Source organism: Bufo bufo, chromosome 1 (genome assembly GCF_905171765.1).
Source record: "Bufo bufo chromosome 1, aBufBuf1.1, whole genome shotgun sequence".
In the NCBI taxonomy this organism is placed as follows: domain Eukaryota; kingdom Metazoa; phylum Chordata; class Amphibia; order Anura; family Bufonidae; genus Bufo; species Bufo bufo.
In genome coordinates, this window is record NC_053389.1 from 50,979,068 (window position 1) to 51,035,030 (window position 55,963).

Here is a 55,963-nt window from a genome sequence, read left to right on the forward strand (position 1 = left end):
GTCCGGTGAGTGTGGTTTACCCAGAGCTCTATGAACCCTATCCAGCCGTAGCTGATTCGGCTGCGCTTGGGGCAGCAAAGCTGCAAAGAGGGATCCCATGGTAGAGGAGAGATCTTGAAATGATTCGGGCAGGCCTCTAATTCTTAAGTTCCCTCTCCTGGACCTATTCTCTAGGTCTTCTAGTTTTAATTCAAGCACTTGTAGTTGTGCAGTATGGGAATCAATATCCTCCCTATCGTCGCCTATGGCGTCTGCGATCTCGTCCGTTCTGGACTCCAGGTCAGAGACCCTATTTCCCAGGTCTTGTATTTGGCGGGTAAAATCCGCCACTGCTTGAGAGAGTTCAGCACGAAAGAGGGCTGCAATATTCTTGTACAAGTCAGCCTGACCTGAGTGCGGCACTTCAGAGTCGAGGTGCGGTCCACTTTCAGTTGAGGAGGCCGGGCTTGCCGGGGATGGGGCCTCGTCTGCCATGGTGGAATGCCTCGTGTTCCTGAAGATCTCTGGTAGGGTCTGTGACGGTGCCGGTGTGCTTGGAATTTTAGATTTGCCCTTTCCGCGGGTCTTCTGTGTCCCCTGCATGGGTGTTGTAGGCTGATGAAGCCGAAGGATCGGCGCTGAGAGTGGGAAAATGTCAGCGGTCGGAGCGGAGCTCACAGAGGCATATCTTCCCTGTAAGCCACGCACATGCGCCCCTCCTGTCGTAGCTCTTTAAAGACACCTGTCCACCCCACAGTCAGACGCCAACTACTACCATGGGCAAGACCAAAGAGCTGTCAAAAGACACCAGAGACAAAATTGTGGACCTCCAGAAGGCTGGAAAGGGCTACAGGGCAATTGCCAAACAGCTTGGTGAAAATAGATCAACTGTTGGAGCAATTGTTAGAAAATGGAAGAGGCTAAAGACGACTGTCAGTCTCCCTCGGACTGGGGCTCCATGCAAGATCTCACCTCGTGGGTATCACTGATGATAAGAAAGGTGAGGAATCAGCCCAGAACTACAAGGGAGGAGCTGGTCAATGACATGAAGAGGTGGTCATATCCGGACGAGGTCTCCACTATTACAACCACAGATCCCTTGACAAAGGCCAGATATATGGCCGAAACGTTGGGACACGTTATACAAGCCTAATTTGCTATCCGGATGTATCAATTATGTATATATACATGAAGTTGTGAAATGATGTAAAACATCAACAAATTAATTAAATTGCATCAAATCTACTCTGGTGTGCCACGAATTTCTTCACTTTACTACGTGACGTTTCCACGTCCTCCGTGGGCACCCACCACCCAAACAGGGTGTGCGGATCTCATCATCCCCTACAATGAAGAGAGCTGGGACCACAGTTTCAAAGGTCACTGTCGGTAGAACACTACGCCATCATGGTTTCAAATCATGAATTGAACCTTCCCCTGCTCATGTCATCACATGCCTAGGCCCAGGGCCGGATTAACGTAGGGGCTGATGGAGCTGCAGCTCCAGGCCCCTACCATAAAATAGGCCCATCCGCCAGCCAAAAGGCCGTCGGGAGCGGCCCGCGCTAAAAGTCCTCTGTTGTATACAGCGCAGCGTCACACAGCGCAGAGACGCTCACCTCACGCTGGCAGCAGGGAGCCTTAGGCTGGGTTCACACTTGAGCGTTTTACAGCGCGTTCAAACGCGCTGTAAAACGCTCAACACATGAAAACCAATGCTTCCCTATGGCCCTGGCTCTCACTTCAGCGTTTTACAGCGCGTTTGAACGCGCTGAAAAACGCCCTACGCTCAAACAAGTTCTTGAGCTTCTTTGGGGCGTTTTGATGCGCGTTTGTGGCCATAGGACACTGCAGTCAATCACACAAACGCGCGTCAAACACGCGTTTACTTTTGCAAAAAACGCGCATATCAAATACGCTCAGGTCTGGGTTCACACTTGAGCGCATTTTATATGCGCGTTCAACGCGCGTTTTTGTCGCGCGTTTTTTGCAATAGTAAACGTGCGTTTGACGTGCGTTTGTGTGATTGACTGCAGTGTCCTATGGCCACAAATGCGCGTCAAAACGCCCCAAAGAAGCTCAAGAACTTGTTTGAGCGTAGGGCGTTTTTCAGCGCGTTCAAACGCGCTGTAAAACGCTCAAGTGAGAACCAGGGCCATAGGGAAGCATTGGTTTTCATGTGTTGAGCGTTTTACAGTGCGTTTGAACGTGCTGTAAAACGCTCAAGTGTGAACCCAGCCTGAGGGAGGGACTTGGGAGTAGCGTAATATGATCCTAGAGTGGAAGCTGCTTCTGCCAGCCCCTCCCCTCCCCGCCCACCAACCAATCAGAGCTGAGGCAAGGCAAGCACTAGCAGCTCTGAGTAGTACAAGGAGTCTAAGAATAGAAATGAATCGAATGAGTCACAAGTTAAAAGAATCTAAAGATCCGATTAGTTAGTGACTCATTCCATTCTTTGAGTTAAAAGAGCAGTGAGTCAGAGTCTAGAACAGGTTACACTGAGGCTGTCAGGAGTCTAGAACAGGTTACACTGAGGCTCTCAGCTGCTTTTGTTGCAGCAGTGATAAGATTAAGGGACAGGAGCAGAGAGATAAGAGAAGTGACAGATGACACAGAGTTTAGATTACAGGTTGAATTAACCCTTTAGGATCAAATTGGCTTCTCAGGAGATATATATATTAAAGGCATCTCGTTCAGTAGCTATATAACTAAGGGTGGGTTCACATCTCCTTTATGGATTCTGTTAAGTGGGGACTGTGGGGACTATTTTATTATCAGCCAGTGACTGTATTACTGTAATACTGTTATCAATTCAGCACATAGTTTTCCCTGTGCGTGCATTCACATTTCACTTCACTTGTACTACTGTCAGTGTCAGACTGTTGTCACTGTGGGTAACAATGCACAGCAGACAACAATGCACACCACAGTGACAGCTCCTGAGTCCTGTCCTGAGTCCTCCTGTCCGGTGTCAGCCTCAGCTTCCCTTCACTATCACTATAATCCATCACTCTTCCTGATCCTGACTCACTAATCGAATGGATAGCATCTGTGCATGCGCACCGGCACCTAGAGTCCTCGGTTCACTTGCGAGTCAGCTCAGCAGTCAGTGACTCAGCAAGTGAACCGAAGATCCGATTCATCTGAAAGATCCGAACTTCCCATCACTACTGAGGTCATATCCGGCGGGCCGCGGCATTACAGGAACAGCACCAGCTGCTCTGACGTCCTGCCGCCGGATATACGTCACAGGATATCCGGCGGCAGGACGTCAGAGCAGCTGGTGCGGTTCCTGTAATGCCGGCCCGCCGGATATGTCCTCAGTGCGCCCGCGGTTATCCCTCCTGCACGCTGCGCTGTGTACAACCTGCTCAGCAGTTTCGACCAGCACACGGCCCACAGCGCTCAGCCACACCAGCCTGCGAGACAGCAGGAGCTTCTGGAGCAGGGCAGGTATCAGATAAACTCATCCAGTTGGAAGGGAGGGCAATCATAGTGCTGTTCTGATTTATGGACACAGCTCTCAGCATGCTTAGCCAGCCTTCTATCTGGCTGTTTCTGAGCCTGTGGACTGTGACTCTCAAGAAGCACAGCCAGATAGAAGGCTGGCTAAGCATGCTGAGAGCTGTGTCCATAAATCATAACAGCACTATGACAATTACTGACTGGCTAAGCATGCTGAGAGCTCATTCTCTATAACAGGGGTACTCAACTAGTTTTATTAAAGGTCCACATACCTGGGTCTGCAGTCAGGTGAAGGTCCGAGCTGAACGCCAACAGTAAAGATGCCATGAGATCATGTGATCCATGCGCGTGGGGCGCTCTGACGTTATAGTGGAGCGCCCCGGGTAAGTCCCAGAATTAGTAATGGCCACATTAGTGCCCCAGTAAGAATAATGCCCCCAGTAAGAATAATGTCCCCATTAGTGCCTCCAGTAAGAGTAATGCCCCCATTAGTGCCCCCCTTCTCTGCTTTTGCAAAAAAATAAAATAAAATTTGCAATTACCTGGCTGCGGTGAACATTCGCTGCTGACTGCGCGCTCAGGACCGGTGCTCCAACGTGATGACGTCTTGTAGGTCCTGTCTTGAGCTTCTAGTCAGCAGGGAGTGCTCTCCACAGCGTGAGCAAATGGAGGTGGAGGTACCGTAATTTTATTAATTTTTTTACTAGCACAAGTTGCGGTGGAGGTAACGGCTGTACTAATGGGCGTTCCATGATGGAAGCGCTCATTAGTAAGGGTACTTTCACACTTGCAGCAGGACGGATCCGACAGGCTGCTCACCCCGTCAGATCCATTTTGCCACTACTTCGCCGTGCCGCTGCTCTGTGCCCATCGACTATAATGGGGATGGGGGCAGAGCTACGGCGCAGCACGGTGAGAGGCCGCCAGACTAAAAGTACTACATGTCCGACTTTTTCGTCTGGCGGCCTCACGCCGTGCATTGCCATGCTGCACCGTAGCTCCACTCCCGCTATAGTCAATGGGGAGTGGCAGTCCGGCGAAATAGCGGCAGGACGGATCTGACAGGGTGAACAGCCTGTCGGATCCGTCCTGCCGCAAGTGTGAAAGTACCCTAGCAGTCCTTACAGGAAAATTCTGGCGCCGGCAAGGGAACTAAAATACCAGCCTTGCTGGTGAACTACTGGCCGGGTGGCAACCCAAGCCACAGAACAGACATGTGATAGTTTTGTTCCGCATCCAATTCCCATTATTGGGGGATTGGATGCGGCCCCTTAATTACAATGGGGCCCCAAGAGATGCAGACAGCACACTGTGTGCTGTCTGCATCTTTTTCCGCTCCATTGAAACTAAGGGGTCCGCATCCAATGCCCCAATAATGGGAATTGGATGCGGAACAAAACTATCATGGTTTGATGGGGCTTAAACACTTTATTTGATCAGGTTACCTAAAGAAGATGGCCCAGGGGAGATGGGAACATGACACTGGAGTCAGTGACGTGTTCCCGCCTCTCTGTAGCCCTCTCCACGCACCCCTTACTTTCCAAATGTGACATTTATTTCATTGGTGGCAGTGGTGATGTCCCTCCCCTCTCCAGCAGCAGGTAAGTGTCCTTTGGAGCTTGAAGCTCCCTTATGTGCTGCCGCTGCTGCAGGAGAGGAGGGACCTGTGAGCGCACTGAGGGAGAAAGCGCTGGTGCCTGCATGTGGAGGGAGCCGTCTCTCACTGCGCCCCTGGGAAGGAGGAAGTTTGCCGGTAAGCTCCGCCTCTTGCACGTACCAGAGTGTGCAGGAGGAGGAGCGCTATATGTGGAGGGAGCCGGCCTGTCTCACTGCGCTCTGGGACAGGAGGAAGTGCGTCGGTAAGCTCCTCCTCCTGCACGGCACAGTGTGCAGGAGATAGTGATGGGAAGTTCGGATCTTTTAGGTGAATCGGTTCATTTGAATCAGCTCATTCGGATCAGAATCGGATCTTCGGTTCACTTGGCGAGTCAGACTGCTGAGCTGACTCGCAAGTGAACTGAAGACTCTAGGTGCCGGTGCGCATGCGCAGCTGCTGACTCCGTCAGTGACACTGCAGTGAGTCGGCTCTTCAGCTCTCTGAAGTTGAACTCGTCTCTGATTAGTATTGAGTGAGTCAGGAAGAGTGATTTTTTTATAGTAAAGGGAAGCTGAGGCTGACGTTGGACAGGCGGACAGGAGGAAGCTGTCACTGTGGTGTGCAATGTGAATTGTTGTCTGTTGTGCATTGTTCCCCACAGTGACAACAGTCTGACACTCACAGTAGTACAACGAACCAAGTGATGTGAAATGTGAATGCACAGGGAAAACTATGTGCTGAACTGTGTCATCTGTCCCTTCTCTTATCTCTCTGCTCCTGTCCCTTAATCTTATCACTGCTGCAACAAGAGCCCCAGTGTAACCTGTTCTACAGTCCGACTCACGGCTCTTCTAACTCAATGAATCGAATGAGTCACTGACTGAGTCGGATCTTTAGATTCTTGTGACTCATTCCATTCATTTAGACTCCCTGACCCTGTACTACTCCGAGGACTGAGTCAGAGCTGCTACTGTGCTGTGCTTGCCTCGCCCCCTCAGCTCTGGTCGGTGATTGGTTGGTGGGCGGGGAGGGGTGGGGCTGGCAGAAGCCAGCTTCCACTCTAAGATCATATTATTGACTCCTCCCAGTCCCGCCCTCAGGCTCCTGCTGCCAGCGTGAGGTGAGCTGAGCGTCTCTGTCAGCATTGCTGTGTGCTGTGACTGAGCTGAGCCGGTTCAAACGGATCGATTGGAGGAGCGCTCTGAAGGATGGCCGGGGTCCGGACAACTGGCGGCCGCGGTCCGTATTTGGACCGCGGTCCGCCAGTTGAGTACCCCTGCTCTATAACATAACACATAAAGAAATTACTGTTTCTAGCTGCTAGTCCACAGCAGCTAGAAACAGTAATTTCTTTAAAGGGATTCTGTCACCAGGTTTCACCCCTGTCAGCTAAAAATATGCTGATGTTCAGGGCGTCTTCACGATTCCTAATGTGGGCTTATAAATGTCATCTGTGGGCTTATTTAGCTAAAAAACAGCTATTACTAACCTGTCAGTCAAACAAATAAGGTGCCCAAGGGGATGTTAATGGGTGCAAGGTGCCGGCCGCACCCTCCGCCGTTCGTGCCCAGCGCCGCCTTTCCGGACTTCTGCACCGCCTCCTAATCCTCTGTGCCGCCTCTCGCTCTCCCTCCCTCCCCCCTCCTCCTGCTGTAAGATCTCGCGCTTGCGCACAGGGCTCTGCCTGATGCGCCCGTGCGGACTTCTCCATTTGGCTTCTTACAGCGAAGTACGCATGCGCCGGCACTTAGCTCAACCCCTGTATGCACGAGATCTTACAGCAGGAGGAGGGGGGAGGGAGGGAGAGCGAGAGGCGGCACAGAGGATTAGGAGGTGGCGCAGAAGTCCGGAAAGGCGGCGCTGGGCACGAACGGCGGCGGGTGCGGCCGGTACCTTGCATCCATTAACATCCCCTTGGGCACCTTATTTGTTTGACTGACAGGTTAGTAAAAGCTGTTTTTTAGCTAAATAAGCCCACAGATGACATTTATAAGCCCACATTAGGAATCGTGAAGACGCCCTGAACATCAGCATATTTTTAGCTGACAGGGGTGAAACCTGGTGACAGAATCCCTTTAATGTGTTATGTTATTTAGACACAGCTCTCGGCATGCTTAGCCGGCCTTCTATCTGACTGGCTAAGCATGCTGAGTGCTGCGTCCATAAATCAGAACACAGCTCTATGGAAATTACTGTTTCTAGCTGCTGTTGTCCACAGTCCACAGCAGCTAGAAAACAGTAATCTTCATAGTCATGTTAAATGATCACTATAGTGTCAGGAAAACAAAGCGGTTTTCCTGACACTATAGTGCCCTGAGGGTGCCCCCACCCTCAGGGTCCCCCTCCCGTGGTCCCCCTCCATGTTGCCAAGATAGACGCCAAATGAAGGGGTAGTTGCAGGAATAAAATACTTTAATGGTATCGATAAAATATATATGTAATTAAGACACTGAGTGCAGTTCCATAAAAAGGCCCAGCAAAATCCTCAGCACCAGGCCCATGATGCTCTTAATTCGGCCCTGCTAACAAGTCCTGATATTCATGAGCTCCTGGCTTTCTGTGCCCCCTGGCACTGACTATTCAGTTTTTTCCAACTGAATCAGCAGTAGGTGGGCAGAAAAAGCCAGGAGCTTATGAATATGGGACTCATCAGCATGCAATACAAGGTTTTAGTAAAGTGGGTGGGCCAACTAAAGAAAGTAGGGATCTGTCACTAGTATATGTTTCCCTTAGGACCCCATAAAACTGGTGACAGATTCTCTAACGGTCAATACTTTCTCTAACTAGCTAATATAGCCATGAATACAGCTCCCACAAAAGGATGTAACCCAGATCTTCTACCCTCCCCACATTCCACAACTAACAAGATTTGACAATTATATACCAGACAGAAAGCACATGAAATGAGAGAAAACGATTTTATTTTTTAAGAGTTAATGAAATAAAAATAATAACAATAAATAACGAACATTAAATCCGTGAATGCTTGAAAACTCTCAGATGATATGTTCACGGTATCTCCAGCCCTGTAGGTCTTCTGTCAGGTGCCTGGTCACTGATGGCAAGTCCAAGATTATCATTCAATACTGATGTTATTATGAACGTCTGATGTTATCATGGTGGAACTGTTTTTGATGTGAAGTCCTTTATTTCAATGTCCTGATGTTGCAACAGCAGAAGACTGCACTAAGAAATCCCGATTTCTGGGCCTTTGCTGCTCTGCTGTTGTTCTTTCTGAGACATTTTGGAATCCACCACTTTCTTCTCTTATGGGACTTTTCACTTTCCACCTCTTCCTCACCGATTTTATCAAGGTCAAAGCAATTTTGGAATCTTCTCAGTCCAATGATGTTGTCTTGCTTGTCCATATCTCCATTTTCTTCCTCGTCAACCTGTATCCACTCTCCTTCCTCATTCTCTTCCTCTTCAGGAATGGTCTCTAGACTGGGCCAAAAGACCTCTCCAAATTGAGAAGGCCAGAATGCTGGCTCTGCCTCCTCGACTTTCTTCCTCCATTTCTCATCTGGGTAGTCCTCACTGTCCATATTCAATGCGTACAAACTGCACACCAACACTGAAAATACTCCACTGTCAACTACAACCCTCAAGAGAATGTTAGCTCTGCAGCTCCCTATATAATGTGTCTGATGTCACAATGTCCAAAGAACCAAAGATGAACAGCCAATCAAATTCTCTCTTGTTTGCATGTGGTTCACAATCTCACACTGAACACAATATTCACTTATTTCTCAGAATATCAAAAACCATATAAATACGCGAACAATTATAACCACAAGTTCAGTATACTAGAAAACATATTTGCCCAGATTTAAGTGCCTGCACCTAGAATTTTGACGGCTCCGAATGGAGTCTCCAATGCAGATGTGAACAAGCCCTTAGCCAATTGATAGTTGTTATAGAGTCAGAGAGAAATGTCTAGCTGTTCACCACAATTATCAACCAGCCCAAGCCCCTGTGATAAATCTAGTGCAGACAGCCTGTTCACTGTAAGTTTAGGCCACCTACAGGCTTAGTAAATCTGCCCCATTCTGCTGTTTTAATAAAAACAAGAGTTAAAACGGTGGAAAATGACTGACAACATTGATGTATGCCTATATACATCGGTGCCCTTCAATCCCTGGAAACTATAAGGGGGTGGTGGGGATGTAAAGGAAGGTGCACCAGGCTAATATACACCGCAGACTTTAAAAAGGTTTTGCTGGATTCTCAGGATAGGTCATCAATATAAGATCAGTGGGGGACAGGCACTTACACCCCCTCCGACCAACTGGTTGAAGAGAAGGCGCGACATGTCAGCTCAGCCTTCCCTTAATTGTTTACCTGCTCGCCATCGGCATCGCAGTGGTGAGTAGGTGTTATTACAAGAAGTTGTCCTATTCACGTCTATGTGACAGCACGTTCCTATACACTTGAATACTACAGGCGGATTATAATTGCGGCGTTTGGGTCGGAAGCGCCCCGGGCCCGGCATCGCTGGGGGGCCCAATGCCGACCTAAATGGCCACAAACTACGGCGGGGCATGGAAGCGCATAGTTCCCTGCCCCGCCTCCGTCCGCCGATCACCGTCATAGGCTTCAGGCCTAGTAGGCCTGAAGCCTACGCGGTAGTAAATTCCCAGCGCAGGCGGGCGTGATGAGGTCATCGTGGCGCGCCTGTGCCCGGACGCAGCACACTGACGTGTGTGCACAGTGCTCCTGCACCCTCGACGAGTGAGCACTGACTGGGACACAGGTATTAGCTTTTATTTTTTTTATTTTGTGTGCCAACTGCCAACTTTGGGGGACATTATTGAAGGGACAGTGGGGGGCAAAATACTATGTGGGGGCAAATTACTAGTGTGGGGGAAATTAGTACTCTGGGGGCAAATTACTTAATGGATGGCAGTGTCAGGACAAGTTATCTAATGGGGGCAGTGTGGGGGGTTATTACTTGATGGGGCAGTGTGGGGGGAAATTACTTAATGAAGGGCAGTGTGGGGGCAAATTACCTAATGGATGGCCGTGTGGGGGCAAATTACTTAGTGGATGGCAGTGTCAGGACAAATTATCTAATGGGGGCAGTGTGGGGGTTATTACTTGATGGGGCAGTGTGGGGGCAAATTACTATATGGATGGCAGTGTCGGGGCAAATTACTGAATGAAGGGCAGTGTGGGGGCAAATTACCTAATGGATGGCCGTGTGGGGGCAAATTACTTAATGGATGGCAGTGTCAGGGCAAATTATCTAATGGGGGGCAGTGTGTGGGGTTAATCCTTGATGGGGCAGTGTGGGCGCAAATTATCTAATGGGGGCAGTGTGTGGGGTTATTACTTCATGGGGGCAGTGTGGGGGCAAATTACTTTGTGGGGGAAATTACTACATAAAAGGCAGTGTGGATGAAATTACTGTATGGAGCAGTGTGTGGGGGAAATTACTATATGGGTGCAGTGTGGGGGAAAATACTATATGGGGGCAGTGTGGGGGAAATTACTATATAGGGGCAGGGTGGGGAAAATTACTATATAGGAGCAGTGTGGGGGAAAATACTATATGGGGGCAGTGTGGGGGAAAATACTATATGGGGGCAGTGTGGGGGAAATTACTATATGGGGGCAGGGTGGGGAAAATTACTATATAGGAGCAGTGTGGGGAAAATTACTATATGGGGGCAGTGTGGGGAAAATTACTATATGGGGGCAGTGTGGGGAAAATTACTATATGGGGCAGTGTGGGGGAAATTACTATATAGGAGCAGTGTGGGGGAAAATTACTATATGGGGGCAGTGTGGGGAAAATTACTATATGGGGGCAGTGTGGGGAAAATTACTATATGGGGCAGTGTGGGGGAAATTACTATATAGGAGCAGTGTGGGGGAAAATTACTATATGGGGGCAGTGTGGGGGAAATTACTATATAGGAGCAGTGTGGGGGAAAATTACTATATGGGGGCAGTGTGGGGAAAATTACTATATGGGGGCAGTGTGGGGAAAATTACTATATGGGGGCAGTGTGGGGAAAATTATTACATGGGGCAGTGTGGGGAAAATTATTACATGGGGCAGTGTGGGGGAAATTACTATATGGGGCAGTGTGGGGGAAATTACTATATGGGGCAGTGTGGGGGAAATTACTATATAGGAGCAGTGTGGGGGAAATTACTATATAGGAGCAGTGTGGGGGAAATTACTATATAGGAGCAGTGTAGGGGAAATTACTATATAGGAGCAGTGTGGGGGTGTTTCTATTAGGGGACATTATTTTTGAGGACACTATACAGGCATTATTACCTGGAGCACAATATAGGGTGTTCTTATTACTGGGGGCACTCTATGGGACATTATAATTGCTGTAGACACTATAGGGACCTTTGGGGTAATTTATCAAACTGGTGTAAAGTAGAACTGGGTTAGTTACACATTGCAACTCATTTTTGACAGCTCCTTTGGAAAATGAAAGGTGGAATCTGATTGGTTGCTATAGGCACCTAAGCCAGTTCTACTTTACACCAGTTTAATAAAATGACCCCATTATGAGAACTATAACATGTCTGTGTAACAAACTCTGTAGAGACGAGATGCGGCTGAAAGAATTAGTCATGGCGGTCTGGGTCAAACGGAGGAGAAGAGGAAAGAGAAGGTCTTTATGACAGGAGATGTCACTGGATGTAACAGGTATGTGGTGCTGTATTCTACTATATGTGATGTTGTATTCCCCTATATGTAGAGCTGGCTCACTCCTGTGACCTGTGTCTCATCTTCTCCTCCAAGTCTTTTTTTTTATCATAATCGTATAAATTTTAAATTTGGCAGCAAAAATTTTAATTTCTCACCGGCAGTCCTATGTAACAGCCCAGATAACAGTGATAACTTTCTGTGTACAGATAATGTAGTAGATGTCCTATGCAGTCCTATGTAACACCCCACATAACACAATAGTTCACTGTGTTATGTGGGGTGTTACATAGGACTGCAGGTAACATATATGACATCTGTACACAGAGAGTTAGGAGATTGTTGGGGGCCTGACTCCTGGCACCCCCACCAATCAGCTGTTTGAGGAGACCGCGATGTCCCAGTGAGCGCCGCACCCTCTTTGCTCCTTACCAAGCACAGCGCTGTCCATTTGATAGCACTGCGCTTGGTACTGCAGCTCAGCCCCAATCACTCAGATGGGACAGAGCTGCACCAAGACCATGTGAACGATGTCATATGGCCTCGGAAGAGACTTTGGCCCTTACGAAGCACCGCAGCCTCTTCATACAGAAAAAAAACTAAAACTAAAACCGAATTGGGTAGACAGCCCCAGGCCCATCATGCACTTAATCTGCCCCTGCCTAGGCTGTCTGAAGTTTGCCAATGACCATCTGGATGATCCAGAGGAGGCATGGGAGAAAGTCATGTGGTCAGATGAGACCAAAGTAGAACTTTTTGGTCTAAACTTCACTCGTCGTGTTTGGAGGAAAGAGATGGATGAGTTGCATCCCAAGAACACCATCCCTACTGTGAATCATGGGGGTGGTAACATCATGCTTTGGGGGTGCTTTTCTGCGAAAGGGGACAGGACGACTGCACTGTATTAAGGAGAGGATGAATGGGGCCATTTATTGTGAGATTTTGAGCTACAACCTCCTTCCCTCAGTCAGAGCATTGAAGATGGGTCGTGGCTGGGTCTTCCAATATGACAACGACCCGAAGCACACAGCCAGGAAAACTAAGGAGTGGCCATTAGTGATAGGCTGAACGCTTGCCCTAAATGCTCGCTTCCAGATGCAAACATGTATCATTGCATGTGGGAATGCAGGGACATTGGGGAATTGTGGCAAAAGATAACCAAAGAATTAAATATAAAGTTAAAAACAAACTTATCTATGGATCCAAAAGATATCTTGTTCCAAGATACAGGCCCACGGGTTCCCTTAGCAGTACAGGTAGTTCTACTAGCCACAAAAAGGTGTATCCTAACACACTGGTTACAGCCAACGATCCCATCAATTGAAGAAATAATAAAGCATAGTGCATACTGGCAGATGGGCGGCAGACAGGGAAGGCCAGAAAGCCACAAAAAGATATCAAGCAAAATGGCTTGCGTTTATACTGGCATTCTTTTCCGAAAATGACACTAGGGATTTGATATAAACAAAGGCATGGGGCTAGGATAGCACAAGGGTTGTATTCACAAAGTAAATTAACTGAAGTGATAGTGATGGCATGAAACATGAAGCTTAGTTTAGAAGGATGGTATTCTATTAACCCAATTGGGTTGTTAATTTGCACTGTGGGATTATTCATTTAGGGAGGGGGGAGGGGAGGGATAGATGCTTGGAATACTGAAATGATCTATATTACACAATTGTCTTGATCACAAGTGTATATGTAAACTTATGCAAGTTATGTATTACAGATAACTTTGTAATTTTGTGACAAAAATTAATAAAAATATGTTTAAAAAAAAAAACTAAGGAGTGGCTGCGTAAGAAGCATATCAAGGTTCTGGAGTGGCCTAGCCAGTCTCCAGGCCTAAATCCAATAGAACATCTTTGGAGGGAGCTGAAACTCTGTGTTGCTTAGCAACAGCCCCGAAACCTGACAGATCTAGAGGAGATCTGTGTGGAGGAGTGGGCCAAAATCCCTGTAGCAGTGTGTGCAAACCTGGTCAAGAACTACAGGAAATGTCTGACCTCTGTAACTGCAAACAAAGGCTTCTGTACCAAATATTAAGACTGATTTTCTCAAGTGTTCAAAAACTTATGTTCAGCAGTGCAAGACAAATACATTCTTTAAAAACCATACAATGTGATTTCCTGATTTTTTTTAAATTTAAATTCTGTCTCTCAGAGTGGGAATGCACCTACAATGTGAATGTCAGACCCCTCCATGATTTCTAAGTGGGAGAACTCGCAAAATCGCAGGGTGTTCAAATACTTCTGTTCCTCACTGTGTGTGTGTATATATATATATATATATATATATATATATAAATTTAAATCACCCCTGTTTCCTTAGAATAAAAAAAAATACATAAATAATAAAAAATATAATTATCATGGGCATCACCGTGTCGGTAAACATCTGTACTAATAAAATATAAAAATATTTTTCCAATACGGCGAATGGTGCAACAGAAAGAAGGGTCGGAATGGCCAATTTGCCATTTTTTCATCGCTTCTCTTACCCCCAAAAAATGTATTTATACATATAAAACGTTTACATATGTGGTATCGTTGTAATCATACTGACCCAGAGAATGAAGGGCACAGGTCATTTCAGTCGCAAAGGGAATGTTGTAGGGAAAAAAAAACTTAAAACTGTGTAGGAATTGCTTTTTTTTTCAATTCCACCCCACTTCCCACTACATTGTATGCGATATTACGGTAAATAGTGGCATTAGAAAGCAGAACTTGTCCTGCAAAAAAACAAGCCCTCATATGGATATGTGAACTGAAAAATAAAAAAAGTTATGGCTCCAGTGGTGGGTACATTGACCGTCCACGTCCGTCTCGGCACTTGCCCCGGCATGGGAATGTAAATCAGCAGCAATGGACACACTGTGAATAAATATAATTATTTACTGCAATAAATTAAAGCATGCGACCATGCTCTCCCCCGCAACATACATCACACGGGAGACAGTAGAATACAGGGGTAGGCATTGCTTTTACTACCCCAAAGGAGTATACATCATCAAGGGGCCTATATTCCTCTGTCTTGGTAATCTGCCTCAGTATATAGTGGGATTCCCCGGGATTTACCTAGTAGTTTACTGTGGATCTGATGGGGATACATATAGTCGTCCCTGCAAACCATCTAATATAAAGGTACAATACTGGAGGCGGGGGAGTCCTGCTGATCCTCTGTTCTCCTGGAAATTAGCAACGCCAGAATTTTCTGGCAGCAACAGACATGTAATAGACCTGCATGCTCAGCAGATTCCAGCATGCATGCTTATGGGGAAACCTGGGAGACGGCCAGCCTTACCAATGCAAATGTCCCTCTCCGTCCATAGCCACAGCACTAGTCTCCACCTGCATCAAAGCCTGGAGTTGTCTCTGGAGTGGTAAATCCTTGTTTGTGGCTTCCTTTATTATCGAGCTGGTGATCAGTTGATCATCATAGGGACATATCCTGGGGTTTGTCAGCAGGTCCCCCTGTCCTATATTTCACCCATTATTTAATATGCTGGGAGGCACCTTTTAATGGCTGCCATGGTGGTGCTGCTTAGGATTAAGCTTCTCAAAAACCGCCAAATGGAATGTAAAACTACACCTCAATATAGTGCTACAGTTGACCCTCTCCTGCTCTGTACATCTGTACTTTACTTCATGGAGGATTTTATCCTTTAATAAGACAATATTATTATCTTGAGTTGCAATCTGTGGAGGTCCTGGTAGAGATATTGTAGTCTTTGTGATGTCAGATATCATATATCATCTGTGCTGGCTCAGTGGCTACGTCTGTGCATGTTGGCTGCTCCGCCGCCATCTTGGCTGGCTCTTTTAGCTTGGGCTCCTGTGTGGTTTTGTGCTGTGTAAGGGGGTACTGCTGACTGGCCTTCACATCTTGTGCTTCGTAGCATGGATTAACCCGACCATGAGCCAGCTGGAAGAAAAGACTGCTGTCCGTGCCAGAGTGGTGGGCCACCAAATCTGTCAGGCTGGGGAATTCCTGTGGGAGATGCTGAGAAGAGAGAAAAAGATTCAGATCAGTAATGGTCAGTTCCGTGGTTGGACGAACGCAGAAGTTCTATACATAACGTACCTCAAAGTAGTACTTGGCCTGCGTCGTTGTGTAGATCTTGTACGGAATTACCCCACATTGTGTGCTCATGTAGAGAGTGAATTGACCCCCACACTCCGAGCCTGGCTGAAGAAGGAATGCTCCCATACGGTCATTCTTCAGAAGGGCGACAGATTTGTCCCTAAAAATATATATAAGAATTATGTTACAGCCTGCGGAACGGTGAGCAGAAGGGCTTCCCGTTCTTCAGAGGAGGGGCTTCCCGTTCTTCAGAGGAGGGGCTTCCCGTTCTTCCATTGAACAGCAAATACGGTTCTTCTTCCTAAATGTCCATACATCTAACTATAGGATTATAGCACTGCTATAACTACTTCATTCCAGCACCTGTCAACTCCAGCAAAGAACCACACAGCATCCAGCAAAGCCTCCAGCTTCTCCGAGAGCTCGGTCACGGCATACCCAGATCTATCTAGAAGTGAAATGGAGATGGAGACTGGTAAATATGATTGCTCCAGCAGAGGCGTACACAGATCTCATAGGGCCCCATAACAAAACTTAGCATGGGCCTCCCTCCCCAGTTTACCAGCACACGTGCAACAATTACTCCGAGAAAACGCAAGATGCAATGCCCCAGGTTTCTAATTTTATTTTTTATTTTTTTTATTAATCAGAACAATTTTCATTTTTGCGTTAGCGCCATGACTTTTGTAATTTTACATTCACATAGCCATATAAGGGCCTATTTTTTTGTGGGACAAGTTGTACGAGGTTTTTTAGGTTTTGATATTACGGCGTTCACTGTGCACTGACATGACATGATGACATTTTTTCAGGGGGGGGACAAGGTGAACAAAACTTTATTAATTTACTTACGGCGTACACTGCGCAGAAAATTTTAATAGTTTGAGACACGGGGATACTTGCTATAGTTATTTTTTATAGTTTATTTTTATATTTAAAATTGGGAAAGAGAAGCGATTTGAATATTTTTTTAATATTTTCCTAAATAAGGAACTTGTCGGGACAGTAAAAAACAGTAAAAAACAAACAAAATGGCTCCGTGTGCATTCCGTATCCTTTCCGCAAAAAAACACAACGTGTCCTATTATTGTCCATTTTGTGGACAAGGACGGACAGCCATTGTTACATTTGATCCGTAAAAAAAAAAAAAAAAAAACATGTAACAGGGACGTCATCTGTATTTTTTGCGGACCGCAAACTACAAATGGTCGTGTGCATGAGCCCATAGTCTGTATTTTGGGTGTAGTTACTTTTTTATGATTCTTAAGGGGGTTTGCCATAATTACTATGGTTTTTAACAAATATGCCCATGTAGTCACTTACCGTATGTACATCTTCCCAATGTTTTTATTTTTTCATTTTGGACTCTTGGCAAATAGCGGGTCCGCAATATACGGGCGTCGGCCGTTTGTGCACCGCGTCACGGATGCGGAACCATTCGCTAGCGTGGGTTTTCTGTCCGTGCCCCTGCACCACAAAAAAATAGAACTTGTTCTATTTTTTGTGGTGCGGACGGATCACGGAGGGTCTGCATCTGTCTGCGCCAGCCACATAGACAGTGCCCGTGCATTGGGGAGAGCCCACTTTCCTACCTGGTTGAGAAGTTGAGCGGTACCTACCTTCTGCTCTTCTCTCCTGGGCAGGGGTCTCGGACTTCGGGCAGCGATACGCCCCAGAGCGAAGGACTTTGCTGCGTATTGCCTTCTTACGGACCAGGGTGGGGGAGCAATACGGAGACTCTATTGATGAGCTTCTCGGAGCTTCACTCTGAGGAAGAAAACTTTCTGTTTATGAAAGAGGAAAATGATAATTCAAATAAAATAAAAAAGTAATACTGATGCTAAAATGATTTGTCACTCATGTAAACGCTACCCTCCTATGTCTTTTGGGCTCAGGGGACCCAGCAGCCGGATAGATGGGTCCCTTGCACCATTTGGTAAAAAATAAAAAATTGTAATAGGGGCCTCACAACCTTCTTCTGCTGGGGCCTCACCACTCACACAGTGATGACAGGGCTTATCCAGTGAAGATTTAAAGGCTGGGAGCTTTTCCATTTACTTTCAGACACTTGATTACGTAACTGCTGCAGCCAATCACTGGCCTCAATAGTGTAAAGGAGAACTCTGGCTCTCCAGCTGACACAGTGTCCTATGTAGGGACAGGAAGTCAATTTCTCCATTCATTCCTATGGGAGCCTCAGTGTAAGTATCATAGAAACTGACTTCCTGTCCACCCATAAGACACTGGTGCCCATAGCAACCAATCAGATTCTTCTTTACATTTTCTAAAGGCCCTCTAAAAAGTGAAAGATGGAATCTGATTGGTTGCTATGTGCAAATGCAGTTTTTATTTTTTTACACCAGTTTTGATAAATCTCTGTTGGTTGGAGTCAGATTGTCGATCACAGCTGAAGACCAGAACTATGTAGAGAAGGGCTCATGCACATGACCATTGCCGTTTTTGCAGTCCGTAAATCGCGGATCCGCAAAACACAAATACCGGCAGTGTGCGTTCCGCATTTTGCGGAACAGAACGTCCGGCCCTCTATAGACCAGTCCTATCCGTGTCTATAATGCAGACAGCAATAAGACATGATCTATTTTTTTGCGGGGCTGCGGAACTGACATATGGATGAGGACAGTACATGGAGTGCTGTCCACATCTTTTGCGGCCCCATTGAAGTGGATGGGAATGCAGCCGATCCACAAAAAATGCAGTTTGGATGCAGAAAAATATACGTCTGTGTGCATGAGCCCTAACTCACAAATACAGTCACCGGTAAGATTACCTTCACTACAGTTTGCGTAATTTACCGTCTAACGAGACATAGAATACAAATCTTTGCGGGGTGCTTTATTAATGCTGCGAATGGCGGCAGTAGTCATACACTTAGGGGATGTTAACACGGCGGATTTTGAAAATGCGCTGATTTTCGGTGCAGTTTCTGGCATGTTTTTTTTTTCCAACTTCCATTCATTTCAATAGGAGAATTAGAGCGGATTCCGAGCCAAGATCGAGATTGAAATTAATAGGGGGTTTTTTAGAGGTGTTTTTTGGCACGGAAAATGCATGTAAAACAGCGCCAAAAAACGCTGTGTGAACTGTCACTTAGAATGTGATCATCTGCCAAGAAGTAAACAGAGACCCCTGGAGACCAGAGCAGCATTGGCGCTAGACCAACAGCCACCTGAATCGGTGAGTATTGCTTATAGCACTCTCAGCCTTTCAAAAGTAAAAAATATTATCTTGGACAACCAATTTGTTATATATAGATGGATGATGAGGGTGACAGTAGACTGTTATATAGACAGATAATGAGGGTGAGAGTAGACTATTATATAGATGGTGGGAGTAGACTTATAGACAAATTATGAGGGTGTGAGTAGACTTTTATAGACGAATGATGAGGGTGGGAGTAGTCTTATATAGACTGATGATGAGGATGGGAATACTCATATAGATGGATGGATGAGGGTGGTAGTAGACTATTATATAGACGTATTATGAGGATGGGAGTTTGTTGTAGCTCTGGGCACAGCTATTATGGAGGCAGATGCACGTTTTCACTTTCACTGAGTCCAGGTAGAATTTGGCAGATGCCAGGGTCTTACTTGGTTGCTGCCATTCTTCACCTCCTCAGTCACTAGAAGTCTTCTGAAGGACACCAAGGCATTCACATTCTGAGACACCTCCTCAGGATCCAGCGGCTTCCTCACAAAGACACCACCGATCCCCCTTCTCTGCACCTTGGCAGGACCGGACGCCGAGTCCTTCTGTTCACCAACCTCGGGGTGTAGTGCCAGGTACTGGAGCTGGAAGGAGCGGCACAGCAGGAGGTTCAGCACCTGAGCCTGCGCAGGAGGAAGACACTCAGTTACTGGGACAGGACGATGCAAGCAATGTATTCCATGTGCTCACCACTCAGCCCGTCCACACAGCATGGGGAATTGCCATCAATGAACTAAATAAAATCCAGGATTACCTCACTGGGCTGGCTGCCCAAAAACAGGTGGCAGAACAGGTGATTTGGTTGACCATGTGGGTTACGTGACACAAAAGCAAACTGACCGTCTTCAGGCCTGCATGTGGTATACTGGATCCTCCGGAGAGCGTGAGCCATGAGCAGCGTCTGCATGGAGGAAGATGATGACAAATGACATGGACATTACTGATGGTTTATCACCAGGGTAACGAGTGGTACCTTCAGAATGTGGGGATGGTGGGAGTATTACCTCAGACTTGGGACAACTTTAGGGTGACCATCCCTCCTCCATTTCCCAGACATGTCCTCTTTTTGGGACATAAAAAAAACTCTGTGACAGGGATTTTTTATTTTATTAAAATGTCCGGGATTCTCAAGATGGGGGGGCACACTAATGAGTGCTTCCATTGAGGAATCGCTTATTAGCACACAGGAGCGGTGAGAGTAGTGCTGTTATTACTCGCTGCTCCTTGGTCTTCTTCTAGCAGCTGCACTGTGTCCTGACAGTACAGAGTCAGGACTTAGTGCACATAGACGACATGAATGCATGACTGCACATCAATTTTGGGGTCTGATTGGAGGTCTGCATGGATCTGTGAGAGGTGGGGCACATGAATTTTTGGGTCTGATCTGAGGTCTGCAGAGATCAGATGATTTAGGGGGCCACATGACTTTAGGTGTCTGAGCTGACGTCTGCAGGGATCTGAGGCAAGGTGGTTTGGGGATCATTTGGATTTATGGGGTCTGATGTGAGGTCTGCAAGGATCTGAGGGAAAGGGGTTTGGGGGCTATTTGAATTTTGGGGTCTGATATTAGGTCTTCAGGGATCTGAGGGAAGGGGTTTAGGGGTCCACATGAATTTTGGGATCTGATCTGATGTCTGTAGGGATCTGATGATTTAGGGGATCGAGTAAATTTGGTGTCTGATCTGAGATCTGATTTAAGGGATGGTTTGGTGACAGTTTTAGAGAGCCACATTAATTTGGGGTCTGATCTGAGGTCTGTATGAATTTGTGGTCTGTATAAATTTGGGGTCTAACCTGGGGTTTCTATGAATTTGGGGCTAATCTAGCATCTGATGCCTAAAGTTTGCTTCGGGGCTCATAATTTTCTAGTTCTGTAGCCGAGGCCTTTGGCTTTTTTATTTTAGCAGTATAGTATTTCGGGTCATTGGCAACAGTATCTCTACAGTAATCTGGGCACATGGGGCAGCAATGGGCACAGTATTGGTGGAAGCTACAGGCAGTGTTAAGATATGGGCGTTCTTTGCTATAGAGGTTGGGGATGGACTGCAGAAGCAATGAGTCAAGACAGGGTGTAACCTAATCTCCTGGGCCCTAATGTAAAATATATAACAGCCCCCCATCTACCATGTGCAATTTATGAATCCTGGTGTCTTCTTATATTGCAGAGGAAGTAGTACACCCCTGACCAAGGACGTCTGCGCATGATGGCCTGGACCATATGGAGAAGAAAAGGAAAGTGAACAACTGAAATCCGTGGAGACGTCACCTGTAAGTCACTGGATTTACATTTGGTATATCTGTGACTGCTAGTAGGGCGAGTGTGAATGGATTTGGGGTCACCCATCCTGCCCCTTTTTTGAAACACAGATTATGGTCACCCTAGTCAACGAATACTTAGGCTGAGAACAGATATTTGTCTTTCTTTACCTCTCCGTCTGCATCGTACATCTTTACTCCCTGAAGGCAGAACTTCAAGATCACCGCTCTTCGTCTAGGGCAGTCCTATGGAGGAAAAGACATCAGCTTTACATTCAAGCGGAGAAACCTGTCACTATATTCCATTTACTGTATTACAGCTTATAGAGCGTTGATCCTGAACCTCCTGGTTCATGGATGGCGTGCAAGCATTACATTGAAAACGAACGCAGGCAGAGTGTGACTGTATATAACGGTGGTTTAACTCTTCATAATGCGGCCATTGGCATTATAACCTCCCCTTGTATCAGTCATTATGTACTTTGTCAGTGATTTGGAGCCGATAAAAGGTATAATTTATTGATAATGACCGTCCCTAATGCCAGCTTGGCTGCAGTGTAGATGACAGTGAGCTGCCTGCTCGAACCCAGGGGTCGGCTGCCCCTCTTCACCTCATAGAGCCGTCCACGTGAATAGAGAAGTGAGTGACTATTTCACCATGTCTGAGTTGCTCTTGAGGTTTATCTCATTCCTTACTGACCTTCAGGGCGCGCATCTGTTCCTCTATGATCCACAATCTCCTCCTAGAGTCTGCTTCTTTAACTGCAAATGAGCCGACATACTGATAGAAAGAAACAACAAAGAAGTGAGGACGGGCGAAACCAGGATCACTACAGGATAAATAATGCAATGTACAGGGTGGGCCATTTATATGGATACACCTTAATAAAATGGGAATGGTTGGTGATATTAACTTTCTGTTTGTGGCACATTAGTATATGTGAGGGGGGGGGGGACTTTTCAAGATGGGTGGTGACCATGGTGGCCATTTTGAGGTCGGCCATTTTGAATCCAACTTTTGTTTTTTCAATAGGAAGAGGGTCATGTGACACATCAAACTTATTGGGAATTTCACACGAAAAACAATGGTGTGCTTGTTTTTTTTTTTTTTTAATCAAATCGTTTTTATTGATCAAATAAAGTTAACTTATTGTATGACAGTACATGTCCTCGTCTTTTCATTCACAAATGCAGAGTCAGAATAAAGCAGTAGCATATGACAATATCATGGGAAAATCACCATATAGCTGTATACAATGTAAGCATACAAGAAAAAGCAATTGCACATTTACATGGCCACAACATAACTTACTTCCAGCCCCCCCCCCCCCCCATAGATCAGAGCGCAAATATCTCCAAAATATCCTATATTACAACATGAGTATGAGACAACCATTCATTCCACAACTTCTCAAACTTCTGAGGACATCCTCTCCTAGCAAACACCCCCCTTTCCAACGTCAACATATCATGCACCTTTCTCACAAACTCCTCCGATGTTGGCGGACTCCCCTGGATCCACCTCTGCGCCACCAACTTCCTAGCCACATACAGCAGCCTCCCCACTGCCACCGTTACCAGCTCGCTCCCTCCAATATCAGTCACATAACCCAGCACACATACCTTAGGGTCCTTTTGCAACCTCAGCTCCAGGTTGCGATTAATCAAAGTCAACACTTCGTCCCAGTAACTGCTTATCACCGGACAAGACCAAAGCATATGCAGCAGGTCTGCTCCTTCCTCCATACACTTTGGACATTTGTCATCAGTTCTAACACCAACTTTCCGTAAAAATACCGGAGTTTTATATACTCTGTGGATGATGAATAATTGTGATAACTTGCTCTGTTCGCTTAAAGAGGACCTTTTACTAGTTTAAAAACTAAAAACTAACTATATCAGTGGGCAGAGCGGCGCCCAGGGGTCCCCCAACAGAGGGAGCTGCAGACACCGGAGCCTATACCGGGCGAACGGAGCGGCGCCCAGACATACTAGTAAGTGCAGGGGGACCCCTGGGCGCCGCTCTGCCCACTGATATTAGTTAGTTTTTAGTTTTTAAACTAGTGAAAGGTCCTCTTTAAAGACACTCTGGGAACTACCTCCAGTATATCTTCCCACTGATCTTTAGAAATGTCCCCCAGATCATCCTCCCATTTCCTCATCCTTGTAAGTGGGAACCCTTTTAAAAATTAGTCTAGTAAAAGAGTATATACCTGCGATATCAATCCTTTCTTCCCCCCAACCGGGAGAACCAATTTGTGAACCACATCCATTTTAGCTATAATACAACCTTTCCTCACCGTGACCTCATAGGTGTGCCTCAATTGCAGTTACTGATAAAACCTAACCCTGGGGATATTAAATTCCTGCTGCAAACCCTGAAAAGATTTAAATACATTACCCCCAGACAGTTGACCTATCCTCATTACCTCATGAGATCCCCAGTTCCGGAGTCCTGACAGAGATAAGAATTCTGGCAACAAGTTATTGTTCCAGACTGGGGAAAGTTCACCTACTCCACCCACACCTCTAATCTGTTTCACCTTCGCCCAGACTTTCTTCACGAGTTCAATAAGCGATACCTTCTCTCTCCCCACATGCATTCCCGACCCCTCCAGTATACACATAAGGTCCCGACTGCCCAACCAGTGCTGCAGTATCCTTCCCGTCACATCCGGCATCTGGAAGTCAATCCAGCCCTTAAAGTGCTGACACTGGGAGGCTAAGAAATAGATCCAGGCATTGGGAACAGCCAAACCTCCTTCAGTCTTAGGGTATTGCATCGTCTCCAGCTTAATCCTAGCTTGGCCGTACTTCCAGATAAGATCTCTGAACATCGAATGTATTTTCCTAAATCTATCCAAAGGAATCCACACGGGGGCATTGTTCAATACATAAAGCAGCTGGGGCATCATCACCATTTTTAAAAGGTTTACTCTACCCACTGCCGATAAAAAGAGTCTACACCATGTCCTTACCTTTAGCCTAAAAGTAGCTAGCAACGGGGTTAAATTAACTTCTTCAAAATCCAATAGTCTAGGTGATATATACAACCCTAAATATTTAAATTTACCTACCCAGGGTACCAAACTATTGACTCGCCCACCTGAAAGGGCCTGCCCATCTACCGGCATCAAAACAGACTTCTGCCAATTTATCCGAAGCCCAGAGAAGCCCCCAAATCTATCTATTAGAGCCATGGCCGCATCCAGAGAATTCCCAGTGTCGCCCAAGAATAACATAGTGTCATCAGCATACATAGCCACTTTATTTTGCATCTCACCATATCTAAACCCCACAATATGAGGTGACAGGCGAATAAGGGCCTGTGTGCTTGGTTTTAACGTAACTTTATTCTTTCATGAGTTATTTCCAAGTTTCTCTTTGTTTACAGCCATTGACATGTCGCTGAGGTTAACACGTGAGGAGCGGATAGAAATTGTGTTGATGTCTGGTGAACGCAGTAACCGGGTCATTGCAGCAGATTTCAATGCAAGACACCCTACGAGACCACCCATCTCCCATGCTACAGTTAAGAAACTGCTAGCTAAGTTTCGTGAAACTGGTTCAGTGTTGGATTTGCCAAAATGTGGACGCATGAAATCTGTCTCTAATGAAGAAACATCAGTGGCTGTCCGAGCTTCATTCAGCAAGAGCCCACAGCGTAGCACTCGCCGCATGTCACTGGAGAGTGGCATTAGTCGAACATCCCTTTGGCGGATATTAGCTACTCACAAATGGCACCCTTACAAACTCCAGCTACTGCAGCATCTCAACGAGGATGACCCAGATCGGCGCACTGAATTTCCAGAATGGGCAAAACAAAAATTGGAACAAGACCCTCAGTTTACGCAGAAGATTTTGTTCAGTGATGAGTGAAGTTAACAAACAAAACCACTGCTATTGGTCTGACACTAACCCACATTGGATAGATCCCTCCAAGACTGTTGGAACAAAAAAATTGATGGTATGGTGTGGTATATGGGGTACAAAGATAGTGGGGCCATTCTTCATCAATGGAAACCTCAAGGCCACTGGATATGCGAAATTGCTACATGATGATGTGTTTCCCTCTTTATGCACTGAAGCTGGCACGTTCCCTGAGTTTTTCCAGCAAGATGGTGCACCACCACATTATGGGTGGTGTCAGGTCAGAGCATTCCTAGATGAACAGTTTCCTGGAAAGTGGATTGGTCGTCGTGGGCCAGTTGAATGGCCCCCAAGGTCTCCCGATCTGACCCCCTTAGACTTTTATCTTTGGGGTCATCTGAAGGCAATTGTCTATGCTGTGAAGATACGAGATGTGCAGCACCTGAAACTACGGATACTGGAAGCCTGTGCTAGCATTTCTCCTGTGGTGTTGCTATCAGTGTGTGAAGAGTGGGAGAAGAGGGTTGCATTGACAATCCAACACAATGGGCAGCACATTGAACACATTTTATAAGTGGTCAGGAACTTGTAAATAACTCATGAAAGAATAAAGTTACGTTAAAACCAAGCACACCATTGTTTTTCTTGTGAAATTCCCAATAAGTTTCATGTGTCACATGACCCTCTTCCTATTGAAAAAACAAAAGTTGGATTCAAAATGGCCGACTTCAAAATGGCCGCCATGGTCACCACCCATCTTGAAAAGTTTCCCCCCTCACATATACTAATGTGCCACAAACAGGAAGTTAATATCACCAACCATTCTCATTTTATTAAGGTGTATCCATATAAATGGCCCACCCTGTAGATGTACTAGGAATCCACTGGTGAGTGCAGCTCTGGAGTATAATACAGGATGTAACTCAGGATCAGTACAGGATAAGTAATGTAATGTATGTACACAGTGACTCCACCAGCAGAATAGTGAGTGCAGCTCTGGAGTATAATACAGGATGTAACTCAGGATCAGTACAGGATAAGTAATGTATGTACACAGTGACTGCACCAGCAGAATAGTGAGTGCAGCTCTGGAGTATAATACAGGATGTAACTCAGGATCAGTACAGGATAAGTAATGTAATGTATATACACAGTGACTGCATTAGCAGAATAGTGAGTGCAGCTCTGGAGTATAATACAGGATGTAACTCAGGATCAGTACAGGATAAGTAATGTAATGTATGTACACAGTGACTCCACCAGCAGAATAGTGAGTGCAGCTCTGGAGTATAATACAGGATGTAACTCAGGATCAGTACAGGATAAGTAATGTAATGTATGTACACAGTGACTGCAACAGCAGAATAGTGAGTGCAGCTCTGGAGTATAATACAGGATGTAACTCAGGATCAGTACAGGATAAGCAATGTAATGTGTGTACACAGTGACTGCACCAGCAGAATAGTGAGTGCAGCTCTGGAGTATAATACAGGATGTAACTCAGGATCAGTACAGGATAAGTAATGTAATGTATGTACACAGTGACTCCACCAGCAGAATAGTGAGTGCAGCTCTGGAGTATAATACAGGATGTAACTCAGGATCAGTACAGGATAAGTAATGTAATGTATATACACAGTGACTGCATTAGCAGAATAGTGAGTGCAGCTCTGGAGTATAATACAGGATGTAACTCAGGATCAGTACAGGATAAGTAATGTAATGTATTTACACAGTGACTCCACCAGCAGAATAGTGAGTGCAGCTCTGGAGTATAATACAGGATGTAACTCAGGATCAGTACAGGATAAGTAATGTAATGTATGTACACAGTGACTGCAACAGCAGAATAGTGAGTGCAGCTCTGGAGTATAATACAGGATGTAACTCAGGATCAGTACAGGATAAGCAATGTAATGTGTGTACACAGTGACTGCACCAGCAGAATAGTGAGTGCAGCTCTGGAGTATAATACAGGATGTAACTCAGGATCAGTACAGGATAAGTAATGTAATGTATGTACACAGTGACTCCACCAGCAGAATAGTGAGTGCAGCTCTGGAGTATAATACAGGATGTAACTCAGGATCAGTACAGGATAAGTAATGTAATGTATGTACACAGTGACTCCACCAGCAGAATAGTGAGTGCAGCTCCGGAGTATAATACAGGATGTACCTCAGGATCAGTACAGGATAAGTAATGTAATGTATATACACAGTGACTGCATTAGCAGAATAGTGAGTGCAGCTCTGCAGTGTAATACAGGATATAACTCCGGATCAGTACAGGATAAGTAATGTAATGTATGTACATAGTGACTGCACCAGCAGAATAGTGAGTGCAGCTCTGGAGTATAATACAGGATGTAACTCAGGATCAGTACAGGATAAGTAATGTATATACACAGTGACTGCATTAGCAGAATAGTGAGTGCAGCTCTTGAGTATAATACAGAATGTAACTCAGGATCAGTACAGGATAAGTAATGTAATGTATGTACACAGTGACTCCACCAGCAGAATAGTGAGTGCAGCTCTGGAGTATAATACAGGATGTAACTCAGGATCAGTACAGGATAAGTAATGTAATGTATGTACACAGTGACTCCACCAGCAGAATAGTGAGTGCAGCTCTGGAGTATAATACAGGATGTAACTCAGGATCAGTACAGGATAAGTAATGTAATGTATGTACACAGTGACTGCAACAGCAGAATAGTGAGTGCAGCTCTGGAGTATAATACAGGATGTAACTCAGGATCAGTACAGGATAAGCAATGTAATGTGTGTACACAGTGACTGCACCAGCAGAATAGTGAGTGCAGCTCTGGAGTATAATACAGGATGTAACTCAGGATCAGTACAGGATAAGTAATGTAATGTATGTACACAGTGACTGCACCAGCAGAATAGTGAGTGCAGCTCTGGAGTATAATACAGGATGTACCTCAGGATCAGTACAGGATAAGTAATGTAATGTATATACACAGTGACTGCATTAGCAGAATAGTGAGTGCAGCTCTGGAGTATAATACAGGATGTAACTCAGGATCAGTACAGGATAAGTAATGTAATGTATGTACACAGTGACTCCACCAGCAGAATAGTGAGTGCAGCTCTGGAGTATAATACAGGATGTAACTCAGGATCAGTACAGGATAAGCAATGTAATGTATGTACACAGTGACTGCAACAGCAGAATAGTGAGTGCAGCTCTGGAGTATAATACAGGATGTAACTCAGGATCAGTACAGGATAAGCAATGTAATGTGTGTACACAGTGACTGCACCAGCAGAATAGTGAGTGCAGCTCTGGAGTATAATACAGGATGTAACTCAGGATCAGTACAGGATAAGTAATGTAATGTATGTACACAGTGACTCCACCAGCAGAATAGTGAGTGCAGCTCTGGAGTATAATACAGGATGTAACTCAGGATCAGTACAGGATAAGTAATGTAATGTATGTACACAGTGACTCCACCAGCAGAATAGTGAGTGCAGCTCCGGAGTATAATACAGGATGTACCTCAGGATCAGTACAGGATAAGCAATGTAATGTGTGTACACAGTGACTGCACCAGCAGAATAGTGAGTGCAGCTCTTGAGTATAATACAGAATGTAACTCAGGATCAGTACAGGATAAGTAATGTAATGTATGTACACAGTGACTCCACCAGCAGAATAGTGAGTGCAGCTCTGGAGTATAATACAGGATGTAACTCAGGATCAGTACAGGATAAGTAATGTAATGTATGTACACAGTGACTCCACCAGCAGAATAGTGAGTGCAGCTCCGGAGTATAATACAGGATGTACCTCAGGATCAGTACAGGATAAGTAATGTAATGTATATACACAGTGACTGCATTAGCAGAATAGTGAGTGCAGCTCTTGAGTATAATACAGAATGTAACTCAGGATCAGTACAGGATAAGTAATGTAATGTATGTACACAGTGACTCCACCAGCAGAATAGTGAGTGCAGCTCTGGAGTATAATACAGGATGTAACTCAGGATCAGTACAGGATAAGTAATGTAATGTATGTACACAGTGACTGCAACAGCAGAATAGTGAGTGCAGCTCTGGAGTATAATACAGGATGTAACTCAGGATCAGTACAGGATAAGTAATGTAATGTGTGTACACAGTGACTGCACCAGCAGAATAGTGAGTGCAGCTCTGGAGTATAATACAGGATGTAACTCAGGATCAGTACAGGATAAGTAATGTAATGTATGTACACAGTGACTGCACCAGCAGAATAGTGATTGCAGCTCTGGAGTATAATACAGGATGTAACTCAGGATCAGTACAGGATAAGTAATGTAATGTGTGTACACAGTGACTGCAACAGCAGAATAGTGAGTGCAGCTCTGGAGTATAATACAGGATGTAACTCAGGATCAGTACAGGATAAGTAATGTAATGTGTGTACACAGTGACTGCACCAGCAGAATAGTGAGTGCAGCTCTGGAGTATAATACAGGATGTAACTCAGGATCAGTACAGGATAAGTAATGTAATGTATGTACACAGTGACTGCACCAGCAGAATAGTGAGTGCAGCTCTGGAGTATAATACAGGATGTAACTCAGGATCAGTACAGGATAAGTAATGTAATGTATGTACACAGTGACTGCAACAGCAGAATAGTGAGTGCAGCTCTGGAGTATAATACAGGATGTAACTCAGGATCAGTACAGGATAAGTAATGTAATGTGTGTACACAGTGACTGCACCAGCAGAATAGTGAGTGCAGCTCTGGAGTATAATACAGGATGTAACTCAGGATCAGTACAGGATAAGTAATGTAATGTATGTACACAGTGACTGCACCAGCAGAATAAAATAGGTTTTATTTCATATATAGCCACAATTTTTTCATGTTTTGTAGATGGTGGATGTGTACTTGTGCCATTTAGACATTTAATCTAGTATGTTTTCATGCTTGACTATCATTCTGGTTGTGCTCTGCAGTAACGCCTTTTGGAGCTATGGTGTCTATCCTTGGGGAGGAGATGATGACACATGTGGTTCCTCTAGGGGACTTCATCATCCTAGCAACCTCCTTCGATCACTATGTGTACATAATGGGCAATTTATACAGTATACACTATACAGCTGCATCCCTATATCTGCTCAGACAAAACGTATTTACCTACCACTGCAAACTTAGTTATGACCCGAGTTCTTGGGCACGTTCCACCTGACGAGGCCTCTTGACGTGACGTCTTCATGTCGATCTGTTTAAAGTTACTCTGTTAGGTATAAGCACAGCAGATCTAAGCAAGTTGTAGTTTGTCACGCCCCCACACCCCCCTTCTCTCTTTAAAGGGCGTGTCTCGCTTCAGCAAATAGCATTTATCATGTGGAGAAAGTTAATACAAGGCACTTACTAATGTATTGTGATTGTCCATATTACCTCCTTTGCTGGTTGGATTCATTTTTCCATCACATTATACACTGCTCATTTACATGGTTATGACCACCATGCAATCCATCAGTGGTGGACGTTCTTGTACAATATAGAAAAAATCACCAGCCTATGTGCACGGTCCCGGCCACCAGAGAGGCCAACACTTTTTCCTATAGTGTTCAAGCACGACCACCGCTGATGGATTGCAGAATGGTCGTAAATTATGGAAACAAGTAGTGTATAATGCGATGGAAAAATGAATCCAGCCAGCGAAGGAGGCAATATGGACAATAACAATACATTAGTAAGTATCTTGTATTAACTTTCCCTACATGATAAATGCCACTTGTGAAAGTGAGACAACCTTTTACGTAATTCTTTACGTTCTATCATGGCTCCCATTATAACCCTCACTGGAGGTGTCCCCCATCGCTGCCAGACTCCTCTACTGCAAATCTGCCTAGTTCTTACCTCCACAACAGCCATTTGGCAATTTAAACTTAACCTGGACATAGTTCCCCCATTTTCGGCCCTGAAGACCACAATCTGTGCAGAGTTCACTGAGGAGTGGATGGATTCCACTGTGACCTCCACTCACCAGCAGAGGAACCTCAAAAGATCTAGCAGAAGACAACCCCATCTGGAGAGGACTTTGGAACCAGTCGCTTTCTGCGGTTTCTTATGGGGGTGATTCATATTAACCAATGCGATCTTATCGATAATGCGTTCCATGGATGTGACATGTTTTGTATTATTTGGGGTTCCCTGGGATCATCTCTTCTGGTGGGGCCAAGGATGCCCCAGCCCGACACTGCTCACAGTGCACTTCAGCTACGATTCCAGCCATTATTCACATACCTGGAGGAGCGTCTCTTCCATCTGATGCCATAGTCTAGGTGCAGCTATAATGAGATTAGCTGTGGATTACTCACAATTACATCCAGGTCTGCTGTGACGTGCACCCCCATGAAAGGGCTCGTCCTCAGATAGCAATCTGCACGTCCGTCGCTCCCACCTGGCTGGGACTTTTTATAGATTGTTGTAAAATGACAGCAGTTTTGTTTTTATAACTTTATCCTTTGTGGAGAGTTGATTGGAGCATTTCTAGCTCCGCACCCACTGAGGACTGTTTTCCCTAGCTGTTAGCTACCTTCAGCACTCCAGGTGCTGTGGAACTACAACCCCCAGCATGCACACTTACTCGGCTGTTTTAGTAACTCGCATAAGAGTGAAAGGAGGATTCTGGGAGTTGTAGTATTCAGCACAGCTGGAGTGCCAAAGGTTGCTGATCCCCAGTTTGGGATCATGGAGAAGAGCTGTATACACTGCTCACCTAGCCTGGACACTATATATGCTGTACTCCTACACTGGAACCTGACCGCACCCTACATACTGTCCATTTAGGATTTTACCTTTTAGATAATGACTGTGAGGACCACATCTGAGGCTGGAGGATCCTGAGCCGACATCTCACCCATGTTCCTGGAAGTCTCCTCCTCCAAGTGCGGCCCCTCCTCAGGTGTGTGTAATATACACCGCTCCCAGGTGTGTAGGTGCAGGGACGGGGCAGGAAGTTTTATGGAGTGAAGTCATATCCAGCTGTTGTCAGATCTCCGGATCACACTGTGACGCTTCAGGGGAAATTCCAGACCAGGCTGAAATCCAGGGACTCCCACCCATTCCACAAACATACTCCTGAAATCTTTGGCAGGTAAGTGGGGCATGTGCCGTGCTTTAAGAAGCTTTACATGAAATACAGCAGCTAACTAATCACACCTCTGGAGTATGGAGGTGTACTTCTCCCAGCTTCACACCTCTGGAGTATGGAGGTGTACTTCTCCCAGCTTCACACCTCTGGAGTATGGAGGTGTACTTCTCCCAGCTTCACACTTAGGAGTATGGAGGTGTACTTCTCCCAGCTTCACACTTAGGAGTATGGAGGTGTACTTCTCCCAGCTTCACACCTCTGGAGTATGGAGGTGTACTTCTCCCAGCTTCACACCTCTGGAGTATGGAGGTGTACTTCTCCCAGCTTCACACCTCTGGAGTATGGAGGTGTACTTCTCCCAGCTTCACACCTCTGGAGTATGGAGGTGTACTTCTACCAGCTTCACACCTCTGGAGTATGGAGGTGTACTTCTCCCAGCTTCACACCTCTGGGGTATGGAGGTGTACTTCTCCCAGCTTCACACCTCTGGAGTATGGAGGTGTACTTCTCCCAGCTTCACACTTAGGAGTATGGAGGTGTACTTCTCCCAGCTTCACACCTCTGGAGTATGGAGGTGTACTTCTCCCAGCTTCACACCTCTGGAGTATGGAGGTGTACTTCTCCCAGCTTCACACTTAGGAGTATGGAGGTGTACTTCTCCCAGCTTCACACTTAGGAGTATGGAGGTGTACTTCTCCCAGCTTCACACCTCTGGACTATGGAGGTGTACTTCTCCCAGCTTCACACCTCTGGAGTATGGAGGTGTACTTCTCCCAGCTTCACACCTCTGGAGTATGGAGGTGTACTTCTCCCAGCTTCACACCTCTGGAGTATGGAGGTGTACTTCTCCCAGCTTCACACCTCTGGAGTATGGAGGTGTACTTCTCCCAGCTTCACACCTCTGGAGTATGGAGGTGTACTTCTCCCAGCTTCACACCTCTGGAGTATGGAGGTGTACTTCTACCAGCTTCACACCTCTGGAGTATGGAGGTGTACTTCTCCCAGCTTCACACCTCTGGAGTATGGAGGTGTACTTCTCCCAGCTTCACACTTAGGAGTATGGAGGTGTACTTCTCCCAGCTTCACACCTCTGGAGTATGGAGGTGTACTTCTCCCAGCTTCACACTTAGGAGTATGGAGGTGTACTTCTCCCAGCTTCACACTTAGGAGTATGGAGGTGTACTTCTCCCAGCTTCACACCTCTGGACTATGGAGGTGTACTTCTCCCAGCTTCACACCTCTGGGGTATGGAGGTGTACTTCTCCCAGCTTCACACCTCTGGGGTATGGAGGTGTACTTCTCCCAGCTTCACACCTCTGGGGTATGGAGGTGTACTTCTCCCAGCTTCACACCTCTGGAGTATGGCGGTGTACTTCTCCCAGCTTCACACCTCTGGAGTATGGAGGTGTACTTCTCCCAGCGTCACACCTCTGGAGTATGGAGGTGTACTTCTCCCACCTTCACACCTCTGGGGTATGGAGGTGTACTTCTCCCAGCTTCACACCTCTGGACTATGGAGGTGTACTTCTCCCAGCTTCACACCTCTTCTTGCTGCTGATCTTAGGTATGTCCACCTGACCAAGCTTTGTGGCTGACCTCTCCTGACATGTAACTATTTGCATTCCCCAATTCTGGGACCGTCTGTTCTTATGACTCTATGATGTGCCATTCCTTTATTATTTCTCCTAGAAGTTATGAATGAATTACAGTACTAGCAGTTTGCAGTAAAGGTCCAGTTGGGTGTTAGAAGTTGGTGTCCCTGCACAGTCTGACATTATCCAGTTTCGGACTGGGGTGCCTAGGGCCCACCAGTAAAATGTATTTTGGGGGCCCACCGTACAGATACATTCAAGTATTACCTGCTCACACAGCAGCAAGATGGTACCAGATGACTGAATATGGGGGACCCTGCAGCAACTTTGAGAAGGTAGGTCCTGGGGAGAAGAGGACACTGGCGGCTTTCCTCTATACCTAGAAGTCATCTTACCTCTGGTCGTGTCTATAATAATAAACTGGGGAGTTTCTTTAATAATCTATTACGTTTTTTTTAATGAACATTGGCTGGTGGAGGTGCTGAACATTGAATTTATGTATGTAGTGCAGTAAGTCTACTGTGTTAGGCCCCTTTCACACAAGCGAGTTTTCCGCGCGGGTGCAATGCGTGACGTGAACGCATAGCACCCGCACTGAATCCTGACCCATTCATTTCAATGGGTCTGTGTACATGAGCGTTGTTTTTCACGCATCAGTTCTGCGTTGCGTGAAATTCGCAGCATGTTCTATATTCTGCGTTTTTCACGCAGTCCTGGCCCCATAGAAGTGAATGGGACTGCGTGAAAAACGCATTGCATCTGCAAACAAGTGCGGATGCGATGCGTTTTTCACTGATGGTTGCTAAGAGATGTTGTTTGTAAACCTTAAGTTTTTTATCACGCGCGTGAAAAACGCATTGCACCTGCACGGAAACAACTGAACGCAATCGCAGACAAAACTGACTGAACTTGCTTGCAAAATAGTGCGAGTTTCACTGAACGCACCCGGCCCAAAAACATGACGCCCGTGTGAAAGAGGCCTTATCTGCCACTTGTGCAGGGGGTGGGAGACTAGGGGCCCACTGGGGGATTCACCTGTGGGCCGGTCCGAGCCTGCAGTCAGTGCTGTCAGTCTCAAACTGTGTGGAGCCCAGTGTGCTAATGCACGTTCTAGTGCCACATGGCTCCCATTTACTGCGTCTTAGGCTACTTTCACACTTGCGTTGTTTGATTCCAGCAGGCAGTTCCGTTGCCTGAACTGCCTGCCTGATCAGGCTAACTGTATGCAAACGCATGTCATTTTTTTCTGACTGATCAGGCATTTTTCAGACTTTTATCAGGATCCTGATCAGTCAGAAAAATGCATTGCAATACCGGATCCGTTTTTCCAGTGGAAACGGATCAGGTATTTATTTTTTTCATTTTTAAAGGTCTGCGCATGCGCAGACCGGAAGGACGGATCCGGCACTAATACATTCCTATGGAAAAAAATGCCGGATCCAGCATTCAGGCAAGTCTTCAGGTTTTTTTTTCGCCGGAGATAAAACCGTAGCATGCTGCGGTATTATCTCCGTCCTGATCAGTCAAAATGACTGAACTGAAGACATCCTGATGCATCCTGAACGGATTAGGGCCCTTTCACACTTGCGTTCTTTTCTTCCGGCATAGAGTTCCGTCGTCGGGGCTCTATGCCGGAAGAATCCTGATCAGTTTTATCCTAATGCATTCTGAATGGAGAGAAATCCGTTCAGGATGCATCAGGATGTCTTCAGTTCCGGACCGGAACATTTTTTGGCCAGAGAAAATACCGCAGCATGCTGCGCTTTTTGCTCCGGTCAAAAATCCTGAACACTTGCCGCAAGGCCGGATCCGGAATTAATGCCCATTGAAAGGCATTGATCCGGATCCGGCCTTAAGCTAAACGTCGTTTCGGCACATTGCCGGATCCGACGTTTAGCTTTTTCAGAGTGGTTACCATGGATGCCGGGACGCTAAAGTCCTGGCAGCCATGGTAAAGTGTAGTGGGGAGCGGGGGAGCAGTATACTTACCGTCCGTGCGGCTCCCCGGGCGCTCCAGAGTGACGTCAGGGCGCCCCACGTGCATGGATGACGTGTTGCATGGATCACGTCATCCATGCGCATGGGGCGCTCTGACGTCATTCTGGAGCGCCCCGGGAGCCGCACGGACTGTAAGTATACTGCTCCCCCGCTCCCCACTACTACTATGGCAACCAGGACTTTAATAGCGTCCTGGCTGCCATAGTAACACTGAACGCATTTTGAAGACGGATCCGTTTTCAAATGCTTTCAGTTCACTTGCGTTTTTCCGGATCCGGCGGGCAGCTCCGGCAAATGGAGTACACGCCGGATCCGGACAACGCAAGTGTGAAAGGGCCCTTACTCTCCATTCAGAATGCATGGGGATATGCCTGATCAGTTATTTTCCGGTATAGAGCCCCTGTGACGGAACTCAATGCCGGAAAAGAAAACCGCTAGTGTGAAAGTAGCCTAAGTTGGATCTCTCTATCGTCACCCATTAACTACAGGCCTAATATGCCATATCTGTTATAGTCACAGAGCAGCCAGTGCGTCACTGTTCTTACACTACAGACCAGCAGGCATCAACGGTTCCACTAATATGACCTAGTATCTGTAGTACCTTTAAATATGGCTCCACTGTAGTGTTCTCCCCTCCTTACTAATGTGGCCCCTCTGTAGTGCTCTCCCCTCCTTATTAATTTGGCACCTCTGTAGTGTTCTCCCCTCCTTATTAATGTGGCCCCTCTGTAGTGCTCTCACCTCCTTACTAATGTGGCCCCTCCTGTAGTTGCTCTCCCCTCCTTACTAATGTGGCCCCTCTGTAGTGCTCTCCCCTCCTTACTAATGTGGCCCCTCTGTAGTGCTCTCCCCTCCTTACTAACGTGGCCCCTCTGTAGTGCTCTCCCCTCCTTACTAATGTGGCCCCTCTGTAGTGCTCTCCCCTCCTTACTAACGTGGCCCCTCTGTAGTGCTCTCCCCTCCTTACTAACGTGGCCCCTCTGTAGTGCTCTCCCCTCCTTACTACCGTGGCCCCTCTGTAGTGCTCTCCCCTCCTTAAAGTTTATCTGTCAGCAGATTTGCACCTAAGACACTGGCTGACCTGTTAAAGGGATTCTGTCACCAGATTTAACCCTATTAAGCTAGCCTACTCCTACTTTTATCTCTGCCCCCATTACGCCAGAAATCTAACTTTTATAATATGCTAATTAGCCTCTAGGAGCGTGGGGGGGGGGGGGGGGGGGCTGCGTTGTTCCTGCTCCTAGAGGCTCCGCTCTCCCACCTTTGTCGCCTCCCTCCAAGTCCTGATTGACAGGGCCAGGCAGCACTCGCATCCGTCTGCCAGCCCTGTGCTCTGGTGAAATCTTGCGCTGTTCAGCATTCAGCGCAGGCGCGGGAAAGACGCTCGCAGGCTGCCAGCTTCCTCACCGCGCCGAATACTGAATGGCGTGAGATTTCACCAGAGCACAGGGCTGGCAGACGGATGTGAGCGCTGCCTGGCCCTGTCAATCAGGACTTGGAGGGAGGCGACAAAGGTGTGAGAACGGAGCCTCTAGGAGCAGGAACAAGGCCCCCCCCCCCCAGAGGCTAATTAGCATATTATAAAGGTTAGATTTCTGGCGTAACGGGGGCATAGATAAAAGTAGGAATAGGCTAGTTAGGTTTAGTTGACATTAGCACATCGCTAATGTCAGCTAGCTTAATAGGGTTAAATCTGGTAACAATCCCTTTAAGCCTCATGGCAGATGTTCGTGGAACACGGTCCGTGAGATACCGGACTGGCATTGCAGGAGCGCACAGAGTCATTGGTTGTTATGACGCTGTGTGCTCCTGCAATGCCAGTTCGGTATCTCACGGACCGTGTTCCACGGACGTCTGCATGAGGCTTTACATGTGCACTTGGCAGCTGAAGGCATCAGTGTTGGTCCCATGTTCATATGTGCCCGCATTGCTGAGAAAAATGAAGTTTTTATATATGCAAATGAGTCTCTAGGAGCAACGGGGGCGTGGCCATTACACCTAGAGGCTCTGCTCTCTCACTTCCATAACTGCAGTAGGAGCAGCTTGTGTCCTCTGTTCTGTTTGAGGCTCAAGTCATTGAGCCTGGTTAATGGTTCACATTTGGTAATGTTCTCTGAATTATTTTGGGGATCATTAGGATTTCCTCTATCACTGCTGGTGACTATTAATTTTCCATTTGCTTGAGGCGCGAACAAATTACACAGCGCTGTGCCCAGGAGCTCACAATCTAATATATTACACACTCATGTACCAGTGCCAATATCACAGGAAGCCAAACCTGACTGTTTCATTTTAGTATCATTACTATGACTTTTTGGATTACATCATTTTTTTTTCTTTTCTTCACAAAGCCAACTTCAGCAGTGATAACTGCAGATCTATACTGCAGGGGACTAACTATTAACTACACTGATCAGCCATAACATTAAAGGGGTTGTCCCTCCAAAAAATATTCAGCAGTTTTTAAACCAGCACCTGGATCTGAATACTTTTGTAATTGCATGTGATTAAAAATTTAGCATAGCCACTGAGTTATTCAATAAAAATGTATCTGTATAGCGCCACCTGCTGTTGTTTTTTTCCCTTATTATTTCTCTATCCGCCTCACTGAGGTGGACGCACATGCTCGGATCCATCCTTCAATTGTCACCAACCTTATCTACTGTCCGAGGCTGTGACAGTTAGGCCCCATGCACATGGCTGTATCCGTTTTGCATTCACATTTTTTTTTGAGGACCCCTTGACTTCAAAAGGTCCACATTTTGCAGCCAGGCATAGGACATGTTCTATCTTTTTCCGGGACAGACATATGGATGCAGAAAGCACACGGATCACCCATGTGCATTCCACATCTGTAAGTCTGTTCTGCGAAAATATGGACTGCATCCGTATTTTGCAGATCTGCAAACTGCAAAACAGATACAGTTGTGTGCATTAGGCCTTACAGGGAGGGAACTGCAGCGGAAAGGACACGCCTCCTGAGCTGTAATAGGGAGACAGCTGCAGCAGAAAGGTCAGCCCCTGAGCTGTGACAGTGAGCGCTGCAGCAGAAAGGTGAGCTGCCTGCTTGATATAAATCTAGCAGAGCAATGAACGTGGAGATCTCTGGATCCATGTGAGGTACAGGGCTGGTTCTAGCTTTGTTAGAAAGAGGTTGTCATGTACTATATGATGTATTTACAATAATTGGGTTCTCCCATCACAGACAATGGGCGCATATCGCTATGAGAACGGAGCAGGGAGAGTTGTGGCTTGATGACGCTGGGTTTCCCAGGGTCCGGCCGCCACCTAGTGCTACTCCCATACAAGTGTGGCCCCCACTCCTATTCATTTCTCTGGGGCCGACTGCTGCGCATGCGCCCTTTACTACTTTCCCTGCGTAGGTGAGTGTCCCAGAGGTGGGACCCGCACCTATCAGACAATGGGGGCATATCCTAGCGATATGCCCCCATTGTCTGTGATGGCAAAAGCCCTTTAAGGTTGTGATTTCACATAGCAACTGCAGGGGGCTAGTTTGCCAGTGGCCTGGGAACCACAGAGGTTTACCATGTATCCTCCCTAAGTACAGGTATGGCAAACACAAATCATGTGCTTCACCTGTACTTGGAAGTTGAGACAGTTTGCAGAAAATCGCTATAGCCTTCCCAGATGGCACACCAACCCCAGCCAAAAGACAGGTGAGGTGAATGACATTGAAAGGGTAAAATCTCAAAACCTGATCTGCAGCATGTGAATTCAGCCTAATGCAGTACATTGCAATGCTGCAACAAAGGTCCAAAGCAGAAGAATGACACCAAGGCTTACTAGCAGAATCTAGTCTTTTATTGTAGCAAACAGCAGAATACCCATTGGTTCACTTTGTCTATCCTCACCCAAGTCTTTACAAAATGGCAAACATTAAAATCAAGACACAATTGGTTTAAAAATAAGAAGAAGAAAAAAAAAAAAAAAAAAGTTGGATTTCTGTACAACATGCTACGTCTATTCACTGACGTGTGGACCTACGGATACCAATAGCTCAGAATGTGAGGACGATGGATCGGGCATGTCTGATGGAAGCCTTGTTACAGGCAATGTTTTGCAGGAGGTCACAGCGCGCGCTTTGCTCAATGACAACATGCCAGATCTCTGCTGCACCAGAGACATACGGAAGACGGGTGCGAGGCGAGCCTCTCATCCTTGGCCCATCACAGTCTCGCTACTGGCTCATCTGATGGTGGAAGGGCTCAAGATTTATCTGCATCCTACACAAAGCTAGATCAGCACCATCATAATTGTGTATCTGCTTTCTGATCTGGAGAGCAACTAACGGATTCCTTAACTGGCTCCCAGCATCAATCTCTACTGAATAAAAAGAAAAAATGGGATTTCCTGCAGGAAAAAGGAACGCGACGTTCATAAATAATGGAACAATTGGTTAGACAATGACATCGATTCCAATTTTCAGCATTTACACAACCAAGAAACCGTCTGGGAATAAAAGGAAACTGAAGTGGACCATTTGCTGGTTTCAGTTAGAGGACAACACTGGAGTAGGGGGAAGGGGTGGGGGTGCACAGCGGCTACTGCTATACCAAAAACAGATGTGTGAATGCTGCACCATCTCTGAAATCAAACAGGAAGTGGGGAGTAAAGGAGAAAATTTAAACAACTTTAGAAAAGTCGCTTTTTCCTGGAAATAAACCACTGGAACGGCTTCTTTCCCCTGGTTGTTGTCTGGAGGTGCCCCATTTCTGTGCTCTGGCTCACTTCCTAGACCTCAGCGATTTCCTCGGGCTGGACTTGCCCTTCGCTGCAGGCTTTGCAGCTTTCTTTGCAGGTGCTGGCTTCTTTGAGGCCCGGCTGGCTGGTTTTTTGGCAAGGACAGGAGGTGGGGAAGGAGCTTTTCCCTTCTTCGCTTTAGGGGGAGGTGGTACCGGGGCCTTTTTGGGGGCACTCTTTGCTTTTCCTCGAGGAGCTGGAGCGCTCTTCTTGGGTTTAGGTGGAGGAGCTCTGGACCTGGATTTAGAAGGAGCTGCCTTCTTCTGCATCCTGTATGCAAGGAGGAACATTTATTCTATATGTAAATCCAAATAGCGACGACTATACAATTATATTTACAGACTGAAGGGTAATCTAGCCTCAGGATAGCTGCTCATCAGTATCAGATCAATGGGGGTCCGACTCCCAGGAACTCCCACCGATTAGCTTATTGAGGAGGCTGTGGCAGTCTCTTCCTAGGACAGTGATGTCACGTTCACTGGTCACATGACCTAGCTGCAATATCAAGCACAGCCTCTATACAATGTAAGGTGATGTGCCAGGTACAATGTGAGGAGTCCACAGTCCTAATCCGAGAGCTTTGGCCCTTTCAAACAGCTTCCCCCACAGATCCTATATTGATGACCTATCCTGAGGATAGGTCATCAATATTGTACTCCTGGAAAACCCCGTTAAAGGGGTTTTCTGGGATTTTGATACTGATAACCCATTCTCAGTATAGGTCATCAGTATCTGACTGGTTGGGGTCCTAAACACCAGGGACCTCCGCCGATCAGCTGTTTGAGAAGGCACCAGGGCGTCTATGAGCGCCGTGGCCTTCTTGCAGTTTTCCAAGCACAGCGTTGTACAATGTATAGCGGCTGTGAAGCAAATGGGGCTGAGTGCAATACCAAGTACAGCCGCTATACAATGTGAGGCACCGTGCGTGGAAACCTGCAAGAAGGCCACGACGCTCATAGACACCCGGTGCCTTCTCAAATAGCCGATTGGCGGAGGTTCCGGGTAATGGATCCCCACCGGTCAGATACTGATAACCTATACGGAGAATGGGTTATCAGTATCAAAATCCCAGAAAACCATTTTAAAAGGGGACACACGAACAGCCCCGGCTTCTATTGCCAGGTTCACTTACCTCCTCTTTGGAGGAGGCTCCTCATCCTCAGATTCTTCTTCAGACTCCTCCTCCTCTTCGGATTCACTGTCAGACTCGTCCTCCTCCTCATCTTCCTCCTCTTCAGATGCCTTGTCTGGGAACAGCACATAGGGACTGCAGGAAAGAGAGACAGGATGTAATCTTCTTTTCTGCACCAAGTGCTTGACTCCATGAGCTACAAGCCATTAAAGTGCCATTCTGACATGGACAGAGGTGTGAGCGACTCATACCTGGGGTAATAGGGAAAGCTGAGCTGGTATGTGCCGCTGAAGCCTTTCCCAGAGATCTGCTCCATCCAGCCATTCTTCTCGCACTTCTGCAGGGTCCTCTTCAGCAGGTGAACTGAGGGAGGAAAAACGCAAAACATGGATTTAACGTCATAAGGAAAAGCTTGGAGGGCGAACTACAACAAGGCAGCAGTGCTAGAACACAACACGAATCCTAGCTCACCCTGGAAGCTTGAGTTCACCCCTGGGTGGTTCTCCAGCACATATTTCTTGATGGCAGTGGTGGAGCAGGTCTTGGGCTCGTTCATGGCTGTGATGGCAGACAAAATGGCATCCTCAAACCCTCCTCCGCTCAGAAGGGGTTTATCTCCTGCCCGCTTCACCTGCAAGACAGAAGAAAATCACATTTGTCTCACTAAACACCTGGAAGCTCATCATGCAAGGTTAACCCAGTGGCAGTGATTTTTGTATCCCAAAGCCCCAATGTCACCAGGAGCAAGTAACATGGCACTATGAACGTGTAGTGCTGCTCCCAGCCACTTCATTAAGAGCACTGGTGCCGTAACCAGCTCTGTCCACTATACGATGTGTGGAGCTGTAGTGCCAGCATCAGACCTACTGCAAAACAGCTGATCGGAAGGCCTGCAAGACCCCCCACCTGATAGGTCATCGATATAAAATGACCTAAAACCCCCTTTAATTCAGGGAATATAAAGAAGGCATATTGTATTAGTCGTGGGAGATATCACAGACGTGTGGGGCAGACTGACCTGGAATGTGCCAGAAGCTCCTTTTCCAGTGATCTGCTCCAACTGGCCCTTCTCCACTGCTCTCTGCAGAGCGTTCTTCAGGAGCTGAGGCCTGCAAAAACAAACACCCAAGTCATTACTGTGTTGATACTGGTCTGTAGTCACACTATAAGACACACCAATCCATCTAACACACGTAAAATGGTCTCCAGTGTCTTATTGACTGTGTTGGTCACAGGACCAGATCTCACCTGACATCCACCTTAAGCTTGGGGTAATATTGTGACACGTATTTCTTGATGAGGCTGTAAGACGCTTCCTTGGGTTCGCACAGTCTGGTGAACGCCAGCGGCAGGATGTCTTCCAGTTTGACATTGGGTTGATCCCCAGCCGCAGCGCTGCTCTTCTGTCAAGAACACAAGAGGCTATTAGTGAGGATCTGAAGTAGAAAGGACCCTCTACACCGGCACAGAGGACAATCTTCAAGCAGTGGGACACATCCATGAAACTAACACACAAGGAATTCTACGCACCTTCTTGTCTCTGGACTTTGATGCAGATTTTGAGGAGTTGGACACAACTACAAAGCTGCCAGATGCTCCCTTCCCCTTGACCTGGCATAAAGCAAAAAATCATATCAGCTCAGGTTTCATGTTTATTGCTCAGACATCCGCCGAGACTAAATGAACCATCGAGACAAGCGGCAAACCAACGGCAACCGTCCCAGCGGGCGCTCTCACCTGGCGGATATTTCCTCTCTGCAGTGCTCTCTTTAAAGACTGCTTCAGCAGGTATCCCCTTTTCTCCAGCTCTAAAGAAGGGTACTTGCCGATGATAAATTTTCGAATTGCCACAACAGAGGCCCCGGTCTTCTGGAAACAGGCCTGCACATAAATCATAATGTTAGAGGGCTGCACTCCTCCTCCCAAGACTCTAGAGGCAGCACTGGAGAAAAACTTTCCTTAAAAAAACAAATTCCAAGAGCATTACATCTGCCTTAAAGTTTTCAAGTCTTTTGAATAGGTGATAATGTATTAGTGAGGTTTCTGACTGCCGGGACCCACACCGATCCTGACGGAGCTGCCGGTTGAGCGTGCGCCCTGCCGCTCCATTCATTCTCTATAGCAGGGATGGCTAACCTGCAGCTCTCCAGCTGTTGCAAAAGTATAACTCCCAGCATGCAAAGAGGGCATGGAGGGAATTGTAGTTTTACAACAGCTGGAGAGCCGCAGGTTGGCCATCCCTGCTCTATAGGAATGGCGGCGATAGCCGAGTAAAGCCTCATTCACACATCTGTGATTGGTCAGTGATTTCCATCTGTGATTATGAGCCAAAACCAGGATTGGAACCTTCACAGACATAAGGTGTAAGGGAAGGATCTGCACCTGGTCTGTGTTTAGAGCCGCACCTGGTTTTGGCTCAAAATCACTCATGGAAATCACTGACCGAACACTGACTGTGTGAATGAGGCATGAAGCAGTCCCGTAGAGAACGAATGGGGCGACAGGGGGCATGCTCTATCTGCTGCTCAATCGGGAAGGGAGAACAGGACCCCCGATCTCATGATTCGTGGGGGTCCCTGTGGTCGGAAACCCTCCCATCAGTTATCCCCTATTGTGTGGATAAGCGATAACTTGAAAAGTTGACACAACCCCTCTAAACCAATGCTACCCATAGGGCGAACTTTACGCCCCGTCCACCGGTATGACCAATAAAACCTTTATAGAGAACGTACAGACGGCGGGGTCTACAGACCTTGCAGGAGAAAAGTAACATGACTGCTAGATTAGACTACACAGGGTTTGTTTGCAGTCTGTAACCATGGTGACACATTGCACTGCATAAGAACTGCAGACTGCCTGCTTACAAAAGTGTGATTGCAGATGTGCGCACGCCCTCTTAGTGATTATTTACAATTGGTCACTAGGACCACAAGTCGTCTCTAGTTTTACATGTGTTACTTTATGCCTATATATAAAATGTAACGTTTATTTCTTTATCATTAACAAGCCCCTACCTATGACTGACATTTCAAAATTATCAGCTGTGTCTGCAATTCCCGCTTGTTATTGCCTTATTTCTTTGCAATAGGGCTACCTATGGGGCTCATTTCTTTCTGCCTAACAGGCTCTTCTAACAGACTGCCCAAAACTCCTGAGGACGCCAAGTGTTTGCGTGAATGCTACATGTGTTTTAAACAGCGAGTGACTGCACAAGCAATAGACATGCAGCCAAAATGAGCAAATAGGGAGCGAAAAGAAGGAACTCACAGACTCGGAGGAGCAGCGCACTGGGAGACAAACCGTGTGAGCCCACAACAGCACGGCAGATGCCGTGGGAGAATAGAAGAGCCTGTTAGGCAGAAAGAAATGAGCCCCATAGGTAGCCCTATTACAAAGAAATAAGGCAATAACAAGCGGGAATTGCAGACACAGCTGATAATTTTGAAATGTCAGTCATAGGTAGGGGCTTTTTAATGATAAAGAAATAAACGTTACATTTTATATATAGGCATAAAGTAACACATGTAAACCTAGAGACAACTTGTGGTCCTAGTGACTAGTGTTGAGCGAACTTCTGTTTTAAGTTCGGCGTCTAAAGTTCGGCTTCCGGTTAGCAGAGAATCCCGATATGGATTCCGAATTCCGTTGTGGTCCGTGGTAGCGGAATCAATAATTGGCCATTATTGATTCCGCTACCACGGACCACAACGGAATTCGGAATCCATATCGGGATTCTCCGCTAACCGGAAGCCGAACTTTAGACGCCGAACTTAAAAACAGAAGTTCGCTCAACACTACTAGTGACCAATTGTAAATAATCATTATCGCCGTGTCTCAACATGTGTTAATGGGGCAAGTTTGAAAAAATGTACACGCCCTCTTAGAACACGGCTGTAAAGATTCCCATTCCTCCAGTCCCAGTAACTCGACTGAGACCAGTAGCAGATGTCGGGGATTAGACTCGACTCAAGAGTCCATGTTCTAGTTCAGGGATCAGCAACCTCTGGTCGTTCCAGCTGTTCTGAAACTACAACTCCCAGAATCCTCCTTTCATTTCTATGGGAGTTTCACAAACAGCCAAGTACTTGTGCATGCTGGGACTTGTAGTTTCACAGCAGCTGGAGTTCTAGTCCAGAGCTCTGTGCACCCAGCGATGGCCCCACGCTCCAGCCATCTGTACTCTACCATTATTTCATAGAGGTTCAGGCACAGGCGGCAGCTCCGAGGAGACCTTTTAGCCTCCTCCCATGTGTGCAGGGTAATCGTCCAACAGCGCTTACCTTGATGGCTTCAGTCAGAATTTCGTCCATCTTGGGGCGAGAGGAGGACGCCATATGGGTCTGTTTTTGTGCCCGGGCTAACTGGCTGGCAGAGAGTGTGGCCCATGATGGAATGGTCTTCTTCACCTTCTTCTCTTTTTCTTTAGACTGCTCCTTGTCACCACTGAAAACACAAGGAGGTCACCGAGTGATGCCACATGACTGGCATCAGTTGCCAGGCTCTGCCCTCCCCAGCAGTACTGCAAAGCCCCACTTACTCTTTTTTGGCCTCCTCGCTCACGCCCCCCTCAGCCTTCTTATCTTCATTGGTCTCAGACTCCTTTGGCTGCTCCGTCTCGCTGGAGGTTGCAGGGGGCGTCTCGGTCTCTTGCTCCTCTCCAGTGGATGCTGACTCCTCGGAGCTGGCATCGGCCTCTATAAGAGAAGGGACATCAGAGCGGCCTCCGCCACCTCCTGGTGGAGGTTCTGCTCCGACCCAGACTCGTTACCTGCTTTCTTCTTCTCCTCCGTTTCCGCGGGGCGGTTTTTCGGGGCAGCCTCCTGGCTGGAGGAATTGACAGAGCGGCGGATCGGCATCGTGAAATCACTTGCACCTTAACTAGAGAGAGGGAAAACAGCGATCAGAGCGCTCCGCCGGGTGTGAACTGTGACCGAAGTAACAGCCTGAGCGTCACCGACTATACTGCAGGTGGCGCTGTGCGCTCAGGCCACTACTGGTCATAATCAGTGTTCCCATCCTCCTGAGCTGCACTACTGAGACAATCACCTCGGGATCACTGAAGGGTCGCTGCTCCTGCTCAGTGTAGTGCCGCCGGTCATTATCAGGGGCAGGTAAGTAACAGAGAGCAGACGCTGCATGGGGGGGGATGGGAGACAACACGGCGCAGATCTCATTCACTCATATTACTCGCAGCCAATAGGAGGACGAGTGCTGAGAATTCAGCCAATCAGCGCTCTGCTAAAAGCGGGAGACGAAAACACAAAACAAAGAGGCAACATTCGGCGGGCGTGGCCTAGACCGTCCAATCAACAGCCACAGCATCTTTTAAACGGACCAGAGCGATGGGCGGGCTTTGCGCCTGCGCGAGGGGGGAGATAAGGGGGAACAATGGAAATAGGGCTACAAACACCCGGGCAACGGGGAGGAACGATGCGCTGCACGATAGATTCACCCCCTGAGAGCGAACTTGTGATCCGCCGACGCGCATCCCCCGCAATCGCTTTTATCTCGGTGCAAAACATGGCGCCTGCTCCCCTCCCCCCTATATTTACAATGGCGGCTGCTCCGCATCTCGCCGCTCACGGCTGGGACGCGGGCTTTGCTCACGCCACACTTTATCCGCAGTGCACGCAAAACACCCGCCGCTGGAGCTTGAGCTCTTACCTCGTACTCCGGAGCTGACTGAACGCCCTGCAAGTCGCGCTCTCCCGATCAACGGACACGCCCCCTCAGCGTGAGCGCGCCCGCCGACGTCTGCGACGTTATCTCCATGACGACCGGGAGCGGAACCTAAGCTGCCGTAAAACGAGCCGTGTGCTGCAAGACGAAAAGTGCGTGTCCGACTCTTAATGTGGTGATAGCTACAGTGCTGAAACATATACACCCCCCCCATGTAGTATACCCCCTCCTCATAATAAACCCATGTAGTATACCCCCAGTGTTCTTACATACACCCCCCATATATACCTAGTACTCATATATACACCCCCATATAGTATACCCCCTCCTCATAGTATACCCCCAGTGTTCTTACATGTACCCCCCCCATTGCTCATATATATACCCCCTCCTCATAGTATACCCCCAGTGTTCTTACATGTACCCCCCCCCCCATTGCTCATATATACCCCCCCATATAGTATACCCCCTCCTCATAGATACACTCATATTATACCCCTAGTGTGCTTACATACACCCCTTTATAGTATACCCACTAATCTATATATATATATATATATATATATATATATATATATATATACACACACACATAGAATGTGTTGGCAGATAAGAACCATTTGGCCCATCTAGTCTGCCCAATATACTGAATACTATGGCCCTATCTTATATGATATCTTATATGAAGGATAGCCTTATGCCTATCCTATGCATGCTTAAACTCCTCCACTGTATTTGCAGCTACCACTTCTGCAGGAAGGCTATCCCATGCATCCACTACTCTCTCAGTAAATAGTATAAGGTTGGATGGTACTCCAATCTGATTGCGTGGGCAACAGGAGATGGTTCCCAAACCAGATAATGATAGAATTCAGACTCCTGTACTGCACTTTCTTTTCAAGAACAATGCTTTTATTAATTAGAGTGCGGTTCCAGTGGCAGGACGCTGCAGTGGTGAGGGGCTCTATGGCCCTGTATGGCGAGCGCTGTGGTACCGCCTTACCACAGCGCTTGCCATACAGGGCCATAGAGCCCCTCACCACTGCAGCGTCCTGCCACCCACTGAGGGTTCTCTAACTTCATGCTTTTTTTTCTCTCACCTATGCGGCTCAAACCGGTTGTACTGAAGAAGGCTATACGCCGAAAAACGTTTTTGACTGGAACCGCACTCTAATTAATAAAAGCATTGTTCTTGAAAACAAAGTGGAGTACAGGAGTCTGCATTCTATAACTCTCTCAGTAAAGTAATGCTTCCTGATATTACTTTTAAACCTTTGCCCCTCTAATTTAAAACTATGTCCTCTTGTAGCAGTTTTTCTTCTTTTAAAGGGAGTCTGTCACCTCCATATGGCCATATACAGTGCTTACATTGTCCTATCGCACACCTATACATGAATGTAACGGTACCTTTTGTTATTTTCTTTACACTTGCAGAAGCTGGAAAAACGAACTTTGATTGATATGCAAATGAGCACTCGCAAGCAGGGCCGGCACCACCTGTAAGGCGACTTAGGCAGCCGCCTAGGGCGCAATTTAGCAGGGGGCGCCGAAACCGTGCGGTTTAAAAAAAAAAAACGTTGATTAAGTGGCCGCTGCTCTAGTAAGCAGGGCCGGCGCTTCCATAGAGTCCTTAGGGGCGCCGGCCCGCAACTAACTATAGGCAGGAGTCAGGACTGTGGACACGGAGATTAGCGCTTCCATTGTGGAAGCGCTCATCTCCAGTCATCTGTATCGCCGTCCTCAGGACAGCGATACAGATGGCTGTGCAGCAGGAGAGGGAGAGGTGTGTCCCTTTCCCTTCCTCTGATAGGCTGCAGGCACTAGGCCGGCATCCTATCAGAGGCCGGCGCAGGCAGCGCGATAATGTCATCGCGCCCCCTGAGCCGCACAGCACGGGACACAGGCCGGAAGAGGCCTGCATCGCATCGCTGACATGGAGGTAAGTATAAGTTTTTTGGAGTAAGAAACTTTGGTAGGGGGTCACTCAATATCAGGCATACACATGCTTAGTTTGTATCCATGGTAAAAAAATTTATAGCAAATAAGCATAAAACATAAACATGTCACATATAGATCATAACATATCATAAAAAGCTAGAAATACCGCACTTATAAAAGATTGTCCCAATGCACATAACACAATATGAGAAGGGTGAATATGACCCGAATAAAATGAATCAATACGGTCTATATCACAATGGTATCGGTTCGATTGAACTAGACCTCAGTGTCATATATTCATATGTGCTCGCATTAAATATAAGCACCAGAGAGTTAATAGAATTCAATTGGTTTGTTTTACGTTACCAAATCTTCATCTGTTATCTCCAGTTGATTTGTATGGCGTGGCGTGTATCTTCATGATCATCCGCACAGACCTGTAGGTGAAATCTCCCCCGCTCCTACGGGTACGGTGCAGCGGTATAGCACAGTTCACCGCTGGGACCTGCCAGGACCTGCGTGGCGTCCCACGTGGTTCACTGTTCGGTCATGTGATTTTGAAATCTTCGGGCGGAGATTCGAATCACCTGTGGATGTGGTTAGTCGATTCGGATGTTGCTAATATCCCCAGTATTGGAATATGCGATTTGAAGTATGCAATTTTTGGAGCGCTCCTTCTAGATAATCCCTCACTGTTATTTATCAAACGCGTTTCGGGGTGAAACGACCCCTTCCTCAGTGGTTTAAACAGTGGTGATCTAATGTCCTCTTTTATATGATGTCCATAATTAGGGCAATGCATTCTGGGACAGTGAGGGATATCTAGAAAATACGGATATCGGTCCCAAATTGGAACCCACGTTTTTTTCCCTTTCCAAGATGTATATAATGATCATTAAATCTGTGTTATTTTTCTGTCGAATGAACATATTGACGTTGTTTCTGTGATTTTCGTGTATCACATTGTCCATAAGACAGTTATTATGAACTTCAAAGTCCTTATATTCCCACACACATCCTTATTTTCATAATATCCAATAATAATGCTTGTAGCGGTATAAAACTAAAACCGGTCAAAACATATGTTAAACACATATAGACCCTAAAAACAACATAAAAACAGAAAAAACGCATGTGTGGTTTCCCTGCGTCTTCAATGCGTTTTTCCTGAAATTGCTAAAATAGATCAATACAATAAGATTGGATACATAAATCTATGTATTAAGAACATTATATATGGGCTATGCTCTGATATGTGTATGTGTACATGTGACACACACACATCCATATGAAATGCTATGGTCTGATTACTGGTGTTGACAATACAAACACCCAGAGACGGCCAACACATATGTTAGATACAAGAAAACGCATATGCAATTTCCTTGCGTCTATCATGCGATTTTTCACAATTGGTTCAATAGGGTAGGATAAGATGCAGGAGACAACACATTAAGAACATCTGAAGAACATTCAGTGCTACTTGTGTCCAACTTTGATATTTCTAAGAGAGTGTGAACACATGGTATAGATGTGATAGACGCAAGGAAATCGCATATGCGTTTTTTCTGTTTTATATTGCTTTTAGGGTCTATATGTGTTTAACATATGTTTTGACCGGTTTTAGTTTTATACCGCTACAAGCATTATTATTGGATATTATGAAAATAAGGATGTGTGTGGGAATATAAGGACTTTGAAGTTCATAATAACTGTCTTATGGACAATGTGATACACGAAAATCACAGAAACAACGTCAATATGTTCATTCGACAGAAAAATAACACAGATTTAATGATCATTATATACATCTTGGAAAGGGAAAAAAACGTGGGTTCCAATTTGGGACCGATATCCGTATTTTCTAGATATCCCTCACTGTCCCGGCATGCATTGCCCTAATTATGGACATCATATAAAAGAGGACATTAGATCACCACTGTTTAAACCACTGAGGAAGGGGTCGTTTCACCCCGAAACACGTTTGGTAAATAACAGTGAGGGATCACCGAGAAGGAGCGCTCCAAAAATTGCATACTTCAAATCGCATATTCCAATACTGGGGATATTAGCAACATCCGAATCGACTAACCACATCCACAGGTGATTCGAATCTCCGCCCGAAGATTTCAAAATCACATGACCGAACAGTGAACCACGTGGGACGCCACGCAGGTCCTGGCAGGTCCCAGCGGTGAACTGTGCTATACCGCTGCACCGTACCCGTAGGAGCGGGGGAGATTTCACCTACAGGTCTGTGCGGATGATCATGAAGATACACGCCACGCCATACAAATCAACTGGCGATAACAGATGAAGATTTGGTAACGTAAAACAAACCAATTGAATTCTATTAACTCTCTGGTGCTTATATTTAATGCGAGCACATATGAATATATGACACTGAGGTCTAGTTCAATCGAACTGATACCATCGTGATATAGACCGTATTGATTCATTTTATTCGGGTCATATTCACCCTTCTCATATTGTGTTATGTGCATTGGGACAATCTTTTATAAGTGCGGTATTTCTAGCTTTTTATGATATGTTATGATCTATATGTGACATGTTTGTTTTATGCTTATTTGCTATAATTTTTTTTACCTTGGATACAAACTAAGCATGTGTATGCCTGATATTGAGTGACCCCCTACCAAAGTTTCTTACTCCAAAAAACTTATACTTACCTCCATGTCAGCGATGCGATGCAGGCCTCTTCCGGCCTGTGTCCCGTGCTGTACGGCTCAGGGGGCGCGATGACATTATCGCGCTGCCTGCGCCGGCCTCTGATAGGCTGCAGGCACTAGGCCGGCAGCCTATCAGAGGAAGGGAAAGGGACACACCTCTCCCTCTCCTGCTGCACAGCCATCTGTATCGCTGTCCTGAGGACGGCGATACAGATGACTGGAGATGAGCGCTTCCACAATGGAAGCGTTAATCTCCGTGTCCACAGTCCTGACTCCTGCCTATAGTTAGTTGCGGGCCGGCGCCCCTAAGGACTCTATGGAAGCGCCGGCCCTGCTTACTAGAGCGGCGGTATTTCTAGCTTTTTATGATATGTTATGATCTATATGTGACATGTTTATGTTTTATGCTTATTTGCTAGAATTTTTTTTTACCATGGATACAAACTAAACATGTGTATGCCTGATATTAAGTGACCCCCTACCAAAGTTTCTTACTCCCTTTTCTACGTACCAGCATTTGGGAGTGCTGTGGGGTAGCGGACCTCTCCAGAAGTGGAACAGTGAGAGAGCCACCATCTTTTTCTATTTTTAAGTATAATTTTTTTGTTGTTGTCAATACTGGTGGCTACTGGGCTGGCACATGGTGGGGGGCTCTGGCTACTGGCACATGATAGGGATAGGGGGGGCCCTATGGCTACTGGGACATGATAGGGGGGCCCTATGGCTACTGGCACATGATAGGGGGGCCCTATGGCTACTGGCACATGATAGGGGGGCCCTATGGCTACTGGCACATGATAGGGGGGCCCTAATGGCTACTGGCACATGATAGGGGGGGGCCTATGGCTACTGGCACATGATAGGGGGGGGCCTATGGCTACTGGCACATGATACACATCAGCCCTAGGAGGAGGGCCGTCAACAGAGGTAGTGGGAGGCGCACAGAGTGTAGCGATAATGTAGCGGGGGGGGGGGGGGGGGTGGCCAGGGATGTTTAGCACACTTTACCATGTAAGATGAAATACAAGGGGAGGCGAAACTCAAGATGAGGTGTAGCTGATGCTAAACAAACAGTCTAAATGTGCCGATAGTTGGCAAAAAAAAAAGGAAGGCAAACACTATCCCAGGCGCTCCCAAATAGATACATAGAGAACCGCAGATAAACAGTCCCTAAACACCATAGAGGGACCCATAGGAACACAGGTAAATCCACTCAGAATAATATAAATGGCACATCAAAACAACTTCATAGGTACCACATATTGCCAGGCAAGACAAAATTAAACTTGTCCTACTAAAGAAACAGGAGAGAATGGTTTAACCTAGGATAATGGTGAACGCACTAGGCAGATGCTTCCCGCATCCCTGACAAGAAGTGTACTTCTGTTCAAGTGAAGCGAAGATGTAGGATAGTGCTGAAAAAGAGAAACCCTTAAATGAAGCAGTTAAAGATCAATCTTTTATTCAAACCAAGGGGTGATTGTGACCTACACCTATAGATCCATGCAGTCTCTTTCTGGAGGATTTTTCTGTCCCAGTCTCCACCTCTAGGTGAGGGGAGGGGGGGGGGGATCAACTCCAGAAAAGAAAACTTGAGAACCCGGGGATCCCCAGCATGCCTATCAATAACATGGCTGGCAACTGGTGTGATATTCTTTTTGCGTACGTCATTCACATGCTAACAAACTCTTCTTCTTAGCTCCCTAAATGTCTTACCGACATAATCCTTGGGGCATGGGCACTGGCAGATGTATACCAGCCCCTTACTCCTGCAATTGATGAAATCACAGATAGGGAACGTCTTATTTGTCGCAGAGCACATGATAGTTTTAGCCACATTGATGAACTCTTACACTTACACGTGCAGCAAAGGAACAAACCCAGGGGACGACGCTCTAACCATGTACCTGGTCCCGAAAGGGTCACATAGTGGCTGTGTATCAGCCGGTCCCTTAGGCTCCTTCCCCTCCGGTAGGTGACACTCGGGTAGGGAGAAATAGCATGAGTGAGGTCTGGGTCCATCAACAAGATAGGCCAGTATTTTCTGAGGATGGTTTTTACCTCAATGTTAGCAGTGTCAAAAGTGGAAATTAGACGGATTAGTGTCTCACCCCCCTCGGGCGATTGTTTGGGCACCAGGAGATCTGTTCTTTCTTTCGCTTGTGCGTGTTAAAAAGCTTGCCTGAGGGTGCCACGAGGATAACCCCTTTCCCTGAGTCTGGCATAAAGTCTTCCAGACAGAGTAGAATTCCTCCGTATTAGAGCAATTTCTACGAACCCTGAGATATTGGCCTTTTGGAGTACCCCTCTTAAGAGGAGGGGGATTGTGGCTATTCCAATGTAAAATAGCATTGGTGGCCATAGGCTTCCTGAAGATCGTGGTGGTTAATCTGTCCCCCACCTTGGAGACCTTCACATCCAGAAAGGTGATACTCTCTGTCTGTGTCTCATAGGTAAACCTAAGGCCAAACCCATTGACATTAAGGGCATCCACAAAGTTGGCAAACTCCTCTTTTGTGCCATTCCAGAGTATGAATACATCATCGATGTATCGCGTCCAGAAGGCTACTTTCTCACTCCACCATATGTCATGGTCAGGTAACACGGTGTCATCCTCCCACCAGCCCAGGAAGAGATTTGCATACGTGGGCGCACAGGGGCTACCCATCGCCGTCCCCCTGAGCTGGTGGTAGAACCACATGTTAAAGATAAAAAAGTTGTGCGGGAGGATGTATTCCAGGAGTGTGATGACAAAATGATTGTGTGCTCTGCAGTGAATGCCCCTAGTGCCGAGGTATTGTGAAACCGCCTTGAGTCCTTTCTCATGCGGAATGCTACTATACAGGGACTCGACATCTATGCTGGCCAGGAGATAAGCAGGATCAATGACGAGGGACTCAATCTTATTTAAAAAATCCATCGTGTCCCTAGTGTACGATGGGAGGGACAGGACAAATGGTCTGAGGCAGGGGTGTCCAAACTTTTTTCGAAGAGTGCCAGATTAGATGAAGTGAACATTTGCGAGGGCCTACCATTTTGCCTGACATTCTTTGAACCATTAAAATTAAATGCAAATTAACTATTTTATGCAAAGTTTATTGAAAAGGGCATGCTTTTCATTTTGTGACTTGGATGACAAATCTAAGCAGGTGTTAAATCCCTCTGCCTATAATATAAAAAAAAATAGGAAGCTGAAATAGGTCAGGAACCTTGTAAAGTACATTACACAAAGTAATAAAGGTTGTCTGTCAACTTTTAAATTCAAAAAATGTGAACCGGAGCATAACACCAAGTATACATGTGTTCAAATATATCTATAACTGATTTAGACCAACTGACATTAACTGAGATATGTATTCATGCACTAATGTGAAGGGTGAAACTGAGATCTGCAGCACATAGACTAGGCCGTGGTTTTGATGCGCAAAATGTCACGCAGGTGAGAGTCACTTAGTCTTGTCCACACGCGGTTCTTGTTAAGGTTCATAACAGAGAATGTCTTCTCACAAATATGTTGAGCCAAACAAGCTCAGCATTTTCTTAGCCAATGTTCGAATCTCTTGAGACCGGCTCTTATCCAGTTTGCCGTAAAAGTTCACAAGAGAGAGCTGTTGGTGCCGACTGGTTGACTCACTGTCACAATGCAGGTCAATGAGCTCGAGCGGCAGCTGATCTGGAGCATCGTTGGGGTCAACAGAGAATGGAGAGGAGGAAAGGCTGATCTCCTTTTCAATAGCTGCAAAATCTTGAAAGCGCCGTCTAAACTCCCCAGCCACAAGCTCTTCTTCTAAGCTCCCTAAATGTCTTACCGACATAATCCTTGCGGCATGGGCACTGGCAGATGTATACCAGCCCCTTACTCCTGCAGTTGATGAAATGCGATGTCT

General features: G+C 46.5%; 2 protein-coding genes across 4 annotated transcripts; both read right to left on the reverse strand.

The window, feature by feature from the left end:
• Positions 1-14,352: 14,352 nt before the first annotated feature.
• On the reverse strand, positions 14,353-32,367 carry SH2D5 (SH2 domain containing 5). 3 transcript variants are annotated; one of them, XM_040415531.1, is made up of 10 exons: positions 31,988-32,367; positions 30,322-30,417; positions 21,982-22,062; positions 21,453-21,527; positions 19,780-19,926; positions 19,409-19,609; positions 17,417-17,564; positions 16,161-16,245; positions 15,798-15,957; positions 14,353-15,716 (listed from the first exon to the last, which is right to left on the reverse strand). In XM_040415531.1, exons 2-10 carry the CDS (start codon positions 30,394-30,396, stop codon positions 15,453-15,455), a joined length of 1,236 nt encoding a protein of 411 aa, XP_040271465.1. In that variant the 5' UTR covers positions 30,397-30,417; positions 31,988-32,367; the 3' UTR covers positions 14,353-15,452. The 3 variants fall into 3 exon arrangements, with proteins under 3 accessions (XP_040271465.1, XP_040271464.1, XP_040271463.1); XM_040415530.1 differs by having other exon boundaries at positions 19,409-19,648; positions 30,322-30,402; positions 31,988-32,365; XM_040415529.1 differs by having other exon boundaries at positions 19,409-19,648; positions 31,988-32,365.
• Positions 32,368-39,673: 7,306 nt separating this feature from the next.
• On the reverse strand, positions 39,674-47,523 carry HP1BP3 (heterochromatin protein 1 binding protein 3). The gene is made up of 12 exons (XM_040423535.1): positions 47,431-47,523; positions 46,535-46,644; positions 46,304-46,460; positions 46,047-46,209; positions 43,504-43,647; positions 43,297-43,377; positions 43,015-43,169; positions 42,785-42,875; positions 42,238-42,397; positions 42,018-42,129; positions 41,767-41,901; positions 39,674-40,904 (listed from the first exon to the last, which is right to left on the reverse strand). The coding sequence occupies exons 2-12, from the start codon at positions 46,620-46,622 to the stop codon at positions 40,619-40,621; spliced, it is 1,572 nt and encodes a 523-aa protein (XP_040279469.1). The 5' UTR covers positions 46,623-46,644; positions 47,431-47,523; the 3' UTR covers positions 39,674-40,618.
• Positions 47,524-55,963: the final 8,440 nt, after the last annotated feature.

Coding starts and splice junctions, on each gene's coding strand:
- HP1BP3 (XM_040423535.1), bottom strand. CDS start 46,622: ATGCCGATCCGCCGCTCTGTCAATTCCTCCAGCCAGGAGGCTGCCCCG. Junction 43,648..46,046: donor TTCTGACTGAAGCCATCAAG/GTAAGCGCTGTT, acceptor ATTTATGTGCAG/GCCTGTTTCCAGAAGACCGG. Junction 42,876..43,014: donor AAGCTTAAGGTGGATGTCAG/GTGAGATCTGGT, acceptor TTGTTTTTGCAG/GCCTCAGCTCCTGAAGAACG.
- SH2D5 (XM_040415530.1), bottom strand. CDS start 30,396: ATGAAGACGTCACGTCAAGAGGCCTCGTCAGGTGGAACGTGCCCAAGA. Junction 22,063..30,321: donor TCATAACTAAGTTTGCAGTG/GTAGGTAAATAC, acceptor TCTTTCTATCAG/TATGTCGGCTCATTTGCAGT. Junction 16,246..17,416: donor CCAGGAGAGAAGAGCAGAAG/GTAGGTACCGCT, acceptor TTTCACTTCTAG/ATAGATCTGGGTATGCCGTG.